The sequence below is a fragment of the Mixophyes fleayi genome, chromosome 4 (assembly GCF_038048845.1).
Source record: "Mixophyes fleayi isolate aMixFle1 chromosome 4, aMixFle1.hap1, whole genome shotgun sequence".
Classification (NCBI taxonomy): domain Eukaryota; kingdom Metazoa; phylum Chordata; class Amphibia; order Anura; family Limnodynastidae; genus Mixophyes; species Mixophyes fleayi.
The window spans coordinates 57,424,256-57,496,344 of NC_134405.1; the positions used below are offsets into that span (position 1 = coordinate 57,424,256).

Genomic DNA, 72,089 nt, shown 5'->3' on the forward strand with positions numbered 1-72,089 from the left:
TTTTCTCTGTCATGAGATTTTACATCACCATCACTATATAATCCAGTGCACTGCCTCATTTCCCTTGATAGGGTTTTGAGGAGGAAAGAGAGAGGAGCTTGTTTTGTGAGTGAGGTAGTTTGGAGGGTTTTTGTGCTGAGATTACTGCTTGGAGTGTGAGTAGTTCTGTGATTTTTTTCTGTGTTGTTGTTTTATTTTCTGATTTAATTTCTGTCTTGTCTTTTTTGTATTTGTCTAGTCCTTTGTCTGTATGTCTTGTGTGTGAGCGTGTTGTGCGTGAATGCTTAGTATAGTTAGTCCTTTGTGTTTGTCAGTACTTTAGTGTTATACCCCATTTATACTGCACCAAAATCCCGGGTTTTTGCCGGGGCGAGCACAAACGACCCGGGTCTTGGTGCAGTATGAATGGTACAAGTCAAAAATCCCGGGTCTAAAAACCCGGGATTTATCGAGGGGTAATTCCCGGGTCGGACCTGGGTTGCCTGCACTATGAATGGTGCAACCCGGGTTTTTCAATACGGGTTGCACAGAAAACAAGCTGCCTGTCTCTGGAGGATGATGTCATCGGTGGGAGCCCATGGAAGATTCGAGAAGGAGTTTAGGAGAAATGGTGGATGGTGGCGTGCAGATCAAGCTGAAGCAGAATCGGAGTTTGTTGGAGAAAATTGCTTTTATTTCACTGAAAAAGTGTGTATTAACAGCAATTATGACACACTGGATGGAGGAAGAGGTGCGTGAGCTGCTGAATGTCAGAGGGAAGGAAGAAATTCGAAGGCAAGTGACTGGGACTGTGAAGGATGCCACAGTGTACTACAACATCGCCAAAATACTCATACAACGTGGCATAAAGAGGACACAGCAACAAGTCCTGAACAAATTGAAGTCCCTGAGGAAGCAGTACACTAAAGTCCATGACCACAACAGGCGCAAAAGTGTCGCTGACCTTGCGGTAAGGAGATGAAGCGATGATACAGGGCTTCCAGCAATGCCGTGGTGACTTCATGCACTAGAGTGCACACCGTGGATATCCCCACTCCAAACAAGCAGGAGATTGTCTGGTATTCTCCAGGGTTAGCATACCAACACAACACAATAGAAAGGCGCCTACATGGTGGAATAGGTTTCCCAAAGTTAGTGGCCTTCCTGGAAAGTGCTGGAGTAATAAGGTCCAGCACATATTTAAATGTCCCACGTGACATTCTGAAGTGTTGCATCCACTGCTGTTCCTCAAACGCTTCCACAGTAGACCAGAAAGCTTCTCCGTGGCTACGCTCTCTGGCACGCATGGTTCGGTTACTGGCAGCACTGAATCTCAAAATTGAGGCAATGCTGGCCCTGAGAAACGCTCTCCTCCTGCGCATATACAGACACCGAGTTTTCTTCTGTTGTGCCATAAACTTCGCCTTCCTCCTCCTGAACTGGGACTGTGCAAGAGTGCACAGTGTCAGCAGCTGCAGCAAACTCTCATTTGCTGCATAAAACAGCAAAAACACACTAGTAAACATGAACTCCGGGCTACACAAAAGTGAGTCGTCGGCCATGATGAAAAGTAATGTGGTAAACAATCACCACCCACTTTTGCATCATCTTTATGCGTCAAAAAAAACAGTCACCTTTCAATGATATCACCATTTTTCAGCCAATGAAAACTGCTCTGGTGATGACTCCCACAAATTGCCAGGGCACCGACTTGTGCAGTATGAATGGGGTCAACCGGGGAAATTCCCGGGTCCGAGGTGCAGTATGAATGGTGTTTCTGAGCTGGGACGCTCCGAGCCCCGGCAAAAACCAGGCTTGAAAAACCCGGGATATTGCCGGGGTGGCAGTATGAAAGCGGTATTATTTGTTTCTTGTTAAGTGTTTTGGAATATGGCGAGAGATAGGAGGGGGGCAGAGGGTGAAGAGAGGGAGCTGTAGCTGGAGGGGGCAGAGGAAGGTGAGGAAGGGTTAGAGGAGGCAAGAGAGGGGAGAAAGACAAAGTCAGGGCGTAATATTAGATAAAAATTGTGTGTTGGTACACAAAATTGTTCCCTGCTATGAGATAATTTTAGGGAACCTAGCAGCCCGTACTCCACTACGGCAGCGACGCCAATTATGGTCCAACATATGTGAGGCCGTGAATGCGGTGGGAACTTTAAAGCGCTCAGTGGATCACTGCCGCAAACGGTTTTCTGATTTTAAGAGGCGACTTAAAGAGAAAATGGGTGAGGATCCTTAAGCAGGTCCTATATGACAGGAAGATAGAGATTGGTAAAGATTCTGCACTTCAAAAATGTTATGTTTTGGAGTTCTGTGTCAAAAATGCGATTATCAGATATGTGAGTTCCTATATATTTACCTTGGTTATTTCTCAACAGGAAAATCCTCATATCAAGCAGGTGATCCACATCCATCACAGATATCACCTCCCGATGACACAGAGGAAGACAGATTAATCACCTTAGAAGTTGTTGATGCCCCCGTGTCTACTCACCACGAACAAGCAACTGCCCCTGCGGATCAGACACAACAGCAGCAAACTACCTCCTCAACTGGATACAGGGCGAGAAATGGCCCAATCAATCGCCAACTTTCAGGTCCAGCAATCACAGCTCATGGACACCCAAACAAGACATATGTCGCATATTGTTGAACATTTGAGGCGTGCCTTCCGCACTAGCACCCAAATTCCAGTAGCTTTAAATCATATTGCTGCGGCTATAGAGCAATCTAATGTAACCATGATTCAAATGACTGGTGCTGTGGAGGCCTTACACACAACAGTAAAAGAGGTCAATGCCAACGTGAATCGTATGGCAGCCCAAATTCACCAGGACATAATGGTAAGGTTACCATTGCAATATTATCAGGAGAAACCAGTTTCGCTAGTACGCCTGGGCGCTCCATGCAAAGTACTCCGCCAAGGAGAGGTGCTCGCACCAGGGGTGACCGAGGAAGAGGAGAGAGTGTCTCTAGAAGCTCTGATGTACCTGCCAAAAGGCGTAAGTAGCCTAATGTATGGGGGTTAAAAAGAAAACCTGTAACTTATTTCTTTGTTATTCATGCAATGTGTATTTTTTGTTGTGATATTTACAGCCTTGTATACTTATTTTAGGTGCACCCTGAGCAGATCACAAATGGAGTGTGTACATTGTGGTGCATGTTTATGCAATATTCATTTATACTTTAGGTCTTGTACCACAATAAATGTTGTTACATTTAAACGCAAACAGCCTTTCTCTACTGGCTGTGAAACACTATTATACTACGTTCAAGAAACATTGCAAAATTGGTATTTACACATTGACAGCTGTCTGACACTTACCACTGAATATTCAAGGTTGCACATGAGGAGGACACACTACCCTCTGGTAAAATGGTAAAATAAAAACAAAATAAAACAAAAAAACAAATTGAGAATTAACTAACATTAAAACAAAAAAAAACCCCATGAACACATAGTTTAAAGTTCAGTGGGACTTTCTCTTATGTTCAGAATGGCAAAATGGCAGAAACAGCAGCTGTTTGCTCAATCTCGCCATTCACAGCCACCTCTTTTATTTTGGCCGTTTGAATGTCGGTTTTCAGGCGAGTTTACAAACCCCTGTTTAGTAAATCCGACTGTTTGTATGATCCGCCCTGTTAAACTCGTCATGGCGAGTAGAAAAGTGATGGTTTTCAAAAAACACAAATCTGGCCATTTTGACGGCGGTTTGCCCTTTAGTAAATCCCGCGGCTTTAAAACCGCTGTAAAAGACGCCAAAAACCGTCGGTTTAACAAAACCACCCGTTAGTAAATATAGCCCTAAGTGTTTGTGCGACAAATGTGAGCAACTGAAAAGTTAGGTATAAATCACAGAAATGGAGAGTAAACAGAGACATCCTAGACAGCATAGACACTCCTCACCAGAACTATTGAGAGACTTTGCTTACAGCTGATCCCACAACCAGGGCCGTCTTTCCCATTGGGCACGGTGGGCAGGTGCCCGGGGGCCCAGGGGAAAAGGGGGCCCTGGCAGGTCTGCTGTAAAAAGTCCTGTAAAGGAAAAAAAAAGAAACTTGTCTTTTGCGGTCGCCTGACCGTTCAGGTCAGGTGACGATCTGGCTCACTCCCTGGTCCTCTCTTCCGTGATGTGCTCGCAATGAATGTCGGGCGTGATGACGTCATCACGCCCGACATTCACTGCGAGCACAGAATGGAGGAGCACAGCGACGAAGTACAGAAGAGGATTTAACGCATCACGATTGAAAGGTAAGTTAAGATATATATATATATATATATATATATATATATATATTAGATATAATCCTTTTTTTTTTTTTACTTATATATTTATATATATAGCGGTCCCGATGCACTGCTGTGCCCGGGGGCCCATACTGTTGTTAAGGTGGCCCTGCCCACAACAAAGGAAAAAGAATGTAAATTGCTGAAATGCCACTCTTCAATCATCACACCAGGAATCAGAGACCATCCAAGGCATTCCACTGCTTCAGGAATCAACCTAAGCAGGTAAGTGAGAATGTAATAGCTATAGAACTATAGAGTAACTATTAACAAAATTGAACTTTAATAATTGCAGAAAAAATAGTTTGGGATTGGCGACACTCCGAGTAGCAGGGAAGAAGTGGTCACCATTGACAACCATCCGACAAGAGCACCACGCATTAGTAAGGGTAAAGGCAACACAATATTCTTGGCCCAAAACATCTGCCTTATATGACAGTACCCTACAATCTGTCTATGTACAGGAATAGTAAAAGTAGCTGTTTTTATATATATTTATATATATTTGGAGTGGTGAGGGGGAGCTCTGGTTATATAACAGTCATTACCGCTAATTATTATTTCTAATGATTCATCTTCACATCTAATTGTACAGAACAAGAAATGGAAGCAAAGCACTGTGGGAGCAACGTGACATACTGTATAGCTGTGTTCTGTGCTTGGCAGATATTATATCTTAGGTATCTTAATTGACAGAGAGGTGTGTGTGTGTGTGTGTGTGTGTGTGTGTGTGTGTGTGTGTGTGTGTGTGTGTGTGTGTGTGTGTGTGTGTGTGTGTGTGATCTATCTGCATGTGTCTGTATGAAATTTTGTTTTGCCTGCTCCCATCTTATTTTCTGCTACGTCTTTCACTAACCGCTAAATACTTTCAGTAGGTGTCTCATTGACAGATTTCTGTTCAGTGTAATATGAACAGTTAAATAAAGTTGTGCTAGTGTGTGATTGGCAGAGCTCCGTAATAGCTGTATGTCCGTGATCTGTGTGGCAGATAGCTGTGTGTGTCCAGCTGACAGACAATTGTATGTCTGTGTCTCAGCAATTGTCTATGTGCCTCTCGCCTTATGAGGGTCTTGTGAATAATAGAAGATTTGCACAGTTTCAAAAATTCTGTGTTATACAGAGGGAGAAAATAAAAGAAGATAAGAGTAATGTAGCATGGTGACGAGGAAAAATAGGAGGTGAGGAGAGTAAGAGAGAATTGTGAATTAGGATGGGAGAGAGTGAAACATGATTAGAGGTAGGGTGAGGGAGTAACACATGGTGGAGTTATTCAGAGTAAGGAGTAGTACACGAGGGAGGAGATCACTGAGTGAATTGTAAGCGGTGATAGAAAATCAGCCTTATCATTGCATTTTAATAATCAGACCCCTTAGTGTCAGGTGAGTATGATACACTAATTGATGTAAGTGAATAATATTAATGTGATGCAGTGATTGATACGAGTATAGAGTATTAAATCCATATGTATTAATCTAGCATAGGAGCAGATATCGGAGATATCTGCTGCTTTGCACCCATTAGCAATTTTCTGAGCACTCCCCATAACAATGTATGGGGAGTGCTCAGTACCGCTATGTATTAAAAACTGGCAGGTGAAATATTTCTTTTTTTTTTACTTGTTAATGTGCGTCATCTGAAGCTGGCGCCATCTGAAGCTGGTGTACATTAACATAAGTGAAACTTTACACTGAAAACAGCGCTGCTCTGACGTGCAGAGCTGCACAGCGCATGTGTGGAGGGATCACATGATCCCTCCATCACATGCCTCAGGTTCCTGCAGAAGCGGATCTCTGTGCGCATGCCCGAGTTTACCAGTCGGCGCATGCGCACAGGGATTGAAAGAGGGACGATCGGCACCGCAGAGGGAGGAAAAGAGAAGAATACAGTGTTAGGTAAGTGTAAGACTTCACAGGAGCAGACGTTTTTCGGAACGGCTGTTCCTGTGTTGATTTTTAATACATATGAGAAACTTTTGAATCCGCATCTATGCGATGAGGATTGAAAAGTTTCTACAGAAAAAAACGAAGGGTCATAAATAGACCCCTTAATGTGAGCTAAATGAGTATGATGCAGTGATTGATGTGAGTGAAGAGTATTAATGTGAGGAAAGAGAGGGTGATGAAACGATTAATATGAGTGTGGAGTATTACTGTGAGGTGATTGTGATGCAGTGATTGATGTGAGTGAAGAGTATTAATGTGAGCGTAAACAGTGAACTACATTGATTGATATGAGTGAAAAGTATTAATGTAAGGGATGAGAGTGTTTTTCAGTGATTGATGTGAGTGAAGAGTATGAATGTGAGGGAAGAGAGGATGATGAAACGATTGATGTGAGTGTAGAGTGTCCATGTGAGGGAAGAGAGGATGATGAAACGATTGATGTGAGTGTAGAGTGTCCATGTGAGGGAAGAGAGGATGATGAAACGATTGATGTGAGTGTAGAGTGTCCATGTGAGGGAAGAGAATGTGCTGCAGCAATTGATGTGAGTGAAGAGTTTTAATGTGACGGAAAAGAGGGTAATACAATGATTGATGTGAGTGAAGAGTATTAGTGTGAGGGAAGAGAGTGTGCTGCAGTGATTGATGTGAGAGAATAGTATTGGTGTTTGGATGGAAGCATTATACATCAGTTTTGGTTAGTGAAGGGTATCAGTGTGAGGGAGGAAAATATCATGTAGTTTCTTTATTAGGGGTAAAGCATTAGTGTGAGGCAGGAGATCATAGTTTAGTGCAGTGGGCTGAGATAAAGGATAGATTGTATACTGAAGTTTTGGAGGTAGCACAGTGATTGTGGAATTGCCCCGAAAGTATTTAGCTCCAAGTTGAGCTCTTTCTTTGCTTCCCATTCCTTAGTTCTACACTGAGCCCCATTAAGTAAAACTATCTCCATGAATGTCTCCTATCTCTTGATGTGTGCACAATTTAATTGTCCAACAATGTTGAATGTGGGAAGCAGGGTGGCTTACTGGTTAGCACTTCTGCCTCACAGTACTGGGGTCATGCCTTCAATTCCCGACCATGGCCTTATCTGTGTGGACTTTGTATGTTCTCCCCGTGTTTGCGTGGGTTTCCTCCAGGTGCTCTGGTTTCCTCCCACACTCCAAAAACATACTAGTAGGTTAATTGGCTGCTACTAAATTGACCCTAGTCTGTGTGTGTGTATACGTGTGTTAGAGAATTTAGACTGTAAGCTCCAATGGGGCAGGGACTGATGTAAGTGAGTTCTCTGTACAGCGCTGCGAAATTAGTGGTGCTATATAAATAAATAAATGATGATGATGATGACAGTTGGAATATTGATGACAGGAAGATACCCTTGAAAATGCAGCAGCCTCTTTGGCAAAATGAGTATTTAGATCTTCATTAAAGACTATAGATGCCAGAACAAATGAAACTGAGCAAAGCTGATAACTAGCATTAGGGTGGTCTTCTAGTTCAAGAAGATTCTACTAATCCACAAAAGAAGGATTTTTGTCAGAAAGGTCTTCTTTCCATTCCTTAATTGCCAGAGTGTATTGAAGCTTCAACACATTTAAAGCAAGACACTAGATGAGAAAGCTCACATTTAAATGTGACCATAACTTTTTAATGCACAGAAGCAGTATTCTTTTATTCAGGCATTCTGGACATGGTAGATTTGTAGTGACACCGTCTTTGTGACCCCATAATAAAAAAAGTGAAGACAGAGAATCCTGCACAAATTAACATGCCAGTAGGGGCTGGCTGAAATTCAGGATTCAAAGGAGTGCTGCTGAAAATGATAGTGAGACAAGAGCAGGTAGACAAACTTTAATGAACATTGGCTGAAATGCTGACTGAACCATTTGGGGTAACATTTAATGGGTGACAGACAGCTGCTGCCACTGTCTTTAGGGTGAAAGGTTATAAGATACAGAATACACAGGTGATGCTGCAGAACATGGAATGGAGTTATGAAGGTGTACATCATGAGCGGGAAGGAGAAGAACATGGAATGGGGTTATGAAGGTGTACATCATGATCGGGAAGAAGAAGAACATGGAATGGAGTTATAAAGGTGTGCTTCATGATCGGGAAGAAGAAGAACATGGAATGGAGTTATAAAGGTGTGCTTCATGAGCGGGAAGGAAAAAACATGGAATGGAGTTATCAAGGTGTGCATCATGATCAGGAAGAAGAAGAAGAACATGGAATGGAGTTATGAATAAGTGCATCACGAGCGGGAAGGAGAAGAACATGGAATAGAGTTATGAAGGTGTGCTATATGAGCGGTAGGGAGAAGAACATGGAATGGAGATATGAAGGTGTGCATCATGATCAGGAAGAAGAAGAAGAACAGAATGGAGTTATGAAGGTGTACATCACGAGCGGGAAGGAGAAGAACATGGAATGGACTTATGAAGATGTGCATCACGAGCGGGAAGGAGAAGAACATGAAATAGAGTTATTTAATAAACTGCATATGTCATATGTCTTAACCAGTGTACTTAATCCTTGACAACAGTAAAACTTGTAACTTTAAATCAAGAAATAACCACACGACAACTTTTAAGTTGGCAAAAGGTAAATTATTTATTTATTTAAACCCTGACCTAATTGGCGGCGAGAGCAGAGCAGTCAGCAGTCAAACGCAAAACCAAACAGTGATAGATCCCACTGGTCCCAGGAGTAAACTCCTTTACGATTGACCTGGTGTTAAATTTGGGCTAACGAGGCAGACGCGCCCCTCCTGGAATCGACATTGGCGCCCGCTCAAAGCCTGCCAAGGGATCCTTCACTCCGGAGGACCATGAGTCATAATTCTTCGGAGGGAGCAATGGCCCCAGCCATACTGGTAACATCTGCTTATTTACGGCTGACTGCCCGCTCTCCTACTAACTCGATGATTTCAACAGACATTCGATCAGCCGGGTGGGAGGGTGGCAAACGCTGCAGGAACCAAGAGACCGGCCACACCCACAGTGAAAGTATATATACTGAGCACTCTGTCCCTCCCTGTGCCCCTATTGTGAATCCTGCCCTGTCATAATTAACCCCTTTCCAATGTTCAGTACCTGCCAGACCATATACCATCAGTTTAGGCTCGTTCAGCCTATTACTTCACTCCTCATAAGTGCATCACTGTCACACACCGGCCCCATGGGCGGGTACCGGCATTGTTACCTCTCTCCCATAAGCGGTGACCACGGTATCCTAAAACTCAATTTTGCTTTACAGTCTCTATTTGGTCTCCTGTTCTGCGCATGTGTCATCTACCACTCTCTCTTATGACCTCCTACCTGTTCCCATTGGTCCTGGCACTTTGGAGCGCTACTTAAGCCTCCCATTTCCTGCTATCGGATGCCTGTTCTTCGAGTTATTCACTCTCATTAGGATTGGGCTTCCTCCGGTTGTCTTACCTGTTGTTGCTTTGCATCACCACTCCGTGTTCAGCTGTAGTTTCTCTCCGTTGCCTCTGCTGGAACTTCCGCTGTACCTGTACTCCTCAGCCATGCAGGGCCGCCGAGAGGGGGGGGGAGCGGGTACTAATTACCCGGGCCCGGGCATGTCAGGGGGCCCGGGCCCTAGCGCCGACGATTTTTTTTTTTAAAAAAAAATTGAAACTACATTTTTTTCTTTCGTTTTTGTTTTGCGCCGGGGGAGGGGGCAGGGGCTCGGCCGTTGGTGGGGGGAGCAGAGTAGTTAAAAAAAAAGAACAAAACATGATCGCGGCGCCGGCGTCCCTCCTCTCTGCTTCTCTGTGCTCTGTGCTCCATTGCTCCAGACTGTCTGAATGTCGGGTGTGACGTCATCACGTCACGCCCAGCATTCAGTCAGTCTGGAGCAATGGAGCACAGAGCAGCAGAGAGGACCATGAAAGAAGAGAGAAGAAAAGGTAAGTGAAGGAAGGAAAGGAGGGGGCAGCTTTACACAGAGGGGTTAAAAAACGGGGGGGCAGCTTTACACAGGGGTTAAAAAAATGGGGGTGGCAGCTTTACACAGAGGGGTCAAAAAACGGGGGGGGGGCAGCTTTACACAGAGGGGTTAAAAAACGGGGGGGCAGCTTTACACAGAGGGGTTAAAAAACGGGGGGCAGCTTTACACAGAGGGGTTAAAAAACGAGGGGGGGCAGCTTTACACAGAGGGGTTAAAAAACGAGGGGGGGCAGCTTTACACAGAGGGGTTAAAAACGGTGGGGGGGCAGCTTTGCACAGAGGGGTTAAAAAACGGGGGGGTCTGCAGCTTTACACAGGGGGGTTAAAAAACGGGGGGGCAGCTTTACACAGGGGTTAAAAAACGGGGGGTCTGCAGCTTTACACAGGGGGATAAAAAAAAGGGGGGGCAGCTTTGCACAGGGGTTAAAAAACAGGGGGTGTGCAGCTTTACACAGGGGGATTAAAAAACGGGGGGGCAGCTTTACACAGAGGGGTTAAAAAATGGGGGGGCAGCTTTACACAGGGGTTAAAAAACGGGGGGGCAGCTTTACACAGGGGTTAAAAACGGGGGGGGGCAGCTTTACACAGAGGGGTTAAAAAATGGGGGGGGTGGGCAGCTTTACACAGGGGTTAAAAAATGGGGGGGGGAGCTTTACACAGAGGGGTTAAAAATGGGGGGGCAGCTTTACACAGAGGGGTTAAAAAATGGGGGGGCAGCTTTGCACAGGGGTTAAAAAACGAGGGGTGTGCAGCTTGACGCAGAGGGGTTAAAGAAAAGAGGGACAAAAGCAGCATGGCACAGAGAGGTTAAAGAGAAGAGGGACAAGAGCAGCATGGCACAGAGGGGTTAAAGAGAAGAGGGACAAGAGCAGCATGGCAAAGGGGGTTAAAGAAAGGAAGGAGAAACGTAGAGAGGCACAGGGGTTAAAGAAAGGAGGGACAAGCAGCATGACACGGGGGTTAAAGAAAGGGGGACAGAGGGAGCATGGCACAGGGGGTTAAAGAAAGGGGGACAAAGGCAGCATGGCACAGGGGTTTAAAGAAAAGAGGGACAAAGACAGCATGGCACAAGGGGATGATGAAAGGAGGGGGAAAAGGCAGCATGGCACAGGGGGATGAAGAAAGGGGCAAAGGCAGCATGGAGGGTGCAGTGTGATCATAAGGGGGCATAGCGTGGTGATGATAAAGGGGCACAGTAATGTGTGTGTGATGGCACGGAGCTTTTGGCAATGTAGTGTGTGTGAGGTAGAGGGGTTAAAAAACGGGTGTGACACACACACACACACGGACTGCATATAAAGAGAGAACTGTACACACACACACACACACACACACACACACACACAGAGGGGGACTGCATACAAAGAGATCTGTATATATAATTAATGGTTGCTATCTTGTTTGCGGGGTAATGGGAATACTATTTTAATGTTGGGGCTGGAGGAAGGCCTAATTATTAATCATGGATGCTATTGATTTAACGGTGGGGCTGGCTGTAATTTTCTAAACGTAGCCATTTTTTTTTCCAAATAGGTCTTCCAACATTCCAGGATCCGGACAAGCCACAACTAAAGAAACCAGCAGCCACATGTGGTAAAAGTGAGAAGAACAGGTAGGACAGAGCAGCATAGTTGTGAAATGTTGTGATTCTAGTAGGGACAATGGCAATGTTTGGTGAGTGTTTGGTGAGCTCAGTGGGCGCAGGCCAAGACTGAACTCTTTCTGTACATACTGCATTCTTCCTATACTACACAAGGGTGCTAGATGTCCTGAAAGTCAGGAGTGCTTGTACAAATGTCACGGTCCAGTGAATTCAGGACCTAGTGATTTTGATGTGCTAGCCATGCCCCAATGGCGCATAGCCACACCCCCAATTGTGTGATCACACCCACGAAAAATTTTGCTTGCTCAACTATAAGGGGGGCCCCATGAATTTGTTGTACCGGGGCCCTGAATTCCTATTGGCAGCCCTGCAGCCATGTCCTGTGTTTCATGTTCGGCTCTGGCTTAGTTGCCTCATTATTGGAACTCCAGCCTCATTAGGAACCCTCCACACCTGTTGCTCTGAGTTACCATCTACCAATCAGCTAAGTTCCTCATCATTACTGTTTCTAACTGAACTGCCGCTGTACCAGTAATTCACCTGAGTTACCATCTATGGATCAGCTAAGTTCCTCAGCATTACTGTTTCTAACTGAACTGCCGCTGTACCAGTAAATAACCTGTTGTTGCTCTGAGTTACCATCTACGGATCAGCTAAGTTCCTCATCATTACTATTTCTAATTGAACTGCCGCTGTACCAGTAATTCACCTGCTGTTGCTTTGAGTTACCATCGTTGGATCAGCTAAGTTCCACATCATTGCTGTTTCTAACTGAACTGTCGCTGTTTCAGTAATTTACCTGCTTTTGTTCTGAGTTACCAACTATGGATCAGTAAGTTCCATATAGCTACTACTCACGGATGACGTCCTGAGTTTCCATTGTTATCTCTGCCTATATCCTCTCTGAGCAGTTCCGTTACTCACCTCTGCTCAGCAATACGTTCTGACCATATTCCTGTTGTTGCCTTCTGTGTTTCTCTGCTCTACCATTGCTCTCCCTCTGCATCAGGCCCTACCTATTATTCTGCCACCACTCTTTCTGGGAACCGCGACCTGCGGTAATAGGTGCTGCAAAATCCATACCCTCCAGTAAGGGTCACTGGTGAATACCACCTACTGTTAGACTCTGCACCCCGGAACGAGCATCATTTATTGGCAGTTACACGGGACTCACTAAATATTCACCAGATTTCGTGACAATTACGAGCGGGAAGGAGAAGAACATGGAATGGAGTTATGAAGGTGTGCATCATGTATGGGAAGAAGAAGAACATGGAATGGAGTTATAAAGGTGTGCATCATGAGCGGGAAGGAGAAGAACATGGAATAGAGTTATGAATGTGTGCTTCATGAGCGGGAAGAAGAAGAACATGGAATGTAGTTATGAAGGTGTGTATCATGAGCGATAGGGAGAACATGAAATGGAGTTATGAAGGTGTGCATCATGAGCAGTAAGGAGAAGAACATGGAATGGAGTTATGAAGGTGTGCATCATGAGCGGGAAGGAGAAGAACTTGGAATGGAGCTATGAAGGTGTACATCATGAGCGGGAAGGAGAAGACCATGGAATAGAGTTATGAAGGTGTGCTTCATGAGCGGTAGGGAGAAGAACATGGAATGGAGTTATGAAGGTGTGCTTCATGAGTAGGAAGAAGAACATGGAATGGAGTTATGAAGGTATGTATCATGAGCGGTAGTGAGAAGAACATGGAATGGAGTTATGAAGGTTTGCATCATGAGTGGGAAAGAGAAGAACATGGAATGGAGTTATGAAGGTGTGTATCATGAGCGGGAAGAAGAAGAACATGGGATGGAGTTATGAAGGTATGTATCATGAGCGGTAGTGAAAAGAACATGGAATGGAGTTATGAAGGTTTGCATCATGAGTGGGTAAGAGAAGAACATGGAATGGAGTTATAAGGGTGTGCATCACGAGCGGGAAGGAGAAGAACATGAAATGGAGCTATGAAGGTGTACATCAAGAGCGGGAAGGAGAAGAACATGGAATAAAGTTATGAAGGTGTGCTTCATGAGCGGTAGGGAGAAGAACATGGGATGGAGTTATGAAGGTATGTATCATGAGCGGTAGTGAGAAGAACATGGAATGGAGTTATAAAGGTGTGCATCATGAGTGGAAAGGAGAAGAACATGGAATGGAGTTATGTAGGTGTACTTCATGAGCGGGAAGGAGAAGAACATGGAATGGAGTTATTAAGGTGTGCTTCATGAGCGGGAAGGAGAAGAACATGGAATGGAGTTATGAAGGTGTGCATCACGAGCGGGAAGGTGAAGAACATGGAATGGAGCTATGAAGGTGTAGATCAAGAACGGGAAAGAGAAGAACATGGAATAGAGTTATGAAGGTGTGCTTCATGAGCGGTAGGGAGAAGAACATGGGATGGCGTTATGAAGGTATGTATCATGAGCGGTAGTGAGAAGAACATGGAATGGAGTTATGAAGGTGTGCATCATGAGTGGAAAGGAGAAGAACATGGAATGGAGTTATGAAGGTGTGCTTCATGAGCGGGAAGGAGAAGAACATGGAATGGAGTTATAAGGGTGTGCTTCATGAGCGGGAAGAAGAAGAATATGGAATGGAGCTATGAAGGTGTGCATCAAGAGCGGGAAGGAGAAGAACATGGAATAGAGTTATGAAGGTGTGCTTCATGAGCGGTAGGGAGAAGAACATGGGATGGAGTTATGAAGGTATGTATTATGAGCGGTAGTGAGAAGAACATGGAATGGAGTTATGAAGGTGTGCATCATGAGTGGGAAGGAGAAGAACATGGAATGGGATTATGAAGGTATGTATCATGAGCAGTAGTGAGAAGAACATGGAATGGAGTTATGAAGGTGTGCATCATGATCGGGAAGAAGAAGAACATGGAATGGAGTTATAAAGGTGTGCTTCATGAGCGGGAAGAAAAAAACATGGAATAGAGATATGAAGGTGTGCATCATGATCAGGAAGAAGAAGAAGAACATGGAATGGAGTTATGAAGGTGTGTATCATGAGCGGTAGGGAGAAGAACATGGAATGGAGTTATGAAGGTGTGCATCACGAGCGGGAAGGAGAAGAACATGGAATGGAGCTATGAAGGTGTGCATCAAGAGCGGGAAGGAGAAGAACATGGAATAGAGTTATGAAGGTGTGCTATATGAGCGGTAGGGAGAAGAACATGGAATGGAAATATGAAGGTGTGCATCATGATCAGGAAGAAGAAGAACATGGAATGGAGTTATGAAGGTGTGTATCATGAGCGGTAGGGAGAAGAACATGGAATGGAGTTATGAAGGTGTGCATCACGAGTGGGAAGGAGAAGAACATGGAATGGAGCTATGAAGGTGTGCATCAAGAGCGGGAAGGAGAAGAACATGGAATAGAGTTATGAAGGTGAGCTATATGAGCGGTAGGGAGAAGAACATGGAATGGAGTTATGAAGGTTTGCATCATGAGTGGGTAAGAGAAGAACATGGAATGGAGTTATGAAGGTGTGCATCACGAGCGGGAAGGAGAAGAACATGAAATGGAGCTATGAAGGTGTACATCAAGAGCGGGAAGGAGAAGAACATGGAATAAAGTTATGAAGGTGTGCTTCATGAGCGGTAGGGAGAAGAACATGTGATGGAGTTATGAAGGTATGTATCATGAGCGGTAGTGAGAAGATCATGGAATGGAGTTATGAAGGTGTGCTTCATGAGCGGGAAGGAGAAGAACATGGAATGGAGTTATGAAGGTGTGCTTCATGAGCGGGAAGAAGAAGAACATGGAATGGAGCTATGAAGGTGTGCATCAAGAGCGGGAAGGAGAAGAACATGGAATAGAGTTATGAAGGTGTGCTTCATGAGCGGTAGGGAGAAGAACATGGGATGGAGTTATGAAGGTATGTATCATGAGCGGTAGTGAGAAGAACATGGAATGGAGTTATGAAGGTGTGCATCATGAGTGGGAAGGAGAAGAACATGGAATGGAGTTATGAAGGTATGTATCATGAGCAGTAGTGAGAAGAACATGGAATGGAGTTATGAAGGTGTGCATCATGATCGGGAAGAAAAAGAACATGGAATGGAGTTATAAAGGTGTGCTTCATGAGTGGGAAGGAAAAAACATGGAATGGAGTTATTAAGGTGTGCATCATGATCAGGAAGAAGAAGAACATGGAATGGAGTTATGAAGGTGTGTATCATGAGCAGTAGGGAGAAGAACATGGAATGGAGTTATGAAGGTGTGCATCACGAGTGGGAAGGAGAAGAACATGGAATGGAGCTATGAAGGTGTGCATCAAGAGCGGGAAGGAGAAGAACATGGAATAGAGTTATGAAGGTGTGCTATATGAGCGGTAGGGAGAAGAACATGGAATGGAGATATGAAGGTGTGCATCATGATCAGGAAGAAGAAGAAGAACATGGAATGGAGTTATGAAGGTGTGTATCATGAGCGGTAGGGAGAAGGTCATGGAATGGAGTTATGAAGGTGTGCATCACGAATGGGAAGGAGAAGAAAATGGAATGGAGTTATGAAGGTGTGCATCATGAGCGGTGGTGAGAAGAACATGGAATGGAGCTATGAAGGTGTGCATCAAGAGCGGGAAGGAGAAGAACATGGAATAGAGTTATGAAGGTGTGCTTCATGAGCGGTAGGGAGAAGAACATGGGATGGAGTTATGAAGGTATGTATCATGAGCGGTAGTGAGAAGAACATGGAATGGAGTTATGAAGGTGTGCATCATGAGTGGGAAGGAGAAGAACATGGAATGGAGTTATGAAGGTATGTATCATGAGCAGTAGTGAGAAGAACATGGAATGGAGTTATGAAGGTGTGCATCATGATCGGGAAGAAAAAGAACATGGAATGGAGTTATAAAGGTGTGCTTCATGAGTGGGAAGGAAAAAACATGGAATGGAGTTATTAAGGTGTGCATCATGATCAGGAAGAAGAAGAACATGGAATGGAGTTATGAAGGTGTGTATCATGAGCAGTAGGGAGAAGAACATGGAATGGAGTTATGAAGGTGTGCATCACGAGTGGGAAGGAGAAGAACATGGAATGGAGCTATGAAGGTGTGCATCAAGAGCGGGAAGGAGAAGAACATGGAATAGAGTTATGAAGGTGTGCTATATGAGCGGTAGGGAGAAGAACATGGAATGGAGATATGAAGGTGTGCATCATGATCAGGAAGAAGAAGAAGAACATGGAATGGAGTTATGAAGGTGTGTATCATGAGCGGTAGGGAGAAGGTCATGGAATGGAGTTATGAAGGTGTGCATCACGAATGGGAAGGAGAAGAAAATGGAATGGAGTTATGAAGGTGTGCATCATGAGCGGTGGTGAGAAGAACATGGAATGGAGTTATGAAGGTGTGCATCATGAGTGGGAAGAAGAAGAACATGGAATGGAGTTATAAAGGTATGTATCATGAGCGGTAGTGAGAAGAACATGGAATGGAGTTATGAAGGTGTGCATCATAAGTGGGAAGGAGAAGAACATGGAATGGAGTTATGAAGGTATGTATCATGAGCGGTAGTGAGAAGAACATGGAATGGAGTTATGAAGGTGTGCATCATGAGTGGGAAGGAGAAGAACATGGAATGGAGTTATAAAGGTGTGCATGATGAGACTGTGGAAGGAGAACATAGGGTAGAGATAGCAAAGTGTGTAGTATGAAAGTGAGGGAGGAGAACATGGGTAGGGATTACAAATGCAGACTATAAGAGTGGGATAAGAGAGCATGGTCGAAGTTACAAGTTAGATTTATTAAGGTGTGTAGCATGAGTGTGAGAGAGTATGCTGTATTCTCAGTGATGTAACTTGTTTGAAGTGAATTGATAGGCTGCATTACTGTGTATATTCGTTCGACTTACAAATAGCTGCCTTGACTTTATGTAACAGATTGGTGTATTTTAATTTCTCTGTAGACATTGTAACAATCTGATTTAAGACCTTTATCATTATTAGTATCCTGCACAAATAAACATTAAAAACTGGAGCAGCTGTTTGGAACCCAACATCAGGAGACAATGGAGTCCTGCTGTGAGCAAGTGAATCTGAGACAGGAGTAGAAGGAATTGCAAGTTCTTCTCTGAATTGGAACCTAGAAGAGAAAGAAGAAAACTACTTACCTGTTCAATGACAAAGAGGTAAGCCTCTGGCATCTGGCCATGGACCAAGTTAACCTGAGGATTCACTTTTGTCCAATCAGAGGTCACCATGGTGAGTCAGTCGGAGCGCACCACTTTATCGATCTGCCCCCTCGCAACATCTTATATTTAGCCGCTGCAAGCAACGTGGGTCAGTCTGACAGCTGCGTGAGACAGAGAAGAGCTTCAGGGGGGATGACATGATCAAGAAGAAAAGAGGACACAATTAAGAAAATAAAGCAGAAGACACCAGGCTCAAGAGGATAACACTCCTGAAGAGGTTTTAGCAACAGCAGGAGGAAGTCAAAGAGCTTTCATGGTTTCCCCATGCTGCCAACGAAAGCTGCCAGAACAGGTAATGCCTTCAGGCAGACCTAGTTTGTAGTCGGTTACTTGGCCCATGGGAACACTTCATTGAGGCCCATCTTTATATTTGGGTGTGAGGCCCGTGGGCTTAGAACCTTGGAGCACAGCTCATATTTGGAGCTCAGGCTGAGAACCTGTGGGCACCAGTTATAGAGGCTTTAGGACTGTTCTTCTACAGCAGATGTTCCCTGCTGCTACCTTCACCTCTTTCTTCTCCTGGGTGGAAAAGAAGGTGGCCCAATTGGTCTTCTACACCTGAGACTACACCCTGAAGATACTAGTCCAGCCGTTTTCATGTATACAGCAGTGATTTAGGTGCACCATTGTGCTTAGACCAGTGGTTCCCAAACTTTTGCAGTTCTCGGCACCCTTAGAGTCTCCAAATTTTTTTAAGGCACACCTCCAAAATAATTACTGAGCAGTCCTGTTTTAGAAGTAGTTGGGTCAAAAAATTGTAATAAGTATTTAGGTCACGACAAAAATACTTATTTAGTTGTATGCAAAAATGCCCCTCTTCATCCAGAGACACTGCCCTCTCTGCATCCAGGGACACTGCCCCCTTTGCATCCAGACACTCTGCCCCCTCTGCATCCAGGCACTCTGCCCCCTCTGCATCCAGGCACTCTGCCCCCTCTGCATCCAGGCACTCTGCCCCCTGTGTCACACTGTCCCCTCCTCTGCCCTCTGTCACGCTGTCCCCCCTCCTCTGCCCTCTCTCACGCTGCCCCCTCTGCCCTCTGTCACGCTGTCCCCTCTGCCCTCTGTCACGCTGTCCCCCTCCTCTGCCCTCTGTCACGCTGTCCCCCTCCTCTGCCCTCTGTCACGCTGTCCCCTCCTCTGCCCTCTGCCACGCTGTCCCCCTCCTCCACCCCCAGGCACGCTGCCCCCTCTGCAGCCCTCTGCTACTCGCTGTCCCCCTCCGCTGTCACACTGTCCCCCTCCGATGTCACACTGTTCCCCTCCGCTCTCACACTGTCCCCCTCTGCTGCCACCTGTCCCCATCCACTGTCCCCCTCCGCTGTCACCCTGTCACCCTCCGCTTCCACACTGTCCCCCTCCGCTTCCACACTGTCCCCCTCCGCTGCCACACTGTCCCCCTCTGCTTCCACACTGTCCCCCTCCGCTTCCACACTGTCCCCCTCCGCTGCCACACTGTCCCCCTCCGCTTCCACACTGTCCCCCTCCGCTGCCACACTGTCCCCCTCCGCTTCCACACTGTCCTCCGCTGCCACACTGCCCCCCTCCGCTTCCACACTGTCCCCCTCCGCTGCCACACTGTCCCCCTCTGCTTCCACACTGTCCCCCTCCGCTTCCACACTGTCCCCCTCCGCTGCCACACTGTCCCCCTCCGCTTCCACACTGTCCCCCTCTGCTGCCACACTGTCCCCCTCCGCTTCCACACTGTCCCCCTCCACTTCCACACTGTCCCCCTCCGCTGCCACACTGTCCCCCTCCGGTGCCACCATCCTTTTCACTCTGCCCCATGCCAGACATAAAAAAAAAGAGAAGACAGAAACTTACCAATCAGCGCGGCGCCGGGACCCAGCAGCCTCCTCTCTCCCGCAGCTGTCACTAAATATAGACGTCAATGACAGCTGCTGCGGGAGAGAGGAGGCTGCTGGGTCCTGGCGCCGCGCTGATTGGTAAGTTTCTGTCTTCTCTTTTTTTTATGTCTGGCTCGCGGCACCCCAGTGACAGCGCCGCGGCACCCCTGGGAGCCGCGGCGCACACTTTGGGAACCGCCGGCTTAGACTATTTCTAATCAGTGAAAAATTCGGGCGCCGCGCTGATTGGTAAGTTTCTGTCTTCTCTTTTTTTTATGTCTGGCTCGCGGCACCCCAGTGACAGCGCCGTGGCACCCCTGGGAGCCGCGGCGCACACTTTGGGAACCGCCGGCTTAGACTATTTCTAATCAGTGAAAAATTCGGGCTATCACTATAGGTGTCATTATAGAGACTTTCAAACTTTTTTGGGCTTGCCATGAGCATATGATTTCTACAGTTATTCTATAGGTCCAAAACAGTGATTTATGTAAAAACACCACACTAAGTATCATTGCTTTTCTCAGTTATTGAATTTGTATTGATTGGGGGGGGGGGGTCGCCGTGGGAGGGGGGGGGTGGAGGGCTCAGCGATCAAAAGCATTGGTGGTCAGTGGTTAGCAACACACAGCCAATCGCCAGGCTGCCTGTTGCTGTGCAGCAGACAGGAAGCAGGACGTCTTCACTTCCCATCTGCTGATCTGAGGAGAGGAGCGACGCTGGCACAACTACAGGTAAGTGAAGGGGGGAACTGCCCTGCATATCTATAGGGAGGGGGGGAACTGCCCTGCATATCTATAGGGAGGGGGGGGAACTGCCCTGCATATCTATAGGGAGGGGGGGGGAACTGCCCTGCATATCTATAGGGAGGGGGGGGGGAACTGCCCTGCATATCTATAGGGGGGGGGAACTGCCCTGCATATCTATAGGGAGGGGGGGAACTGCCCTGCATATCTATAGGGAGGGGGGGAACTGCCCTGCATATCTATAGGGAGGGGGAGAACTGCCCTGCATATCTATAGGGAGGGGGAACTGCCCTGCATATCTATAGGAAGGGGGGGGGGAACTACCCTGCATATCTATAGGGAGGGGGGGAACTACCCTGCATATCTATAGGGAGGGGGGGAACTACCCTGCATATCTATAGGGAGGGGGGGGGACTACCCTGCATATCTATAGGGAGGGAGAGGGGGGACTGTCATGCATATGTATAGGGAGGGAGAGGGGGACTGTCATACAAATCTATAGGGTGGGAGGGGGGGTGCTGCCATGAAAATCTATAAGGAGGGAGAGAGGTTGATATGTATAAAGGAGGGCAGAGGAGGGGGGCTGATATATGTGACTGGGGGAGTTTTGATGTGACGGGGGGGGGGGATAGCTATAGAGTGGAGGTAAGGAAAATAGCTGCAAGGGGGATGGATGCAGGGTGGGAGGTAAAGAAAATGGCTGCAGCAGGGGTTAAGGAAAATGGCTGTGGGGGGGGGGGGTTGTGGTTCAGGGAAAATGGCTGCAGGGGGTATTTAAAAAATAGAGCAGCTTTGGGGGGCAGAATCTCATGATTGTGTGGTGGTCACATGGGTGGTCTCAGCAATCACTAGAATACTAAATATTAGTGAGATGGGGCTGGTAGAGGTTTGTATTTGATTGACAACAAATATTCAGATATTGCTTATATATGCATGTCCAATGGGGTACTTTTAGCTGGCCATAATGGAGTGTTTTGTTTCAACTAAAGGGCCTAATCATTCAGGGTTTGCATTATAATACATTTTTGCATTTTTAAAACAGGACGCCAACTTTCCAGAAGCCAGCGAGAGGATAACAAAGTTGCAAGAGAGAAGAGCAAGAACAGGTAAGAGACAATGGCACAATCTGTCTAAATTTGAATGCTGGAGAATGCACCTGAACATTTATATTCAGGAGTGTTCCTATACACCTATATATTCGGAGGAGGTGGGGGGCTGCGGCCGTATTAGCCTAGGGCGACCAGAACCCTTAATCAGGCCCTGGTAGTGAATTTCTAGGCTACATTCCTGTGATTATTGGTTCAGTCTACAAAATTGCTGTCTCCACTTTGTGCAAAAGACTGGTGAACTTCAAGGTCTCTGTAGACATTCTAACAATATGATTTTAGAGCACTGATATGCATGGGCGTTTATGGCGTTTTTCTTTCTTTTGTAAATAAGCCTGAATCTGTAGCTGCAGATATGTATCTGGCATTTTATTAACTGTTACTGCTAGTGCTTCAGGGAGAAGAGCATAATAGACTGAGAGATGAGTGCATGATAAAAACGAGTTTGCGACAAATGAAATTATGATGAAATGCAAAACAAATCTGAAGTGAGTGCTGCTAAGTAAGCAGAACAAAGTGAAAAATGTGAGAATATTAGAGTGAGTGTGTGAGGGAGGAAAGGAGAAGCTAAGTGTGTGGGAGTCAGATGGAGTTTTATGCAAATGTTGTCTTTTTCTGTGGCCAATCAGAGAGAAGTTTGAATCCTATTCCAACCCCTCATTGCTTGCCAATTTGGCTACCAGACTATGCTGTCAGTGGATAATCGCATCCTCTGAGCTACTGGTCTGGCCTCTGACCGACGGCTATTAATGGGGGCAGGTGAGTGAAGAGGGCAATGGGACCATGTTCTGCACAGAGGGGGGCAGTGGTGGTCTCAGGCTAAATGCTTTAAACGATATGGAGCAATAGGCTGCTACAGAAATTGGGAATGGTGCTTTGCAGCAATGCTTTCTATAACTGTGTAGAGAATACTCAGTGATGAGACAAGTTCATATGGATGGCTGAAAGAGTAGTAACATTTTCAAGAGGGGACTTTTCAATTGGTGATGCTGCACATGAATCCTAATTATCAACAGTTTAGAGGAGCGATAGTCTGTGAGCGAAAACCTGAGGCTCTGTTCAATGGAAGAGTTAAGAGAGAACTAAATTGAGAAGCTGATGCTCTGCATAGATGAGGAGGAGTAAGTAATGTTCTGCATGCCTGAAGGAGGAGGGAGGGGGGTACTTTTTAAGAAAGAGAGTGGAAGCAGCAACATTCTGAACAGGCAAGAAGGGAGCAACACTCTGCAGGTAGGAAGTAATACTCTGCACGCAGATGGAGATATGAATATTGGAGCAATGCTCTGCATGTCTTAGGAACAGTGTTAGACGACATGTGGGTTTCCGGCTGTAGCAGATCTACAAGTTACAACAGGCGGCTGGCGGGGCATGCTGTGTCTTGTAGTTCCACAACAGCTAGAAAACCACAGGTTGCTTAAGGAATGATATTGTGAAGTATCCTGGTTTGAAGATACCAGTGAGTTCAGTCAACATGTTAAAAGAGAAGGCTTTAATGGAGAAATCAGTGTATAACAGTTGGCCTCTGGCAGGACAGAATGAAATGAATTGATGCTGTGTCTGTATTAGTGGGTATTTTAATTATGCTTTGCATGTTTGTGTTAATGGTAATGGAGTGGTATTTGCAGATATGAAAATGGAGTAATGTTCTGCAGATTTATGCTTAGATCCTAAAAAAAGTGATGTTCTGCAGTACTAATAGAGCAATGCTCTGTAAACCTTTGGCAGTGTAAATGGTCTGCATCAGCAATACATTATCTGTGGGTTCTATTTTTGTATATATGAGAGTGGAATAATATTCTGTATATCTTTTAGTAACTATCTGCTACTCTGCAGATATTAGCATAATGGTTCATAAAATAATGCTGTGGCGTTAGTTAGAGAAGACATCAATGGAGCAATGCTTTGCAGTGTCAATTTGTGGAGTAGGTCTCTGTAAGTGAGAGCGTTAATAATTAAACATATTCTATATCTAGAGGAAACAGTACCATTCAGTAAAGGAGCAAGTGAGGTGCTGACTGCTTGGTAGCGAATGTAAGCCAACATTTCCAGATCTGTTCACAGCCAATTTCCAGTCTGTTCTCCCTCTCTGAAAGAGTAAGGCTGTACAAGCGGAGGGGTTAATTGAGGAATGCTCTGCATGTTATAGGTGGGGAGGGATTAATGGAGTGATATACTGAAGAGCGTTGGAGTCAGGGATCGGTAATGTTCGTGTGGTCTCGGAGAAGGAGAGGTGAGATGTTAATCTAGTATGCGACTCTCACATGGGGACAATTATTGGAGTCATACTTTCTGCTCTGTGGTAGAATAGTATATGTGCTGCTTGGCTGTGGCACGGCAGGGGTTAAAAGAGCAAACTGCTCGCAGGTCCCTGTTTAATGAGCAACTCTCATCAGCATCTGTGCAATTGGTGTCTGGGGGGTGACAATATAACGGGGATATTAAATGCGCATAGTCCATAGTTTTTACAATGACCATTTTATTATAATTGGTGGTTTCAATTAAGCGCATCATTTGGATAATGGCCGTTAAAAAAGAATATAAAAAACTAAAATTAAAGAGTTATATTTTTTGTTTTACAAAAACCGGGGTGTACTGGAAGAGGAGGAAATGATTATATAAATGCAAAAATATATTATTATTATTATTATTATTATTATTAATAAATGTATAGCAATATTTTATCTACAGTTTTCTTGTGATAGAACCCAACCCCAAAATGCTATAAATTGGTATTTAAAAATAATTTTTTTATTACACATTTTGGTTGTTTAGGGATTGTATCTTGAGGGATTTGAAAATGATCTGTTTTTATTCATAACTGAAAGTTTCATTATTATTGCTATGTTTTTTTATTACAGTATTCAGATTTTTGTTTTGCACTGTAACCTTTTCATTTAATTCCAACATTAACATTTTTCCTTACTTTCAGTATACTTAATGTATTGGGCTTGATACAGTCAGCAGCTTAGGGAGACCTTTTAAATGTTGGGGTGTTCTTTTAAATGTGTGGGTCTGTTGCCATAGGATGCTGTCAGGAATTGACATGATCTGGGTAAGTGGCTCCTGTCCCCGATGGTGGCTCCAATCTGACTCATACAGCACAGAGTGTGCGTGGGAGGAACAGCTACCTCTAAGACTATACAGTTGAAAAATCAGGGACGAGACTTTCTTGGGGTTGAACGGAGGAGTGTGTGGGAATGGGCTGCCTGCCTATCTCTGGGATTATTATTACCTCTGAACCGTATGTGTATTAAATGCTTACCAAGTACTCCCTAGTATTGATAAGTGATTAACAAATGTCCCTTTAAATGTATAAATAATATTCACTAAGTACCCCCCAGCTATCTGTAAATGTTTCACAACTACCCCTCTGCTGTGTTAAATGTATGGCAAGTACCCACTTGTGTTATTAAATGCTCACCAAACACCCTTGTAAGAGATGTTCGAATAATCTAAACCAGTTTGAAATTCAATTGAATTTGAACGGTGGAGTTGAACATGATTTTGGACAGGTTTGGTTTTGGTTCAACTGTTGGGGTGGAGGTCTGACTATCACAGGTAAAACACAATGTGGCCATAAGCTTAAACATATGCCTTGCAAACTTTAGAGCCGATTCAACAAACTGGTTCAAGAACCACTTTGAAACAAAATCAGGCATCTCTACCCTTCTAAATATTGAATAAGTTACAGAAGATCAGTTGAACAGAGGTTAATTGAACAAACCATAATATCTCAGAATTCATTCGGGTTGCTTTTCACTCTTCCAATGTATGGATCTTTTTAAAGTCTGGCATCTTGAAAGCACGCACGTCATATCTGTCCATGCTGACAAACAAATGAGGTTTATTTTTAGTCTCACCAAATGCTCAGTCGATCAGTCATTTCACTGTGGCAAATTATTACAATTACCTATATATATATATATATATATATATATATATATATATATATATATATATATATATCAGCAGCATATTACGCAGTGCTTTACAAAGAATGTTTATTCATTCACATCAGTCTCTGCTCAAGTGAGGCTTACAGTTTAAATTCTCTACCACACAACCATTAACCTACCGGTGTATATGTGGGAGGATATTGGAGTACCAGAACGGAACCCACATAAACAAAGGGAGAACCTACAGATTCCACACATATAGTTCGCTGGCCAGAATGGAACTCATGGCCCCAGTATTGTGAGGGAGCCAAAAACTGTGCCACCAAATTAATATATCCCATAGGCTGGGTCGTAACTAGTAATTTACGGGTCCCATAGCAAAACTGTGATGGCGCTCTATACTCATAATCATAATGATCATAATCAGTATCATAATGTCATAGCCCAATATGATGCCTGATCCATCCCCTGTCAGTCTACAATAGGGCAATGTATTAATTGCATTAGTAGCAATCTTGCATATTCATCCTATTTTCCAAACCATACAAGTGCCTGGAGAAATGTTTTATGCAATCATATTATATTTGTATTTTAAGGCACATTTTTGTCTTTGGGACAGGTACCCCTGTGCTGCCAGGCACCATGACAGTCACATACAATGCAATGACTATAGTTATGCCCTAAAGACTTATAAGTTTTCAGAACCAACACTTTACAGAGTATTGATCACAAATGCACGCAGAAGTGTTCATCCCGTGTTAAAATGGCCATAAGTGTTGTAACAGTCTGTTACTCATAATAGATCACTTTTTTTCTCCTTCCAGTGAAAGCAGAGCAGGGCAGCATGCCAAGGACGAATCTTATACCAACAGCAGCCACATAGCCACAGAGGGTCAGGGCTTATTCCCACATCACCCTTTTAACTGTACTGTTAAGTGGTTTGAATATATGCGGTCACAGAAGTAAAGCTTGTTGTCCACGTTGGGGAACAAGTAAACCATTGAAACCATTAATCCTAATGGCAGCCATGGGCATGCTATGCTCGAGAGAAATCTCAAGATATCCAATGGTGCTTTTAGTGAATAATGCTTTTCTGCAGGGCAACCAAGGAATCTACAGAGAAAGTCCCAGGCTATTAGGAATTGTGGGAAACGCAGTGTTTGGAGCTGCGGCCCTTCCTGTTAAAGTTCACCATGTTTCTAACAATAGCCCAAGACTTTTTATTGGTAGATTCCAGTTCTTACCAGTCTTCCGCGTAGTGGAACTCTAAATCCCAGTGTGCCTCTAGAAATAGGTCATGCTGAGACTTGTAGTTCCTCGGCAGCTGAAGAACTACATTTTGCTACTAGTCACCATAAAGCTGATGAACAGATCGGGTCTGATTCATTAAGGAACGTAAAAGCTGATACGTGCGGAATTTTGCATTAAATCACTCTGCGTATGTCCAGAACCAGACTATACGCCAGTGAACGCAGCAACGTCCAATTCACTTTTGAGCGCATATGACCTTTACTACAGCTTATGTGGGAGGGGACCAGGCGAATGCACGTAGTCAGTGTACAGTAAGAGCGTGCCAAGATTGAACCCTCGCAGCAGCGTTTTTTCCTGTTCTATCACTTGCACCAGTTACAGGGCAGGTGTAAGTGGTGAATACTAGTGATGACGGTTGTGTATACAGCTAGAACATGTGTTTGCAATCAGTAGCAACTGTAAAAATTCATTTTATGTACAGTAAACATTCATAACATCCTAATAAATGTATGTTATGTAAAGAAAATAAATATATTTTTTTAGATGTTTTGTCACCAATTTCTATTTTATTAAGAGGTGACATTAATTGAATTTTTTTCTATGCATTTTTTTTTGTGACTTTACTTTCCACATATGTATTGGACATATCCTGCAGTGTATTGTCTGTTAGACCAGAGCAGACCAAGACCCATATTTAACAACAGACGTGTCTTTACATCCGCTCCTTACGTTCGTTAGGCGTGCCTTAATGAACCAGGCGCATCATGATTATCTAACATCTCATGTTATATTCTCCAAACTTAGCATCAACGCTGCTGATAATTCCATTACAACTCCTGCGGCTTAACCCTTTCCCTGCACTTCAACAGAACCTTTTGTCCTGTTCTTTTCAGAAGGCGTCAGACTTCCTGTTGCCACGGAAACTGAGAGTGCGCAGCTTGGAACACTGTGTACAATGTGTGTATTTTTACTGTGGCCTTTGTGATTGACAAACTATTGCATTGTGCTAGATCACAGGATATTATTATTATATGACACAAATGCCTGCTTTTTCATAGTGTTTCTTGCATATTATCCGATCACAAGTTTCAGCATCTCGTGTAACTATTACATGTAAATATATGATTTATAGCAGAATGTAATATGGCATTTTTCCACAGCATAGCAATTCCTATGCTATTGTATACATTTGTGTATACAGCGTCCTGTATACCAATACACTGCTTCCTACAGTATGACAACATAATATCATATAATAATGACATTAACGTTACTTAGGGAACTGTAAAGCTTTTCCATTTGCACAAAAGCCCCAATTTAGTTCTGGGAATTGCCTGCAGAAAATCAACTTAGTCCTTGTCCCATATGGCTCCTGTTTGCATTTCACTTGTGCATACCTCCCAACATTGGGACAAGACCACACCTCCTCCAAAAGGGGGAATCTATACCCCCTCGCCTTAGGGAGTGGGACCAGATTGTTCAACTTCCTGCAAATCAGGACAAATGTGCCAACAGTGGGATAGTCACTTCAAAATGGGACTGTCCCATGAAAATTGGGACAGTTGAGAGTTCTGGTGAAATCCCCTGTTACACATTTCTAAAATCCGAATAAGGGGCCACATAGTATTTCTCAATGATTTGGTGCTTCTTAATTCGCCTCTCCCCTTCTCCAAGAATCAAGATAGATTGACTCTTCCAAAAAGAGTTTGGCGCTTTTTCTAACAATATTAAAATTAGGAACTACTACCATATAAAACCAGTAGTTCTTTAACAACATTTGAAACACTATTCCTTAGAAATACAACTTCCAGACGCCTAATCTCCTTTTTATATTCTGCTCTTTCCATTCTTAACTCCTCCATTAAAAACCCTCACAAAAACAAAGTAGGCAACTGAGACTCTTGAAGGTGGCCCCAGCGACACTACATACTACATGTCGATTTCGATGTCAGCCATGGCACACTACAGCAACACGAAAACTTCAAAAAATTTCCCGTAAAGCAGAGCGTTACTGGCGGAAATCTCGCACCTCTAATGACTTCCTCACATATACTTCTATCTACTGCTCCTATTGAACTGCTCTGGACACTGCAAAACAAACATACTTCCAATCTCTTATCTAAGCTCAGGCTTCTAACCCCAAACGCCGTTTTTAACACATTTAAATCTCTTCTCAATCCTCCCACCCCGAACCCTCCGTCTACTATCAGTGCCCAGGATCTTGCTTCTTAATTCAAGGACAAGATTGATAAGATCAGACTAGACTTGGTATCCTCTTCCTCGACAAGCAATCAGCTCAATTCCTTCGCACTACCCTCTGACACCTCTCTTCATTTGACCCCACAAATGAAGAGGACATTTCTACTTTCTTCTTATCTTACTACTCTTGCTCCTGTCCTCTTGATCCTATTTCCTTGCAAATTGGTAGATTCCTGTCTCCTGTGCTCATTTCACCTCTAACTTAAATCTGTATTCACTCGCCCTCTACTGGCATCTTTCCATCACTATACAAGCACGCAGTGGTTACTCCTATTCCCAAAAAACAAGATTCTGATCCGAATTCTCTCTCAAATTACCGTCCCATCTCTCAGCTCACGTGCCCCTCCAAGCTTCTAGAGAGACTTGCCTGCAGCCGCCTCACACGCTTCCTTTCCGAAAACAACCTGTTGGATCCTCTTCAGTCTGGCTTTCGCTCTCAACACTCCACAGAGACTGCGTTGACTAAGGTTGTTAATGATCTGATCACTGCTAAAACTAAACGCCAATACTCTCTGCTAATTGTCCTGGATCTCTCGGCTGCATTTGACACCGCTGACCACTCCCTTCTCATACAAACACTGCAATCCCTAGGTCTTCAAGACACTGTTCTATCCTGGTTTTCATCCTACCTTTCTAATCGCTCTTTCACTGTTAATTTCTCTGGGGCTACCTCTGCTCCTCTTCCTTTATCAGTTGGAGTACCGCAAGGCTCAGTACTAGGTCCTCTGCTGTTCTCTATCTATAACACATCTCTTGGAAATCTAATAAGTTCCTTTGGATTTCAGTATCATCTCTATGCGGATGATACCCAAATTTATCTATCCTCTCCTGGTCTCTCGACATCTATGTTGTCCCGTGTAACTGACTGTCTTTCTGCCATTTCATCTTGGATGTCCTCTCGCCAACTCAAACTTAATCTTTCTAAAACAAAGTTAATAATATTCCCACCCACCAACAAGAGCATACCTGACATTTTCTATCTCTATTGATAACATGACCATAAATTCCACCCCACAAGCTCGCTGCCTATGTGTAATCCTTGACTCACACCTATCCTTTGTTCCCCACATTGACTCTATATCTAAATCATGTTACATACATCGAAAAAACATTTCCAGAATTCGCACATATCTCATGCAAGACACTGCAAAAACCTTAATTCATGCACTTATCATCTCCCGCATTGACTATTGCAATTCCCTCCTTACTGGTCTTCCCCAAAACAGACTCAAACCCCTACCATCTATTTTGCATGCTGCGGCAAGATTGATTTTCCTTGTAAATCGTTATTCCTCTGTTGAATCACTCTGTATGTCTCTACACTGGTTGCCTGTTTTCTACTGAATCCAATATAAAATACTTTTACTAACCTACAAGGCCATCAACAAAGCTGCACCAACATACATCTCCTCTCTTGTCTCAAAATATCTCCCAACTCGCCAACTCCATTCTGCACAAGATCTGCGTCTCTCATCCACCCTCATTACATTCTCCCATTCCCGGTTACAGGACATTTTTCGGGCTGCACCCACTCTATGGAATTCTCTCCCTCGCACAATAAGACTCTCCTCTGATCTACAAACTTTCAAGCGTTCTCTGAAAACCCACCTCTTCGAACAAGCTTATAATATTCCTCAACCACTCTCTTAACCTCACTACTTTACCCTATTATCACCCGTTACACAATTTCACACAAGACAACTACCCTTTGACCAACATTGTTGTGTGACAGGATCATTTAGCTTATGAGTAAAATGTAGACTTAACCTCATGTATCAAACTCTCATTGTCCCATAGATTGTAAGCTTGCGAGCAGGGCCTTCTCACCTCTTTGTCCTTTTTAGCCAGTTTGTTTATTAGTTTACTATGTTTGTCCCCAATTGTAAAGCGCTACGGAATATGTTAGCGCTAAATAAATAAATGATGATGATAATGAGTGGATGAATATTGGGGACAATATTGTCCGCAGCTGAATCTTTGTTTGAAATCAAGTAAATTCATATAAGCTATTGTCCATTGTAGATTGCAGAAGATATATACATCAAGCTCACATAAATGTTGGAAGCGCTGTTTATCTATTGGCTAATGTATATACATATGGGGGCACTGCCCTATATTATCCAATTTTTGGAGAAACATCAGGAAATTCATCCTCAATTTCACTCATGTAGATGTACCAATTTTGACGAAAAATTTTCATCTCCATTTCCATAGTTAATCAGCTACTTATCCTCAGGACAATTTATTTGGCATATTATCTTAGCAGGCTTCGATTGGAGAGCTCCTGTGCCCCCGTTTTGTTAGATAAATCTGGTAGGGTCACCATATGGGTCTGTGAACAACTTGAGACTACCTTATTAATCAGAGTTCATACTCCAGACTTTAACCTTGATCTATTGTCCTTCTTGAGGTTTATCGATATGAAAGTCCTCTTCTCAATTATAGTGTTCCAGTACTACACCATCTCCCATCCTTTCCAGTCGTCTAAACTCCCCCCACAGACAACTTAGATTATATGTAAATCTATGTTTTCTTCATTGGGAATTGTAAATTTTTCAACGAATAGATTCCTCAAAAGGTTTAAAAAAAAAATAATAATCTGACATTAAGAAAACAATTACAACCATTGTCTTAATTAGACTACAGAATGTGACTGTTGATGTCTTATTCCTTTGTTCCAAAATCAAGGCTTTGGACCCATTTTAATTTCCGACATACAGTCAAGTCCATTAATATTGGGACATCGACACAATTCTCATATTTTGGGCTCTATACACCACCACAATGGATTTGAAATGAAACTAACAAGATGTGCTTTAACTGCAGACTTTTAGCTTTAATTTGAGGGTATTTACATCCAAATCAGGTGAACAGTGTAGGAAGTACAACGGTTTCTATATGTGCCTCACACTTTTTAAGGGACCAAAAGTAATGGGACACTCGATTAAAAACCTATTTCATGGACATGTGTGGGCTATTCCCTCGATATTTCATCATCAATTAAGCAGATAAAAGGTCTGGAGTTGATTCTAGGTGTGACATTTGCATTTGGAATCTGTTGCTGTCGACTCTCAATATGAAATCCAAAGAGCTGTCACTATGAGTGAATCAAGCCATCATTAGGCTGAAAAATCAAAACAAACCCATCAGAGAGATAGCAAAAACTTTAGGTGTGGCCAAATCAACTGTTTGGAACATTCTTAAAAAGAAAGAATGCACCGGAGAGCTCAGCAACATCAAAAGACCCGGAATACCACGGGAAAACAACTGTGGTGGATGACAGAAGAATTTGTTTCCTGGTGAAGAAAAACCCCTTCACAACAGTTGGCCAAATCAAGAACACTCTCCAGGAGGTAGGTGTATATGTATTAAAGTCAACAATCAAGAGAAGACTTCACAAAAGTGAATATAGAGGGTTCCCCACAAGATGTAAACCATTTGTGAGCCACAAAAACAGGAAGACCAGATTAGAGTTTGGCCAACAACATCTAAAAAAGCCATTACAGTTCTGGAACAACATCCTATGGACAGATCAGACAAAGATAAACCTGTACCAGAGTGGTGGGAAGAGAAGAGTATGGAGAAGGAAAGGAACTGCTCATGATCCAAAACATACCACCTCTTCAGTGAAGCATGGTGGTGGTAGTGTCATGGTGTGGGCATGTATGGCTGCCAATGGAATTGGTTCCCTTGTATTTATTGGTGATGTGACTGCTGACAAAAGCAGCAGGATGAATTCTAAAGTGTTTCGGGCAATATTATCTGCTCATATTCAGTCAAATGCTTCAGAACTCATTGGACGATGCTTCACAGTGCAGATGGACAATACTGCAAAAGCAACCAAAGAGTTTTTTAAGGCTAACAAGTGGAATGTTATGCAATGGCCAAGTCAATCACCTGACCTGAATCCGATTGAGCTGCATTTCACTTGATGAAGACAAAACTGAAGGGAAAATGTCCCAAGAACAAGTAGGAACTGAAGACATTTGCACTAGAGGCCTGGCAGAGCATTACCATGGATGAAACCCAGCATCTGGTGATGTCTATGCCTTACAGAATTCAGGCTGTAATTGACTGCAAAGGATTTGCAACAAAGTATTAAAAAGTGAAAGTTTGATGTAGGATTGTTTAGTTTGTCCCATTACTTTTGGTCCCTTAAAAAGTGGGAGGCACATATAGAAACCGTTGTAATTCCTACACTGTTCACCTGATTTGGATGTAAATTCCCTCAAATTAAAGCTGAAAGTCTGCAGTTAAAGCACATCTTGTTTGTTACATTTCAAATCCATTGTGGTGGCGTATAGAGCCCAAAATATTATAATTGTGTCGATGTCCCAATATTTATGGACTTGACTGTATGTGTAGAAATACTCTTTCCATATAAAGTATACCTGGGAGGTGGATAGGCTATCTCATTGAAAGCATAGGCCAAAGTCTGGTTTCCTCCATCTCAGTGAACTGGTAGATTTTATGTCCTCTTACAAGGTGAAAAATCCTTTGCAGCTCTCACCTCTACCCCCTGTTAAAAAGGAAGCCCCTTTACCAACCCTTCAATCACCAACATAATCATATCTTCCCACAAAACAAAGTGTTGTTTCCGCATGTGAGTGCTGAACATTCATGTTCCAAGCCTCCACTAAGCAAGGATCATCCCCTATCCACCGAACTCCAGCCATCAAAGGACACACAATTTTTAATCCCTACAGGTCGGGTTATGTTGGCCCACGTGGACTTCCTGGTAAAATTAGAAGTATTTGCGCAAATATTGAATCAAATAGCATGAGGCACGGTGGCTAGTGGTTAGCCCTTCTGCCTCGCAGCACTGGGGTCATGAGTTCAATTCCCGACCATGGCCTTATCTGTGTGGAGTGTGTATGTTCTCCCCATGTTTTTGTGGGTTTCCTCCGGGTGCTCCGGTTTCCTCCCAAACTTTAAAAACATACTAGTAGGTTAATTGGCTGCTATAAAATTGTCTCTCTCTCTCTGTGTATTAATGGGGCAGGGACTGATGTGAGTTCTCTGTACAGCACTGCGGAATTAGTGGCGCTATATAAATAAATGATGATGATATAATTGTATGTTTTAGTTTCAATGTATTTAATATACGATATTGTGCATGGCAAGGATGTGCATTTTTTTTTTTTTTACCAATTATTAGCTGTATCTCTGTCATTTATTATCATTAAACAGAAAGAAGTTATTTTTATATTATAAGGTATATTATATATGTGACATTGGAAAGTACTACTATATAATAACATATAAAACTTGCTTTACCTCTTCCTCTCTCAGGCACTTTTTATCAAGGAATGGGTGACCCCTGGATATGACCTTTACCCCCCTGCTTTTTCTCTTTGGCTCCTTGCTTAGCAGGCCCCCTTCTCTGTCCATACTGGAGGCACAATGGGTAGTGTGGGCAGCCTCCTCTCTGGGCATGGCTTCAGCAGTAAGCAGGGAAGAGGTTCTCAGCACCGTAGCCGAAAACCACCCCATCTCAAGAAGCTGAGTCGTTGCTCCGATGGCATTCTCCGATTTGGCTTCTCCCAGGATTCAGGACACAACATGGGAGGGGGCTCCAAGATGGGCCGAAGCGAAGACTTCTTCTACATCAAAGTAAGCCAGAAACAACATGTGGGGCCAAGGCAGGAGTATCATGGAGGAGTCACCAACGCTGAGCCAGAAAGTCAACCTGTCCAGGAGTATCCTGTTCCAACGAGCAAGACCTGTAACCAACCCAGTATGATCCATTTTCCCAATCGACTAGAGCTGGTAAGATTGAGATAGTGTAAATGTTGAACTTTGTACCTTCAATTAAAGTTTGTGGTAAAAATATGAGGATTTAATTTCAATAGAACATGGAATGACAATTTAATCTGAACCTTTCATAATCCCAAAATAACCCATTGATTCTCATAGTCCCACTTAGAAAAATGCTAAAATAATTAAAATAAGTCAGAATAAGCAGCATCCATTGGATGATAGTAGAAGAGGAAGTAGAAGAGGAAGAAGAGAGCAAAAGTAAGGAAGATGAGAAGTGAAAGTAATAGATAGGTTACATCCTCAGGATCCGGAGTGTGTTCTGTGAATAAGCGAAATTAAGAGATAAAGATAGGCAAATCATTGCAATGTACCAATTTCAACATATTATGGTAGTGTTGTCCAAGTATTTACATAAAGTGTACACAGTGCCATTAATTGACAGCCCAATATACTTCCAGAGCCACATGTGTAGCCCTCCAACCCCCAAAAGGGCTGCACATTACCCTTAATTTCAAAAATAAATAAAAAAAAAGCCCCAAAAACAACTTTGGCACCCTCATATCTCTAATCACAAAATGCACCTACATGCCCACCTGCTCTAAAAATCCACCACATGCCACTCAGATCTGCCACTTACTTCAAAATAGCCCCACATGCCCTCAGACCCCACTTGTTACAAAATGTTCTCACACGCCTGAAATCTCACATGTACTCCGAAACTACCCCACATGCCCCTCACAAGTCACTCAGACTTCTCCACATGCTCCTCAAATTCTACTCAGACACCTTCACATGCTTCTCAGACCTCCCCACATGCTCCTCACATTCTACTCAGACACCCTCACATGCTTCTCAGACCTCCCCACATGCTCCTCACATTCTACTCAGACACCCTCACATGCTTCTCAGACCTCCTCCACAAGCCCCTCCCACCTGCCCACATTTACCTGCACAACAGGAGCCCGCAGAGGATGTAGGGAGAGCACATAGTGTAGAACACACTGCACTAACTCCTCCTCCTCTGATTGGTCATGCTGTATGACCTCCCTATCATTTGTAGAGGAGGTCACATGACTCAGATACCAGCTGCTGTCATTCAATCTTATTCTCTGGGTTATAACAGGCAGATTAAGAACAGCTTTCACCACTGCAGTATATCATAGATATGTTGCATCCACACGGATCGGCTTGTTTGTGAGCTATACTTTTAGTTCAAGTTACTGTGGATGGATGTTAAGGTGTCCACACACGCTGCATTATTGTAGCTGTGGGCCAATAGCAACCTTTTTGTACATTACATACATAGAAACATACAATTTGATTTCAGAATAAATCATAATACAAGTGCATTAAATCTACCTCTTGTGTGTGCGTTTGATTTTTGTTTGCCTTTTGGGAGGGTGAGTTTTTTTATGTGGGCTTTTTGTTTTTGCCATTTTTTTATAATTTACTTTTCTTAACATTTTATATACATTTCTTAAAAATAGCAATTTGTTTCTGCCATGGATTCTGTAATCAAGTAATCTGGTGGCTCATCTCAAGAGATCAATGGCTGGATCTCGTCTGACCGTGTGTGTGTGGCCAAATGGATCAACTACTTTGTCATTTGGCTCTTGAGTCGCGTTACAGAAACATTCCGTGTGTGGACAGCATGGGGATATCAAGTGAAGAAATGTTAGAGAATGATAGGATATTGGACAATGCAAGTTAGTGTGAAAGTAATTAAAATATTAATAGGCAAACAAATGGCAAGGAAACGGGATGAAGAAAAGCAAGGAATGTGAAAAGAGGGGAGTATTGATTGGCATGTGACTAGTCTGAAGAATTGTTGTACAAATTGATGGTTACACACAATCAATGAATGTAAACGACAGAACATATTAAGTTATTTAATGTTGTCTTTTTCTCACTCAGGAAATGAATGCCCTGCGCCCATCGCCACTGAAGCCTGGAATGCGCAGAAACTCGGCTGTCACATGTTACCCAGCTGCAGAGAGCGGTCCACAACTCTCTCTTTACTACCGACCAGACCGTGCACGGGAGGCAGAGAGCAGGGCTGGGCACTGCGTGGGTGGCATGTCAGAATCCGGCAGGAACTCCATGTCCAGCCTTCCCACTCATCCCAGCAAGTTGGGCACTGCATGCCAGCTGGATGCTTTATTAATGCCAACAGGGCGCTTTGGAGGCAGTGCCCACAACATCACACAGAGTTCCCGAAGCAACATGCTGAGCCTCAGGGCTATGTCTTTGTCAGATGGTGGGAATGCCAATAAAATAATAAACGTCCCCACTAAACCAGGCCCAAGGTCTCCTCCGTCTTGTGAAGAATTGGTAAGAGCAGAGCCTGGAGAAAACACAGATGAAGGTCATAGAGGAGGTATATCCAGGTCCAGGCAGAGTTCACAGAGGGGCCAGAGAGGCCAGCACATGCTACAGATCCAGGTGGCACAGGAGAGGGAATCCATGGAAAGCAAGGTACGAGGGTATGAAAAGGAGAAGAAGATCGCCATTAGTCCATCTCTGGAAGAGACACAGTGGGAGGTGAGACTATAAGGGGCTGTGGAAACAGAGGGCACTTAGGAAAGAAAGGAATAAGTAGAGATTTGAGAGAAAAGATTAAAAATGGGTAAGGTATACGTTGACAAAAGAGGGACATGCCTTTTTTTTTAGCCAAAATCTAAATAGGGATCAGAAACTCTGGCAATACCTAATGAAACAGTGTCATATTCCACAGACTTGTTCTTTATTTGAGAAATCAGAAGAATGGGTTTGAAAAAAACATAGCATGCTATAGTACTCTTAGGGGCATATTCAATTAGCTTTTGGATTCGCGGTAACGCGCGTTGCCGCAAAAAGTGCGCGTTCTTGCAGGTATTATGGTACCGCATTAACGCCGATTTTCGTTCGCAACCCTATGGGCTGCGAACGAAAATCCACGTTATTGCGGTACCGTGTATTACGTTTCGCGGCTGTTCCGGCGCGTTACCGCGAATCCAAAAGCTAATTGAATATGCCCCTTAATGCGTAACACAATGCTCTGGGCCACCAGCGCACTGCCAGGTCCACGCCTACTGTTTGCCTGGTAAAATAAATCAAATCTTTTTTGCGGAGTGGAAATCCCCATGCACCCTTCGGTGTAGTAGTCAATGGCCCTAAAAATTCAATTCCTCGGTGCAAACTTCTGCTAATTTGCAAACGTCGCTATCTTGCTCTGTAACTCTGAACTTTAAAAGAAAAAAAATAGGTGCACTTGCACAAATTCAGAAGAAAGCTAATTCAGATCTGAAACTTGGCCATATTATTATTATTATTATTATTATTATTATCCTTTATTTGCTAGGCGCCACAAGGGTTCCGCAGCGCCGTACACTGCACAAACAGTAGACTATACAGGGTAAGACATTACTGAACAATAAACAATAAATACCAAACTTCAGAGGCTCCAGGCAGGCTAATGCAGTATTGTGCTGTATAAACAATCTACACCGATTATAATAACAGGTAGTAGGAGAACAGTAATGAGTTAAAGATGTTGCGATTGAGGAACAAAATATTTGTTTATGAGGCTAAAGATAATAGATGAGAAAAGTGATAGGTGAGGTAGATGGAATAACTTGGAATAAGAGGCTAGTTTCTAAATTCTCTACTGCTTCCTGCAGGTATGCCAGAAATCAGGGGAGATTGCATCTCTGCGTCAGCAGCTACGGGAGACTCAAGAGGATTCCTCCCTTCGTGCCAGTGAAATTCTCAGTTTGAAAGCCCAACTGCGGGAGACTAAAGGCAGAGCTGAGGCTCAGGAGCAGCGGGCCAGGGAAGCGGAGGAACGACTACGCGTATCAGAGGCAGAGAGGGAAGAGAGGGAAGAAATTGCCCCATCTGAGGCTGAGCTGGAGACCCTCCGTACAGAGCTAGAGGCAGAACGACAGAACAATGAGCAGATGACAGATGTGTTCCAGAGGGAGCGAAAAACGTGGCGAGACGAGAAGGAAAAGGTCATCCGTTACCAGCGCCAGTTGCAGCAAAACTACCTTCATATGTGTCAACGATGTCAGGCCCTAGAGCAAAGGCTGCGGGCTTTGAGTGGAGAGGACCTGGACGACGGGCCCATTATGACTCTGCCTGATATGGAGCTCTCCTTCCAGGACATATTAGCCACAGAGATCTGACCGGGGTAGAAAGGGCAGTGTGAGAGGGCAAATTTAAGTGTGAGTGTATTATTAGCAAGCGAGAATATATGGGGAATGGTAGCAGAGTATGAGTGAGAGGATGAGTGCATTATGTGTACCTTGTGTGTTTGTCTGCTGTGTGCTTTGTACAAAGTGGTTGTATGTTGCCATGTGAGTACACACACACACACACACACACACACACACAGTATATTTTGTGTGTATAAAGAGCCCTACTTATAATGCCCTATGTGGTTCTCATCATTCCCTGGTTATTTTGTGCAAATCACCACAATACCACAACTGGTACATGTGTTGTGGAACTTGTGTCGAACACAATCTGTGTGTGGCTTTGTGCACTAGTAGAAGTACAGACACTCTATGGGGAATTTCAGAGTAGATCATCACCAGGGTAGGGGGCCAATAGAACAGTTCTCAGCTGCAAACTGGCAAAAGAAGGAACAGTTAGTGAAGAGATATCTATGATTGACTGTGGTGCTAATGGAATAATACTGTGCTGGTCTTTCACAGAGGGTGGGGCTTATGAACAACTATCTGGTGGAAGGCGGAGCTAATGGAACATTACTTTTCTGATGTCTGATCATGTTGTTGGGGTTAGTGGATAATAGATGACTCGGTAAGCTGAAGAACACACTGCTGGTCTCTTGCAGGGCAGAAATTTAGAGCATGTCTGTACATCTCATAGCTAAAGATAGATGCACTTTGAGGGAATTAAGTGACTATTGTGATGCTAAGCCTTTGTGAATGTGGGGTGGTGGGGATGTTACACCAAACCCTATTGTTAATATTTGGGGTGGGAGTGTAGGATCAAGAAACTTGGGTTAGGAAGCCATAATTCGTTGTGTCTGGTGCAGCCTGGAAGCTGCTAACTGGGTAACACAATTTGAGATTTGATGTTTATATTATTTAAATAAAGAAATCTCCCAGATTATGTACCGCTGTATTATATACACATATAGTGCTATATGTATGTACAATTATATAATACATGTTATTTTTAAGATATAACATTGTAACAAATACTATGGATATGGATTGTCATGACTATGTAGCACAGTGAGTCTCCTGTCTTACTGAACTGTCAATTAAATGACCATCTTATCTAAAATACAAGTTGGGGTATGTATAAAATATCAGAGCTGTTCCTGTCATGTCTCATCCAGCCCTCAGCCTGTTTCTATACTTCCACCCTGCAGAATAGTTACCATGCTTACTTACTGCAGGAAGGAGTGCAGTGCGACAGCAATCACTGTGCTACCTCCAACAATCACTGCACTCCCTCCTGCGATCACCACTTTCCCTTCTGGAATCACTGCTCTCCTTCCTGCAATCACTGCGGTTTTTTCTGCGATCACTGAACTCTCCTGCGTTTCCTCCTGCAATCACTGCACTCTCTCCTATGCTTCCTCTTGCAATCACTACACTCTCTCCTGCAAACAATGTGTTTCCTCCTGCAATCACTGCACTCTCTCCTATGCTTCCTCTTGCAATCACTGCACTCTCTCCTGCAAACAATGTGTTTCCTCCTGCGATCACTGCGCTTCCTCCTGCCACTCTATCCTGCAATCACTGAACTTTCTCCTACGATCACTGCATTTCCTCCTGCAGTCACTGCACTCCTTTCTGTGATTACTGCTTTCTCTCCTGCGATCACTGCTCTCCTTCTTGTGATCACTGCACTTTCTTCTGCAATCAATGCACTGTCTCCTGTGATCACTGTACTCTCTCCTGCGCCTCCTCCTGTGATCACTGCTTTTCCTCCTGCCACTCTATCCTGCAATCACTGTGTTTCCTCCTGCAATCACTGCACTCTCCCTTGCGCTTCCATCTGTAATGTGTTTCGTCCTGCCATTCTATCCTGCCATCACTGCGCTTCCTCCTGTCACTCTATCCTGCCATCACTGCGCTTCCTCCTGCAATCATTGTGCTTCCTCCTGTCACTCTATCCTGCCATCACTGCGCTTCCTCCTGCAATCATTGTGCTTCCTCCTGTCACTCTATCCTGCAATCACTGCGCTTCCTCTTGCAATCACTGCAGTCTCTCCTGCCATCACTGCACTCTCTCCTGCAAACAATGTGTTTCCTCCTGCAATCACTGCGCTCTTTTACTGTGAACAATGAAAGACAAAAGGTGAAGAAATCCAGGCACATTATTTAGAGATTACAAAAGGAACTTGGTTGTGTTTTTTTTTCATCTTTACCTTTGTAACTATGTATAATGAACTCCTGATTCCATGTCATGTTTGAACAGAATAGACCTCCTTCCTGGCAGCAAGCACAGGTTCAAGGTAACCATTAAAGCCTTCCCCTTCTAGAAACCAGGGACAGGAGAACAGAACTCGGCATGTTCAAGCTCACATAACCGACAGTTGCTTAGTGTCAACAGACTGTTTAAATGTGTATGAGTTTCAGGAAGACCTCTCACTTTCATATAACCACAGGTATGACAGTATGACAGCTTCAGCTCAACTAAGTAGAAGCACAACTGAAATTGAAGTAATGGCATCTTGGCCGTTTTGCAGGACACAAAAACGCTACACCAAAGGTAAGTATTGAGAGATGTAATATATGGGAAGGTTCATGTCTCCTGATTTGGAGCTATCAGAATATTTACTAGAGTGAGGTAATGGGAGACCACATGCTGAGACATGCTCATTTAATATTCTATTACTAAATGCATTAGTAACATTTCAGTAAAAGAGTCAACATCTGTAGGGACTTGGAATTTTAAAATGGACATGTTATCTGGACCCTCCATTTAGCATATTTCATTTGTAGTATGATCCATTTAGAGTGTGAGGAATCTATGACACCTAATATTTATAAGCAATCCAGATAAATATAGCCACTGAGTCCTAATAAGGCAACATCCATCACTAGGAGAAGTTTAAAAATGTTCACACCGACAATACTTTGTTTCATATAAAAGCACCTGAGACTCATGCTTGGTTTTACAATCTACTGCATTAATCCCTAATGTATGTGCATTGTGGTCTGTGCCATTTAGTTTGGTATTCCCATGAGGTAACCTATTTTAGTGTCAGTTACCCACTGTTCCTGGTCCTTGTGCAGCATGGGCTGAACCACTAGATCAATAACGGACAATACGTGCTTCTTGTAATAACGGACAATACGTGCTTCTTGTAATAACGGACAATAGTGCTTCTTGTAATAAGGGACAATACGTGCTTCTTGTAATAACGGACAATACGTGCTTCTTGCAAAAGCCATTAAACTGCAAAATGGCAATGTGCGAGAGCTGTAGGAACAGTATACACATGTAAGGAAAGTATTCTAGATGGATCCAGCACAATAGGCAAATATGGGGAGAAAAATAAAATGGTGCAAATATGTCACCAGTATTTTCACTGAGGAGGTGTATGGACACAAGGAGCATGAGTGGCTCTTGAACAAAGGTACAAATAGGTATGTTCTGATCCAGTTGTCTGCAATGCAAACCCCCTAAGTCAATACAGGTAAAAATTGCAAGATGTGAACAGAAACATGGCTCAAAGCATAGTTGTCAGCACAGATTCAAGTCATTGTGCATCCTACACCCTAATTGCATTGAAATACTTGTAAATGGAATTTAAAGCAGCAATTCCATGAAGAAAAGAGTTTTATGTAACATATATCACCTTCACAGGCTATAAGAAGAAGCTTTGTAATTACAATTTATCCTTGGTTTGTTCTTCAGGCTGCTATCGATGATTTAGAATTCTGCAAAGATTCCACAGTGTCATATTACTACCATGGCAACCACACTCACATGGCACACAATGAAGTGAGCAGAGTGGCTGTGGAACTCCCCTCTGAGCTCTGTCTAAGATTTTGAAAAGGAGTTAATGATTTGTAGGAGGACAGCTAAGAAAAGTTATAAGCAGATGCATTGTTGAAAGGTACTTAACTTGCTAATTGAAGGAAAAAAAAAAAAAAAAACACGAGTCATTGCTGTTTTATACTTCTTGCTACTTGCTACCACATCCATATCTGTACGCAATGCATTTAATTATTTTTTTAATAAAGCACGGTGCACACTGTCTGAGCTGTATCTCTGCATAGACTTGTATATTCAAAAAGCACGGCTGCAGTCATGTGTAGAGATGTACAGAGTACCGTGGGAAAGCATGCGTAGTAAAGCACTGTGCTCACTGCACACCGTGTGCTGTGCTTGTCTCAGCCCACACACAACAGATGAAGATGCTAATGAGCTATAATTGTTCTTTAGAGAAATTCTTACAGAGCTGATTACCAGGATAAGGGAGTTAATAACCGGGAGCTCATAGAACACACATTTAAACAAATACACCTAACCCAATGTTCCTTCTCGGTGTCTACATGTTAAGCATCTCTCGGCTGAGGTCTCATGAGGTTTGCGTCTAGTCTGTAACATCTACTTACTTCAGTTCTCATTAGGAACAACCGGGACTCAGATATCGTCTGCTGGGTATCGTTCTTCCTGTTAGACAGTAGAAAATATTACAGTGCCCTCTGGTATACAACACAAAACACTGAACTCATTTTATATTCCCCACCAGCTATTAGGCTGGGTACACACTACAGAAAATTTCTCTTAATGCGATATCATTAACGATTTTACCAAAGTCCCAATCAGCATGCCGATTCCTGTGTACACACTGTTCATGTTTTACACGATTTACCTTCAGATCTGTGCTCTTCATCTGTCATAACCATCTGCTGAAAAGATTGTGACTCTGTAAACTCTATGGAGATCTGCCTACACTGCTGGTCAGGAGAGCATTCACACTGCAGAATTGGAGCAACTTTGTTCTGTCGTTGAACAAGATTTTTAGTTCAGTTTAAAAATCAACTGAAATGATACAATGTGCTTAGGATACAATGCAATATCAGGCCAAACTGTCGTTTATCGTGTGATTGACCCGATAATCAGCTGAAAAACCTATGGGGCCAGATTTACTAAACTGCGGGTTTGAAAATGTGGAGATGTTGCCTATAGCAACCAATCAGATTCTAGCTATCATTTGTTTAGTACATTCTACAAAATGACAGCTAGAACCTGATTGGTTGCTATATGCAACATCTCCACTTTTTCAAACCCGCAGTTTAGTAAATCTGGCCCCATAGTGTGTATTCAACCTTGCCCTATTGCTTCTGCTGCCTGTTTATCTTTGTTTCACTTGTATATTAATCAGAAAACAGAGTGCACACAGTACTGAACCACTATATTTGAGCCTGGCAGACTAAAGGATATAAAACAATATTTTGGCGTAATCTGTAGCCTAAGTCCCAAAAACGTCCGTTTGTATCCTTATCTCTGCAATGCACAAATAGAGTATGTGTTTATAACCTGTCTATACAATTATAATATTTGTGCACTTTCTTTTTCTAGACACCTTTAAAACTAATGATTGTCACTAATAATCAGATAAAGTAAACGTGCATATTTACATTTGATCTCATCTCTTTTGTGTGGACGTTCTGCACACCAGTCTCAGTTTCCGATTTATAGTTACAATAAATGCATTGGATCTTTTCTTGGTCGGAGCTATTGTCTTGACACTGGTCTGTAAAAGATACAGAGAAAGTAATCACGCCCTCTGAAAAGTTTTGCCTTTTTTTCTTAATATAGGAATTGGCAGCTGTTAAAAGTGCTAAAATAATTTTGGGAATATAGACATACTTAAATCAGATGAAGGTAACAACACATATAGAGCTAGTCTTAAAGATGTACACAAGAAAATATTATGAAGTCCACACAGTAGAAAAAATGGCAATCTTACTAAATGTTCTTTAGATACATTAGTGAAACCAAAAGTAACAACAAACGGAGGAATAGTAAAAAATTGAAGGGAGTGGAAAGGGGAACACAAATATATTAACTACAGAGGAGGTGTTACTTGAATTTCAAAAAATAAAAGTAGATAGATCAATGGGTCCAGATGGTTACACCCAAGAGTAATAAATAAAAATTAGTTCTTGCAGAGCCATTAATCAAACTTTTAAACCCATCGCTGTGTGTTGTATCCAGTAATGTCAGCTGAGAGGTAGGGCTGGTAACCAGTGGGGTTGTGGTGGGGACAGCAGGAAGTATGAGACAAAACATACAACTATTGTTAAACAGACATAGGGGTGATGTAACACCATAACCCCCAATCACAGTGTAATGCAGTCTTTTTATTGCTGTTTACTGTGGCGATATAAAAAAAAAAACAGTTATGGTAAGGGTTAACGTTTCCCAGGGTCAGATTTGCAGACTTTGACCTTCAGTTCCACATTATCATGCTACTTGGTAAATAGGCTTTCCATGTAGGGAAGCCTTCACCAGATATAGAGAAAATTCAAATTGATTTTTTGCAACATGGATTCCACTACACTATTCAAAATTAAAGTGTGATATATAATTCTGAGGTTTTTTTTAATCATTTTTAGATAGACCAGGTGGTCTTGTGGTGACGATCCCCTTGTCACGTAAGCTCTGGTGCGTGCTGGCTGTAACAAAGAGACATTTCTGGAGGTGCTCATTAACAATTTTCAAACAAACCAATCCAATAGAAGAACAGATTCCTGGGTAATTCTATCAACAACCCCCAGGGTCATACCCACCAATCCTGAACTGCTAAAGTGAAGATTGTGCAACGGACTGTCTTTAGGCTGGAGTTTGGTGTCAGTGCAAGTCCATGCTATGTCCAGTGCAGTGGCGGAACTACCATTGGTGCAGTAGGTGCAGTGCACCGGGTTCCATGGAGATAATGGGGCCCGCTACATGGGGAACTAGTGAGCTGTGGGCCCCCGGATCCCTCCTCCCCGCTTCCATACTCCGGCACCCACAGCTCACCAGAGCATTGACTCAGCAGGCTGTCGTGTAAGTGACATGAAATCTGTTCTCCTTTTGGAGTGGCTTAAATAAGATCTTTAACTATATATAAATAAAAAGAGAATCTGAAACATTATTTACTGTCATGTCTCTATTCTACCATTACATCTAGTAATTGGTGGCACCTTCTTTAGCAACAAAGAGTTCATCCACACATTTTCTGTGACCAATGCCATAAGCCGGCTTCCTTACAGAACTGCTTCAATGTATTGGACTATATTACATAGACCTCTCACTTAAAATGTTGTTATTATTGTGAAATAACCATTATTTTTAATGTTAGAACCTTGACTCGGTCATTCCAAAAAGTGATATTTCTTCTAGTTTAGTCTTTCCGCTGTAGGCTCAGTTGTTATGCTGCATGACCCATATTCTTCTAAGCTTCAGCTTTGGGATAGATACCCTGATATTCTCTTGTAGAATTTGCTGGTACAATATACAAAATCATTTGTTTCCTCAATGTCTCTGAGTCATCTGTGTGCTGATGTTGCCAAGAAACACATAAAGCCTCCCAGATCACTTCTATTAGCCAGAGAGAAAAAGACCAAAGAAAAACTGGCAGATTAGATAGATAGATAGATAGATAGCTTTTAGGTCCCAATTGACCAGACAAATCCGAAACACTTTGATTGGAGTCTAGAGGGTATATTTACTAGAGATGCTCAGGCTCGGTTCCCCGAGAACCGAACACACCGGAACTTAGCACATCCGAATACTAAGCCAACCCGGCTCTGTACTTTCGCGCACCCTCGGAATTGAAAACAAGGCAATACATCATCTTTAAGTCGCCGGATCTTGTGCGTTTTGGATTCTATAGGAACCGCCCTCCAAGGTGATCCAGCGCCATTTCACAGAGGGACACAGAAGGGGTAGCACAGTTTTTGTCAGTTTCTAGTGCAGTTGGGCAGCGTCATAGGTAGAGAGAAACCAAGAAAGAGGAGGGGTAGCAGAGTTCTTCACAGTCTTCAGTGACATTCAGGAGAGCTCAATTGCGAATTGTCATTGCTGAAATAGAAATAACAGGTCTGGCAGGCTTGGTCTTCTAAATCTGCAGTCACATTGTATGGTGTTATATAGGTAACACACAAAGAGGAGAGCTCCATTGCTCCATTGCTAATTGTCATTGCTGAAATACAAATAATAGGACTGGCAGTGCTGTTCTTAATCTGCAGTCACATTGTACGGTGTTATCAAAATGGATTCACAGCAGTACACAGAAGACCAGGAGCACCAAGCAGCTGCTGGCACCTGTCATGATGATAGTAATCCCTCTACGTCATCTGCTAAAGCCTATGTTAAAGTGCATAGTGTTTTTAAGTCAGGAAAACAAAATTGTAAAAAAACACCCTTTATCTTGGTCAAGAAAAAAAGACCTGTAATCCAGGCAAAGTTATCTGTAAAAAAAAAAAAAAAAAAAAAGGCCAACATGCCATTCTACACACGCAGTGGCAAGGAAAGAATGAGGCCTTCGCCTTTCTCTATGAGTGCGAGCTCTGCAACTGTCACTGAGGCATTTTCTTGTAATGTCAGTCATGACCAAGCATGACCTTGTCATTTGGACTCCAAAAGTCGTGTCCAAATGCTTTTACGGGTAAAAAACAAGCTGGAAGAAAACAGTAAGGCATTAGTACTCGTGGATAGACTCTCCTCAGGGATTTGTGTCATTTTCCTCTATGTGTAATCCCGACCTGTCTGATAGTGTACCCATAAAGAAGGCCCCTTTCAGCATTACTCCAGATGTGTGCATGAACAGCCCAAGTGTAGCCGGTGATACACAAATTGAGGATGCCACTTTGGAATTGCAACAGGATGAGGGGGAGATTTGTGTAGCTGACGAGGGCACTAATGAGGATGTTGATGAGGATGATGTTGATTGTGTAAGTCCTGCCCCAGTGGCAGCAGTTCTTACACGTGACAAAAAGAAGGCCATTGTCATGCCTGGGCATAGGACCAAAAAATCCACCTCTTATGTGTGGAATTATTTTTACCCAAATTCTGACAACAGTTGTCTAGCCAGTTGTAGCGTTTCTAAAGCCACAGTAATGTAAGCATGGATGTCTAACTAAACGTGTATATGTATTACCTTCCACTTAATGTCAAAGGAACCTAACTATATTATAATTTTTTGGGACTTGGGGCTGATTCAAAGCTCAGTGATGAACTTGCTTTTTGCTGTGAATTACAATGGCTCTTTTTAGTGCATTGTCTGGCACCCTGGCTTGTTCTGGGTCTGATAAAGCACGCATCCCAGGGGGTCAGCACTCGTCGCCATGTAGTCGCTGTAGCATTACCACAGTTATCCAAGGAACGGGTGGAGCGATCAAATGAACCATAACTGATTTCATGATCCAAGGACAATTCCATCTTGCATCACTTTTCTTTTCTGCCACTGCTGTGTGGCAATGTTTCCTAGATGTGCTATGAACTGCCGTGTGTTTGTGTCATTGCTCTGTCGCTTACCATCCAGCCAGATTGCTGCAGTATTTGTTTGAAAGTCTATGAAAATAATATTGTGACCTGTGAGATGGTCAAAATTGTCTGCAAATGACTTGAAATTAGTGTTATTGAGGTTAATAATAGTGTAGGGGGGAAAAAAGCAAAATTACGTTATTTTAGAAGAAAAAAAAATAGGGATCCAAAACCAAAACACGCAGGGTCGGTTTTGCAAAAACCAAAACACGAAATGAATCCAGATCCAAAACCAGAACACGGGGGTCAGTGAACATCTCTATTATTTACTAAATTGCGGCTTTGAAAAAGTGGAGATGTTGCCTATAGCAACTAATCAGATTCTAGCTGTCATTTTGTAGAATGTACTAAATAAATGACAGCTAGAATCTAATTGGTTGCTATAGGCAACATCTCCACTATTTCAAACCCACAATTTAGTAAATATACCCCCACGAGTCTATGGAGCATGCAGCTTATTCTTCATTTGAACATTAAAATATCTAAATATTCTGTTACGAACCTAGGGTACAGTGTTAACCCATTCGGCAAATAGAAATGAAGAGATGAATGTATCATATCACCCAATACAGGCATTGACGCTTGGAACAAAATGCATAGGAGGCTTTGAGTTACCTCCTGGTAAGTTTGATGTCAATTTTAAAACAGACGATCCAATAGGCGTACTCTCCTATTGAGATGATTGAGCAATTTCCATTTTTGGATAGTTGACGTTGCTAGTCAGAAATCATGGTGGACCTATGTTGTGCTTCATGTTTGGACAGAGCTAACAATGTATTCCAACAGAAGAGCATCATCCCAAACATAATTCGTTATGTATACTAACCCATTCCATTTTTATCTCGTTTATCCTCAGAGTGTTCTTCCAGCATCTCTCTGGATTAATGTTGTCTTTTTTAATATTGAGAAAATCAGTAAAGATCTTTTTGTAGAGCAGCGGTTTCCTCCTTGGCATACGTCAATACTTCGTGTTCTGTCTCTTTCCTATGGTGGACTCATGAGCAATAACATTCAACAATGTTCTGATGACCGTAAAGGGATGGTGACAAAAGTCCTTAACAACTTTAGACATCTCATTTAAGCAGTGATTCACTTACACAAACAGCTGCCGCACGAATAGACTAACGGTGTCAAGCAAAGTCTATTCTGTTTTGATTATCGTAGATGTTCAAACACTTTTTCCCCAACAATGACAGTGAATGCTGGATAAATGTGTTCAGACATAAAATGTACCATTTCTGTCATTCTGATGTATTTTCAGGTTCTCTCTCTTAACACTTGAATGAAGATCAGATTAGTTTCAGCGTGCAGGGTTGACAGACTCTCCTACCACTGTGTGTGCCACCTTACCCTGCTGAGAGCCCTTCCCTCATTATATAACGTGCCATGCACACAGCGGCACTTTCATTCATTTACTAGCTGTTGACATCGCACCAGAGGATAATTTCTCTCACTTCAACCTTTTTCCTTAATCAGTTTGTTATAAGAATAAGTCATTGTTAAATTCAAGAATGCTACTAATTAATCACCTATTCTAGCTGTGCAGAAAAGTTGTAAGAAATTGGCTAATTTCTATGATCACTCATAGAGTATCTTCTCAAAGACACCCGGATTAAAGATTCCTTCTCCAGCTCTGTCCTCTTCTCCCTGTGCTTCCTTTGGGTAGTGTCACATTTTTACAGTTGTTTTAAGCATTGTTCACAAACACATTGTTACATGTCCTATATGGGGTACAGTGATGCTACGCTGCTCGTCACACAGAAGATCTGTACTCCGGGGATCAGTGATCCCCAACCACCCAACCTTCTCCATTCACAGATTAGAGTAGCTCTGTGGGGTTAATCACAAATTAGAATTGCCGAATGCATATTATTGGGAGCAAATGCATTTCCATCTGTGTACCGATGATTGGATGTTCAAAAACGACCAATAACAGGAGGCAGTGTGTGAGTGTGGCCATTTTGGGGCCCAGCAATTGCAGTGTCATCGTCAGCTATTTATATAGCGCCACTAATTCCACAGGATGTACAGAGAACTCCCTCACATCAGTCCCTGCCCCATTGGAGCTTACAGTCTAAATTACCTAACACACACACACAGAACAAGAGACACTAGAGTCAATTTAATAGCAGCCAATTAACCTACCAGTATGTTTTTGGAGTGTGGGAGGAAACCGGAGCACTCAGAGGAAACCCAGGCAAACACGGGAAGAACATACAAACTGCACACAGATAAAGACATGGTCGAGAGTTTAACTTATGAGCCCAGTGCTGTGAGGCAGAAGTGCTAACCAGTAAGCCAATGTGCTGCCCTAGTTATAAAATAAACGATGAGCTTTGGGGCGATAAAACATGATTGTTGGCCAGCACATTCTAATGTGGTATCGGAACCAACAGCCATTTATTGTGTGATTATAATGTCAATCAGGTGGAAAACCTGTAGCGTCTACCAGGTCGAACCAGTAAAGTTGCCGTTAACTTGCTGGGAACATCTGTGTTACATATACAGTGACCTCCACCTTTATCGGATCTGTCTTTACTTTGTATAAATAACAGTGATAGGCAGCAGGAAGCACTAGGGCTGCATACAGCCCTTCACCAGCTTCCTTATGCTATATCCTGTAATGTACAATAAAACACCTCCTCATATATTACAAATAGGTGTCTTTATTTGATTAAATGTATTGTTACTTTATTACTAGAGTATGAGTAATGTGTGGCCCTTCTGAATGTTACAGGGCTGGCCCATGTGTCCCCTGATGTGTTTCAGGTTGACTATTATTAAGTTATAATACCTTCCTGGAGAGGTGCGTGGAAATTACATACCAACATTCCTGGTTACTTTCATGCTAAAAACCAGGCTACCCTCAGCCAGTGTCCAGAAGTCCTCTCTCAGCAGACTGGCAGTGTACGGGCAGAGCCGGATTAACAATAGGGCTAAAGGGGCTACAGCCCAGGGGCCTCGGGCAGCTGGGGGGCCCGCCGACATTTATCGGGTCTCTGACTGTCACTTGTTCAAGGAAAATGGTAGGCAGCTAACAGCAAATGTTTTGCTGTTAACTGCCTGCTGTCACTGTAGGACTTACCGCGTAATTGCTACAGGGAGTGGAACAACAGAAGGAGGTAAGTTCACGGGGGGACCTCATGGGGGGGGAAGGGCCCTCACAGTATCCTTAGCCCGTGGCCTCCCTTCCCTTAATCCGGCCCTGTGTATGGGTGAAGGTGTAAGCAAAGATTTAGACTTTAGTGCATACTGCCCACTCCCTGAGAATGTAGAAGTGACTCCCGAATTCCAGATAGGTCTCTCGGACTCCCGCAAGAGCAGGCAATTCTCCCGCAACCTGCATGTAGGGAGCCTAAATGACGCGATTCTCTGCACCCCACCCTTATTCACCCTCCTACCACCCCACCCCTACAGGGGGGCAATAATAGAAAGTTGGGAAATATGCTTTAGTGTGTCCCACAGCAAGACTACACATCATTTCAATGGAAAACATGTCTCATATCACCAAAACCTGCACCATGCATAACCCACTATAAGGGGTATGTAACTTACCCTAAGCAATAAATGGACTGTGCTATAAATTGATAACCAACACAGGAGTTTCATCCACTTTAATTCCATCTATGCTCAGTACTGTGTCATTAGTAGATCATTTTAGTGTCTTTGTAACACAAAATAATTATTGCAACTGTTTAAGATCGAAACAAAATACAGCAATCTTTTATAAATATTTAATTCTGCCATGGAAGTTTTCCAGCCAATATTAAATGAAAAGTAATAAAAGATCGAGGCTCAGAAATAATGGTGTTAATTTAGCAGTCACTGTATCAGTTCATGCAGTAACATTTATCAGATCATGCAGAGGAGTCAGGAACGGCTGACTGCATTATCTCACGTACGGTACGCTACTCCTATCAAACTAATGCTATCAGACTGTCAGTGCTTGTTATGAATAGAAATACAAAAAGTCGTGCCTGTGCTACAGACAACTGCTGATGCCATGTAGGTATTGAGATCAGGTGAAACAAATTGTTTACATAGATCAGTGAGATTTTATAGAAGACAAGAAATGCAACTCAAAATAATCTTTTCCTGAGTCCGAGAACCTTATTGTATTCAATTTTTATTTTTTTTAAAGCTGAGGGATATCCTCAACGGGACAGAGTGATAGAACAACCTGTAGCCAATCAGAGCACAGAGCAGGAGTGCACTGATCCTCGTGGGAGGAGTGACCGGTTCACTCATGTTATGGTCAGTGAGGACAGGACAGTGATGTAAGCAGGAGCAATATAGGCAAGCAGGAGAAGTAAGGAGCACAGAAATCAGTATATATAAGCCCTAATCTGTGTGTTGCTTTGCCAGCCAGTCATTTGTGCCAGAAGTTTTCAAAGTATTGCTCAAAGGTGCTGCAGCTCAACCATCTACATAACAATCACTGCATTGCAATAAACACTCCACCAAGGTATTTCTCATTACATTACATATTTATTTAGATATGATTATCTTCAATAAATGTATACACCGTTTACAGATGGAATGGACTACAGAGAAAACTATTGCACCAAGTTCACAAACACCAAATAAACCCTACAGTGAGGACTGCAGCCGGGACATCTGCGGGAGAGAGAGCTGGATGTAGAAACGGAACATAAATTAATGTGGGTGGGTGGAGGGGAGAAGACACAGATGATAGAAGAATACAAAACCAAACAAGGCAGGAGGAACCAACGACACACCACACAGCCCAAAAAAGGTCCAAGTCAGACTAGTATCTGCATAGACAAATACAGACATATGCAGCAGGCGGCCATGCAGTTGTTGAGGTACTACAAGTCTCAGAATGGGCTACAACCAACAGGGCATGCTTGAACTTCTAGTTCTACAGCAGCTGGACAGCCACAAGTTGCCCAAGCATAGACTGATATTAAAGCACGGTCTTCTCTCTACTTCCAGGTAGCAGTATCATCTATGCAGAGACATGTAAACCCTGATAAGGAGGTCACATTAAACCATGTGCACAGCACTGTACTATACATACATACCACAAGCGTGTCTGAGAAGGGCCTAATCCGACAGTTACTGCTGTACCACAGGAAGCCAAGCTAATGACCACAGGGTGGCTGTTTATTTTAAAATGCTCTCCTAATATTTAAAGTATCACATATGAGATTTTCCCGTTGTGAACACTTAGTGCTGTGATATCACATGACCAATATTAAACAGCCAGGTGTAAGGCAGCACCAATATGCTACGAGGTTAATCTTCAGGAAACCCAGATATGGAAGTGCAATTGTTTAACCTGGAAAATAATTCACTTTAAAATATATTTTCATGTTGAAGGACGCTTCCCATTTAACACATTAAGAAACCATTTCTGGCCTGCTCCTTCAGAGGGGTCCATAAGAGACGTACTCTGTAATCTGAGGGGAATGGGATGGCTGCGGAATGAAGGAGAGGAGAATGGAGGGTCTCAGTGCTTGGCGGAGGAATCTCGGGGGTAGAATTCAGCCAGGGTGCTTGCCGGGATTCTTTTCAGCATCTCCTTGGGGAAGATTCGGAGGAGCTGCCAGCCTATATCCAGCGTCTCATACACTGTACGGTTATCATATGGACCTAAAGGGAATGAGACCAGTGTGAGAAAGATAACAGGAACATGGAAACGATAACACACGTAGTTACACTCAAGGTGCATGCCTGTTACTATGCAGTCAATAATTACAACCACACTTGACTCAAGATGACGCCATTAACCCTAAAGATTGCCAGTTTATAGAACCAGATATGAGCAGTGTGACCTATTGAGTCAAATACCACTGGTTGTATAGCGCTTATAAAAGCACTCAAATAGTTGCATAACTGTTACTTTGCTATCTACTGCCACCTTGTGGTAGCTGGTAAGAACCTCATACTCCTACTAAAAAACATGCATCTATCCTGTGCTCTAAATTAGAATAGATGGGGTTAATACTGGGCCACGTCAGACCCCCTTGGTGCCCTTGTTGCTCCCATCCATGTGTACCAAAGCTGCTATTATCCCTTAACGAGCCAGTGGTTGCTAAGGCAACTGACTGCCACCCACACACATACACTTCCCCCACATGTCAGTCCTTCGGAGCTATTTAAAGGAGGGCTGAACAGTAGGCACTGCAGTGATAATGGGTGACGGCTCAGGACCACCCGGAGCCAACCCGCTACCAAACTCTGCTTAACTCCTTCATTGCTAAAAAGATACAACATCTCAAATTGAGCTCTACCATGCATAACACATGCTGTACAACATAAGTGCACACACTCACGAAGCTGCTTGTTTCAGCCTCCATTTACACGATCATACATTACTACAAATACTACAAATTTGGAGCAGCTCTTTTTGGAGGCCAATAGCGGGTTTTTACACTCGTGGTGCGGTGCCACAACAGCGGGAGAGCAGCATGTTTGTCTGCCACGGACTTCCAAAAACCGATCTAGCAGAATAAAAATGAGGCACAAACAGGAGCACAATACATCACAGTGTAAGATACCAATAGGAATATGTATAAATCATTCAGTGCCCTCCTCTCGTGACCTTGAGAAGTCGTCACTGACCTCTGAGTTCCCCAGGTGACATACTGCAGCTAGTTGGGTCTCAGTGTAAAGTCCTGTGTTTGTGTATTGGATCAGCACTTACAGAACCGCCACTTCCTGCCCTGTTACTCAAACACTGGTCCTTCGAGAACTGATCCATAAACAAATGATTGGGCACAGCGTGATTAACCACATTGAGTGCCCTGTGCCAATATGTGCTACAATCTTTACGCCAAACGAGCTGTTTTTTCTCATTGGAAAGAATAGTGAAGCACTAAAGTACAATCAAACTACTGGCGGAAATTACAAATACCCAAAAAAAAACAAAACAGAAAAACACCCAAGATCTCAGAAATCGTCTCTGGAGTAACCAGTGAAGAGGGCATTTGAATTCCATATAGTGTAGGTCCTATGCCCCCGTACTGTATTTACATGAGCTGCAGGCTGCATATCACATTAGCAGCGCTAGGTGCATATCACATTAGCAGCGCTAGGTGCATATCACATTAGCAGCGCTAGGTGCATATCACATTAGCAGCGCTAGGTGCATATCACATTAGCAGCGCTAGGTGCATATCACATTAGCAGCGCTAGGTGCATATCACATTAGCAGCGCTAGGTGCATATCACATTAGCAGCGCTAGGTGCATATCACATTAGCAGCGCTAGGTGCATATCACATTAGCAGCGCTAGGTGCATATCACATTAGCAGCGCTAGGTGCATATCACATTAGCAGCGCTAGGTGCATATCACATTAGCAGCGCTAGGTGCATATCACATTAGCAGCGCTAGGTGCATATCACATTAGCAGCGCTAGGTGCATATCACATTAGCAGCGCTAGGTGCATATCACATTAGCAGCGCTAGGTGCATATCACATTAGCAGCGCTAGGTGCATATCACATTAGCAGCGCTAGGTGCATATCACATTAGCAGCGCTAGGTGCATATCACATTAGCAGCGCTAGGTGCATATCACATTAGCAGCGCTAGGTGCATATCACATTAGCAGGGCTAGGTGCATATCACATTAGCAGCGCTAGGTGCATATCACATTAGCAGCGCTAGGTGCATATCACATTAGCAGCGCTAGGTGCATATCACATTAGCAGCGCTAGGTGCATATCACATTAGCAGGGCTAGGTTCCATACTAGCGCTCCTATAGTCTGCATTCAGTAAAGGCAACAGGAGAATCAGGGGCATGTAAGAATACAGAGCAGGCAAATCCTTGATAAATGGAGTGCAGCTAAAGTCAATCGTAAGTTTGTGCACACAATATAGCCATTTTACTTCTATATACTTATATGGCCACTTTAAATACGAAAGTTATTTGTTTCATAAAATGGACAATTCATAAAATCTGCACCTCTTTTAACAATGCTGTCTTAAAGCGTGTGCTCTTCTATGCCTCACCTACCCAGATATATATAAAAGGGGGTGATCACCATCAAAAGATGTTTAACGGGACAGCACAGAGGTCAGTGTTTTTAGTTTTCATGTTCTCTTCGTGTTTGCATGAGTTTCTTCCAGGTGCTCCCACAGTCCAGAGACATACTGGTAGGTTAATCTGCAGCTTGTGAAACTGACCAATGTGTTTTAGATAATTTAGGCGGTAAGCTCCTAGGGGGCAGGGACTGATGTGAAAGATTAAAATATTCTCTGTGAAAGTGTGGTGTAACAGGGTGGCTCCTCCTGTAACATTTGCCAAATATAACGCTTTCTCTCAAATGATATAAACACATGGCTGAAAAGCACAGGAGGAAGACAGAACAATAAAGCAATGTAATCAAAGTTGTAAGAGAACAATGAAAGTCAAGTGAAGGTGGACAACCTTTTAATTTAAAGAACCCATCTCTTATGAAGACAGAAGCAGGATGCCCGCTCATAGGACTAATGGTTAGGAATAGGCAATGAAGCAAGAGTCAAGCTTATTACTATCTGAGCAGAATCAGGGGCAGAGAGGCCTACTATCCGTAACCTGAGAACTGTTCCTGATATTACCTCTGCTGAGGCAACCAGTGGCCCCCGGTGCTTGTTTCTAAGCTCAATGTCGTCTGAGGAGGCCCAGCAGCACATGCATGGACATTATAGTAAGTACATGTAGAGTGAGCGTCTCCTTGCTGAATACAACGTGGCTATTGACATATCAAGGGCTTTGCTTGTTTACACAAGCAAATACTCCAATATTACCACCATAATAAGGCTGCTGTTCCATTGAAGTCCACAGATGAGATTTCAATTTGCATCAAACCCTATATAACCGCCATCGCCTGTTTTAATGTGTTCATGCAAAATTACCTACCATGGTTTGCTGTAGACTTAATGGGAAGATATAACTTGTAAATTTGTATTTTTATTTTTGTATTAAGCCAACAGTGTTTAAATCCCTAGGGATACAGGCACATTACCACTAGTAACCTTCAAATTATATACATACAAATGTACAATTACATGGTCATCACAGCATATTACTTACCATTACGCAGGCTACAATGATTGGCAAAGGAAGACTGTGCCGTTATGGGGTCTTGTCTCCTACCAGAGCTGAAACCAGGCTGTCAGTGAAAGTCTCCCAACGCCAATGCTATACCCTAGGACCAGTTTATATCGGATATCGGGTACCCAATCGTTACATAAACAGTATACAAGGTGAATGTTATGTTTCCCAAATATAACTGTGTTCCTCCAGTCTGAAGGCAACAAGGTCAGGGCGGGGGAGGTCCAATCCATCCCTGCATTAATAGATCACTCATAGGGGTGGTCTATTGTCTACAAGAATTAGATCACTACAAGTAATTTACTGCAAAAGTCCAGAGGTCCCGCAGAAGGCATGAAGTGCCAGGTCTACAAAGGGGAACCTTCACCCCAACTTTTATATGCCCATGCCCTGACCTATCCCCACTAACTCCTACTCTAAGTGTGTACGTTACATCAGTGTGCAGTTGAGGTGAACACATATGTATCCCTATGCTATGCCCAAAAAAGACCAGATTTGACATGCTAAAAAAATAAAAAACCAACATCTCCAAAACAAATCGGTCAGATCATGAAGGGTCAAAAACCCTCTGGTAACTGAGTGGTTAAACCAAATATTATGTGGGTTAGATTGACGATAAAGACATTGCCTGTGATTAATGACCATTTGCATAGATTACGTGTTTTGGCCAATGATAGGAACTTCTTGGATGGCAGATATCATTAACAAGACTCAATCCATCATCTTTCCTGCTAACCAATCAGTGCTTTCCTTTGACAAAAGCCTTCTTATAATATGGAAAAAAAACCTGTTATGGGGTCCCTTACAATTTACCTTTCTACCGATGTTCAGTAAACCATATGGCCATAATTTCCTCTTCACAACATATCTATATACATGGACCCAAGGACCGAGCTTACATAATCATTATTCTGTGTTAAAATAAAATACTATCAACAGACTCCAATAAAACAGTGCCATCTGGTGGTCAAATTAGGAATAGAGAATAATCCCAAATCCTTAGCTTCATTGTAAAGGAAGAAAGCTAAAACATATACTTTGTTTTCAAGGTATTATTTGCTTTTAAGAACAGTTCCCTTAAATATCAAGAACTAGCAGCCTGGCCTTTATGGTATTAAATACTCCTCATCAGCATGACTGCTATATACCTACACTCACCTTGGGCAATGAAATTCTTCTCAAACTTCTGAAGAAATTCCAGGTACAGAAGGTCATCAGAGGTCAGAGCTTCCTCTCCTACCACAGCTTTCATGGCTTGTACATCCTTCCCGATGGCATAACAGGCGTACTGGGGGAGACACACAGACCGATTACCTCTCCAACACAGAGCATAACAGTGGCTCAGTGGTTAGTATTGCTGCACTCAACATCACAAGCTCCAATGTGGATGTAGCTGACAGTAACAAAAGCACTTTATTATTTCTTGATAGGATCAATACAATTATTTGAGCAAACACAAATAGTATCACTCAAGACAGTTATATATATATATATATATGTGACTTGACATAGGGGTGGACAACTTGTGCCGCTGCAGCAAAGGGCTGGCAGGGCATGTTGGGACCTGTAGTGCCCAAGTCTGCCTTAACGGGACAGCATAGCTAAGATATCTGCTTTATATTTGCCAAAAAGTTTAATTTCACCCTATTTTTGAGTGCCTCAGTGTGCCTGTATCAATGGGTTTACAATACAGTACATTGTTCTCCTTTCACTTGATGAGAAATGTAAGAATTCTACCTCTGCAGAGTCCCGCACTCCTAGATACTGAATACATCCCAGTTTTACCACCAAGATTCTCCAGTCACAGAGTAAGTGTTACCCATGAATGGACCTGCAGCATGTTGGCTTTGACAGATCACTGGGCCAGGAGCTCACTGGGGATATAGGGCATTGCAGCACTTGTGCATATCAAGCATCCATTGCTGACACCATTGTTAGTGTGTGTTGTATTTTGTAGCCGAGTTCACTGTTACAAACTTTTTACAAGAACCTTAACAGTAACCTCTCACGATGAGTAGACCTATTATCTGTGGACACAGGGATAGTACATGCACCTGGATTTACTGGCTCATTAGAATGACCTAACCTGGAGAGCAGGAGCTATTGAGACAGACACCAAATGATAAAGAGAGAACTCACCAGCTGGTTAGAGACGTCTGAATGATCTTTCCTGGTCATTCCTTCACCAATGGCAGATTTCATCAGACGGGAGAGTGAGGGCAGCACATTAATAGGGGGATAGATCTGAGAAGCACAGGTATATTAATGACCATTGGTCTAAGGTTGGGAAGCCAGTAAAAGACAGTACATCCTTACTCACCTGTCTGTTGTGTAGCTGTCTCTCTACGTAGATCTGTCCCTCCGTGATGTACCCCGTTAAGTCAGGAATGGGATGGGTGATGTCTGTAAGACATGAGCATTTAATATTATTTCTCCAAAGTTACAATATTCTCCTATATCATCCTCCGCAGACCCTCTTCACACTGCGTTCCTATAACCCGACCCCTGCATGCTGGGTTATCCATTGACACCACACAAACACTGACCGTCGTTGGGCATAGTGAGGATAGGGATCTGTGTGATGGAGCCATTCCTTCCCTCCACACGTCCGGCTCGCTCGTAAATTGTGGCCAAATCAGTGTACATGTAACCTGGGAAGCCTCTTCGCCCAGGCACCTCCTCTCGGGCAGCAGAAACCTGGTGTATAGGGAAGGCATTACATAGGTGTTCTCTGCTCTCTAGAGCAACAAATCCAAAAAACATTCCTTGAATTAGTCACAGCAGATGCTTTGGTGTCATTTGAGGAGGGTCTATGTCAGCAGCAGGTTTTTTGTGATTGCGAGTAACGTGAAATATTTGGCTTAAGGTCATTTATATTCCTATACCCCCCAAGTATACATCTACTTTCTTCCCATGTGCCGTCTTCTCTGTTCTTCAATACCTGTCAAACACACAAAGCTGCCTCTTGCCTCAGTAATGTGCTTATATAGGACTTTACCTCTCGCAGAGCTTCAGCATAGGAACTCATGTCAGTCAGGATGACCAATACGTGCTTCTCACACTGATAGGCCAGGAACTCAGCGGTTGTGAGAGCAAGGCGAGGTGTGATGATACGTTCGATGCTGTGGGTGACCAAAGAGTTATATAAGTACAGTCCGTAGTACAGGATTAACTACAGATACTACAAGTTCAAACACGAGCACAACACTAGCTGTAGAAAATAGCCAGTCTCAATCATAATTCAAGTCCAATGTAACAGTATTAAGCTTCTGCACTTACGTGGGGTCATTTGCCAAGTTCAGGAAGAGACACACATTATCCATGGACCCATTCTCCTCAAAATCGGACTTGAAGAACCGAGCTGTCTCCATGTTCACCTTAGAGAAAGATAAAGTATATATAACAAGGGCAAGTAAGTCATTAAATAAGGACCACAATAGAAAAATGTGTAGTCAGCAGTAATTTTATTTGCTATATATGTCTATTACCAGATACTCACCCCCATAGCAGCAAACACAATGGCGAAGTTGTCCTCACTGTAATCCATAACGTCTTTAGATTTTTTTACAAGTCCTGCCTGGCGACAGATCTGTGCTGCAATCTGATAGGACATAAGCCCAGTTATGAGTATGAGAACATACATCACCGTCATAAACCCCCTTCCCCAGACTTACAATCTGCACCACAATCTGTACAAGTGCCAACAATTTAGCTGGCGCTACGATGTTTAGTGTCTAACTAGCTACCTCACTGCGAGCAGACATCTCATACTGCCCTACTGCAGTCTTCAATGTGTTTATTGGCAGAAAGTCTGATGGCCATAGGGAAAAATATATTCCCTTTGATCAAAACCTTATTGTAAATAGATTTACTTGTCATAAGTTCCAAAAAATAAATATTTGTCAATTTCAATGGCAGCCGGTCAACACAAGGGGGTCAAGTTATCAAGCTATGGGTTTGAAAGAGAGGGGATGTTCCCTATAGCAACCAGATTCTACTTATTTATTCAGTACATTCTATAAAATGACAGCTAGAATCTGATTGGTTGCTACAGGCAACAGCTCCACTTTTTCAAACCTGCAGCTTGATAAATTTTCCCAAAGATTTTAGATTTAGTGGTGCTTTGAAACATACTGTCCTATTCCAATAAACCAGGCCTATACCCACCACCTCACACAATCTCACCTCATTATGGGGGAGACCTGCAGCAGAGAAGATGGGGATTTTCTGGCCACGAGCGATACTATTCATGCCATCGATGGCCGAGATTCCCGTCTGGATCATCTCCTCAGGATAGATTCTGCACTGGGGATTAATGGGCTGCCCTGCAGTGGGAATAGTACATGCAAAGTCAGGGCCATACATTTATTTATATACGAATAATAATGGAAATCATGTAAGTATACAACAATTACCTGGAACTACTATGCAGCACTCAATGTAACCAACAAAGTGACCTTTACCATAGGTATGGCCACTGGTATGACATTAAAGTATTGGAGTTTCTTACTTACCCATGATATCCAGATAATCCTCGGCCAGAACGTTAGGCCCCCGGTCAATGGGCTTCCCTGAGCCGTTAAACACACGACCTGAAAGATGAGAGCACAGACTTTGTGCATAAAATGTACCCTGGATTGTCACCGTCACTAAGTGATGTACTCTAGGTTGCGGTGTCCTTTTAATGGAATCCAGCACAAAGTATGCACATACCCAGCATGTCCTCAGATACCGGGGTCCTCAGGATATCCCCAGAAAATTCACAGGAGGTTTTTTTGGCATCGATTCCTGATGTCCCCTCAAATACCTGCAGGGGGAGGACACACTGGGTTACCGATATTGTGAAAGAACAGGTGGTACAATACGCAAGTCAGACCATTATATTCACTGTTCAGTCCTAGGACAAGTGCAGGTGTGATCTCTAAACAGGCAGGCAACCTATAACACTAGTTGCTGGAGAAATATAAGGGGAAGCATTCGCCACAAGGCAGTAACTTTACAATATAGCAGATCTAAGACATGGGTCCACCTACGCTCAACACCACAGTAAAGGACATCATAACATGGATTTCAGAGTAATCTTAAGATTACATTGGATGTATGGTCTTTAAAATAGTCTTAAAGAAACAATCCCATGGAAAAAAAAAAATCAGGTGTATTTTTTTAAGCAAATCCCTGTGGCTGGCTACAAGAAGAATGCTGGTCTATACCAGTGATGGTTAGCCTGTGACACTCCAGGTGTTGTGAAACTACAAGCCCCAGCATGCTTTGCCAGCTATCAGATAGTCATCTACAGGCAAAGCATGCTGGGGCTTGTAGTTTCACAACACCTGGAGTGTCACAGGTTAGCCATCACTTGTCTATACTATGGTTGCCTTGTTTTTTACCTTCAAGGCGATATTAAGGATTTATGATCCTGGACGACCGTGGAAACCACAGTCACATTGCACCCAATGTAGAGACGCTGTGGAATGTCCCTCTAAGCTCTGTCATGCTCTCACCCCCCAATTTGTTTGGCAAACAGAGAGGTTTTGAAAAGGAGAAAATTATTTTTAAGTGGATAGGTAAGAAAATGACATTCGGATACATACGTAAAAGGGTACCCTATTGCTATTTAAGCTACACTGTAACTTGTCAATGAAGGATATAAAGTAACATTCTCTGGTCTTACCTGTACAACCGCTTTTGACCCGCTGACCTCTAGCACTTGCCCACTCCTCTTTGTACCATCGGGCAGAGTCAGGTACACAATCTCAGAATACCTGGGGAACTGAGACACAGAACAGGCGAGTGAGGACAAAAGTAATTCAAGCATGAGCGGGAAAATAAGGAAGAACGGAAGAGACATATACAAGTTGCAGACATATTTTTGGTTACCCCATAACATCATCTAAGAGTCATTGTGGACTATATTAGGCTGGAGGAGAATGGAGATAACACATTTTATTGCCTCTAAAAAGAGCTATGAAATTTGTTTAGACACTAAATACATAAAAGTCTAGAGGGTAAATGTATCAAGCTGCGAGTTTCCAGCGGGTTTGAAAAGTGGAGAATGTGCCTATAGCAACCAATAAGATTCTAGCTATCATTTATTTAGTACACTCTACAACATGATAGCTAGAATCTGATTGGTTGCTATAGGCAAAATCTCCACTTTTCAAACCTGTCGGAATCTCTCAGCTTGATACATTTAGCCCTAGTAGTGAGCATAATGGAGCCAATTTATGAAGATGAAATCAATTTAAGAGGAATTGTACATTGCATCAAATGATGACAAGCTGTCATCTGTACTCATTCATAGTATGCGTTTGTCACACTTAAGCCTGGCATCAATGGCGTGCGTTACACTGGCATTTGTTACGCTAGTACAATGCATGAAAACCATTGTTTCCAAAGATCACATACCCACACGCTATGTTATTCAGGTTCATGGGTGATGTGTATTTCCGAATGCTCTATTTATTTAATGGTACCGCAGATGAGTGCATGGAGGACCTCCAAGAAATAAAGACTGTCCAATTTGGAGTAGACTGAATGGAGCTGTTCACAGCACACAAGGCTCTATTAGTGTGGCTGGCCAATGGCAGCACACACAGTCAGATCACAATAAATAGCTGACCAGCCTTTCTGCAGGCCCAGATCGACATATATTCCAATCAAATGTTGATCGGTATTGCTGGTTGTATTGAGTACACATGTGCAGCAACTTGCTGCAAATCAAGCCTAACACTATATAACTACTTTCGGAGTCATTGCACATATGGGCAGCCAATAACAGAATTAAACAGTCCAATTTCTTGAGATATATATATATATATATATATACACACACACACACACACGGCCAAATTACCTTTACATTGTCCAAAATGACGAGAGGCCCGTTGACTCCAGACACTGTCCGATAAGCTGCAAAACAAATGTCAGCAGTTCAGCAAGGGAAGGACAACTAAACTACCACAGACACTATGAAAGCATCAGATCCACCGGGATCAATTTTTGCAGTAAATTAGACTGCGTAAAGCCGCCCACACACAGTCCGCTCCATTCAGAACTTCCAGCTCTGCAAATAATTTGTAACAAGCTAGATATTTGGTGGCCTGGATGAATGTCAGAAATCCCAGAGACCAAGTGGTCTTGTCTGTGAATGATCACACATACAAATCGTGCCCATCCATCGACTGGTTATTTCACTTAACAGATAGGATTTTGTCCAGGGTTGCTGGTCGTTTTCAGCCAGCCCATGGAGCATGGTTTGGTTGACAAACTGCCCGACAACCGCTCTTGCCAGCTTCAATATTTGTGGTATACTAAAGAAAGTTAACTTTTAAACAGGAAGGCATAGATTACACAGAAATCCATATCCCACAGCATCAGCAAAATGTATAAATATATCGGTGATAAGAAAAAGATTTCTATAAAGGTCTGGCTTCATGGTTCTAGACGTGATCTGGGCCAATTGTTAGTTCTGCTGGTGTAAATGGAAACTTTAGTTACATCCTCACCCTCACCTTTAAAGCTCTTAGTCAATCTTCGCCTCCCTACATCTCCAATCTCATCTCTACCTACACTCCAACCCGCCCCCTCCCCTCTGCCTGTGACCGCCGCCTCACTACTTCACTGATCACCTCCTCTCACTCTCGTCTTCAGGACTTTGCCCGGGCTGCTCCCCTGCTGTGGAACGATCTTCCACGTTCCATCAGGTTAGCATCTACTCTCAAAGGCTTCAAGCGTGCCCTTAAGACTAATTTCTTTATTCAAGTCTATCAGTCCTCCTAACTCCCTTGTCCCGGCTCTCTCCCCTAGTTAGTACCACCCTATTTGGGTCTCCCCCTTCCCTTTAGGATGTAAGCTCTCATGAGGAGGTCCCTCTTTCCTTGTGTGCTCCTTCTACTATTCCATCACCCTCTGTACCTCTTGGCCTGCTTCGCTAGCCCTGTTTTCCCAAGCTTTGGCCTTCTTCTCGCTGATTTCTACCATACTTTTCACTCTCTGTCCCAGATATAATCTGATTTGCTTTACCCTGTCACCTGTGTTTGTATATATTTTTGTATCATGTTGTGTCTTGGGTCTGTTTTCTGTATATGTAATGTACGGCGCTGCGGACCCTTTGTGGCGCCTTATAAGTGAAAGATAATAATAATCCTAATGGTAGAGTTTACTCAGTGGCTAACATCATAAACACTGTAGTAACATGTAGAACACTTTCTTCATTACTGAAACATTGTGGTTTTTTTTAAAAAAAAAATATATAGCTCTGCAACGTTTATAATAAGTAAAACTTCGTTGCAGCATCCCTCTATTAATTCTGACCTCAACTGTTCATGTTTAGGTCACCCTACGACACCAGTGTGCTCTATACAGGTCACTTCACAATGAATGTTTGGTAGTCACAGCATACACTTGAATAATACAGTGTGCAGCATTGTCCTGCACTAAAGTAGAAATGTCAGTGCTGAAATTCCACTATTTAATGATTGCTCCAGAGGAGGAACAGCGCTGGGTATAAATTGCTGGTTGTCTCAGCCAGCGTCCCCAGATCATCATTATCTACATATGATCTGCTGATGCTGTAACAATGCACTAATTCAGAATAACGTGCTATGTGCTCAATTGTTTGTGCACATGGAAACATGTTTCTGGCAATGTGCACAAGCTAAGAAAGAGGTCATCACTGCTGCTACTGCACAGGAGACAAAGACAAGAGGATTATGGAACAGCGCCCCCTAATGGCAATTTACCACTAAAGAAAAATGTGAGGCTGGTTTTACTATGCAGTGTGCTTTGGGACATTTTTGCAATGCTTTTATTGCTCCATATCTCATATTTCAAACAATATGTTGCATGCAGTGTCTTCTCACCACTCAGAAAGCCCCCAAACTACTATAAGCTCCCTCCTTGTTACACACACTCAATGAAGACTATATAAATGAGCAGATCACATTGAGCCGCTATATGTCAGGAATCTGACACACATACGTGACCTGTACACTGTGCCCTGAGCTCAGTACCTGTTACCCTGAACCTCTAACCTGTCACAGTTATTGGAAACTGATCCAAAAACTGCAGGTTCCGGTTGTATAAAATAAAAAAACTGGTCTGCAACCATCTGCAGTTCTGTTTTTCCCCAAATGTTATCGAGGCCCTTACTTATTAAAACCAAGTGTCTACTAAGGGTCTCTGGATGAATATAAATTACAAATTTAAGATTTTTTCTAAAGTTAATTCTTGACAAAATCAAGCAAGAATTATATTTGTTGTGACCATTTGACCACAGGCAGCACATAATAATACTATGTGGTCTTGATTTAAATTAACAGTCTCTCCTTCTGTCATCCCCAGGTGATTGCTAAACTTAGAGGTAATTATGTACCAAAATCTCACTTTGTAGCTAAAATAACACTATCTGGGTTATTTGAATCAGGCTTTTAAAACATTACTGTGTAGTTAAAGTCATGTGTGCTGCGCTCTGGAATGCTAAATGTACTGTGTGTTTTATTGTTAAGGGATAACCCTAAACATGTTGAGTAAATCTTTCCCTTAATCAGTGGTTCTTGAGAACAGATTTGAATCTTAGTGGAAACAACGTAGGCTGGCAGGTCCTGCTGGGACTTTTAGTTCCACAACAGCTGTGGTGCTTTTGGCTGCCTAAACCTGCTTTAAAATAATGTCTTTGCATCAGGTAACAGATGAGGGGAGGGACCAAAAAGTCTGGGGCATGGATGCATGTGAACACTGGTTCATTCTGTGATATGGACGCAGGTGAGCACTGGTTCACTTTGGAGTATGAACACACATGAACACTACCAGTTCCACAGCGCTGTACAGAGAATATTTGTCAGTCACATCAGTCCCTGCCGAGAGAGAAAAAGAAAGACACAGACACACACACTAGGGTCGATTTGATAGCAGTCAATTAACCTACCAGTATGTTTTTGGAGTGTGGGGAAAAACCGGAGCACCTGGAGGAAACCCACGCAGACATGGGGAGAACATACAAACTCCACACAGATAAGGCCATGGTCAGGAAACAAACTCATGACCCCAGTGCTGTGAGGCAGAAGTGCTAACCACTAAGCCACCGTGCCGGGACAGGGGCGCAGGCCAGCACCGTCTCCTGCCGGGACAGGGGCGCAGGCCAGCACCGTCTCCTGCCGGGACAGGGGCGCAGGCCAGCACCGTCTCCTGCCGGGACAGGGGCGCAGGCCAGCACCGTCTCCTGCCGGGACAGGGGCGCAGGCCAGCACCGTCTCCTGCCGGGACAGGGGCGCAGGCCAGCACCGTCTCCTGCCGGGACAGGGGCGCAGGCCAGCACCGTCTCCTGCCGGGACAGGGGCGCAGGCCAGCACCGTCTCCTGCCGGGACAGGGGCGCAGGCCAGCACCGTCTCCTGCCGGGACAGGGGCGCAGGCCAGCACCGTCTCCTGCCGGGACAGGGGCGCAGGCCAGCACCGTCTCCTGCCGGGACAGGGGCGCAGGCCAGCACCGTCTCCTGCCGGGACAGGGGCGCAGGCAAGCACCGTCTCCTGCCGGGACAGGGGCGCAGGCAAGCACCGTCTCCTGCCGGGACAGGGGCGCAGGCAAGCACCGTCTCCTGCCGGGACAGGGGCGCAGGCAAGCACCGTCTCCTGCCGGGACAGGGGCGCAGGCAAGCACCGTCTCCTGCCGGGACAGGGGCGCAGGCAAGCACCGTCTCCTGCCGGGACAGGGGCGCAGGCAAGCACCGTCTCCTGCCGGGACAGGGGCGCAGGCAAGCACCGTCTCCTGCCGGGACAGGGGCGCAGGCAAGCACCGTCTCCTGCCGGGACAGGGGCGCAGGCAAGCACCGTCTCCTGCCGGTACAGGGGCGCAGGCAAGCACCGTCTCCTGCCGGTACAGGGGCGCAGGCAAGCACCGTCTCCTTAACTCTAGTTTTTCTTCTGCCAAAACATTGTATTAGTGCTTATTTCAAGACCCTGTGTTCCAGCACAAGCAGTCTAAATTAATGATATCCCTTTCATGGTTATTACACATTCTCTCTGGACTAACCTCTTACTTTATCATTCAATAGTCTGGAAAATAGCAAAATTGTGCTCATGGGTTGAAAGTAAAGCTGCCAGGAGAGTATATCACTGATCTCTGTCAATCTGTGGATTACTGGCTGTAACATCTTACTCTGCCACATCTTCCCCCCTTCTCAGTAGAGATTTCAGTTCCTCTTCTCTAGTCATTGTGTCAGACACTGATGAAATCCTCATTTTTCCAGGAAACCAGTCATGGGACAGTGACAACTATCCCCGTCTAAAGATAAACCATATTCTGTTACTATTAACATATAATTCTGCAGTAGCAGTTGGGGCATTCCCACATTTACTAGCATACAAACCTTTCCATCACTGAAGTAAATAGCTCTGTACCTAAGGCACTGTTATAAGGCAGTGCTAGGAAGGCACAAAGTATACACAGACCTATAGTGTCTAGTCAATGACTACAATGGCTCACAAGTCACACAAAGCTTTTATACCAAGCGATGTGTTGCTGTGATTTTGTGGACTGAAAATGAAAACTGATTTGTCAAGTACTTGGATCTGGTTTCTAGTTTGCATTGCATTCATTTATTTATCCTGAATTATAACCACAATACATTAGGGATAAATACTGAGTGCCCAAGTTACTTCTACAGATAAAATTTACAATAATAGTCTAGATAATCTTTACTTTTTATGAATACCAGAACTGGCACATAATTAAAGCAAATAATTGCTTAGGTCCTTTAAGATCTTTTTAATGCCAATCAAAAGGAATTTCTTGAGAAAGAAGGGGGGGGGGAGCAAATGTCAGGTGACTCATGTATTTTCTATGCCCCCCTGAAACATTTCCTACATACGTTAGTTTATTTTCTTTTTAGCTTCTTCCTGTGATTTCCAGCCTTATAAGTACACAATCACGCAGAGTTGTTTATTTAAATTGCCATGTGATAAGAAAACGCAGCTCTGCTCTATCCATTGGATACAATTGTACCCAGTGAGCAGCTTTTTCTCAATGCAAGGAAATTAAAGTAAGCAACTTAGCTTGATGATATAAATGCCTGGCTTAAAGAAGTTAGGGAGGAAGAAAAGGTTACAGGAAGTTGGAAGTTCCCATTACTTATATTACTGTTTCATGAAGATCTGTGACCAGGCAGACACAGTTTAAGGAAAGAAACTTCCCATTCATCTAGGACAGGTCCTTTAAACAACATGCTCAGCATAGACACAGACACACACCAGCCACCACTGCTGTGGACCAGCAAGCAGGACAAATACACAACCAGTGCATAGTGCCTGTTGCTAAGGAAACCTAAACTTCATGTTGCAATCTTAGTATTTGGTGGCTTGCTAAGCATAGGTCCTGCAGTGTAGCTGGTGTTAAGGTGGCCACAGCTGGAATGTCCCAGATAAGGTTGGGGCTAAAAAGTGTATATAGACTGTGTCTAAACACAGCGATATGCACAGCATACCCTGGGGCAGTTGTGGCCAACATAGGTTACAAATATTTACCTTGTGCAGTGTCAACAGTGTACTGATATAGGCTACAATAAACCAGGCTTGAACACATCCCACTGAAAGCCAGGAGCCAAGGTCAAAGGTTAACAGATAGAGAATTAGTAAGCAAATGTTATATGGTATCCACTAATGAACAGCAGATCACACACATAGCCCCTCACTCTCTAACAGAAAATAAACACTCTTTAATCCATATTATATCCCTTCTTTAACCCCACCTCAAGTCCATTCTCTATGCTCCCTCTCACTCCTCAAACTACTCATCATCCCCTTCTAAATATCACTGCCCACCCATCCCACTGCCCCACTTATCCTCCTTTCCTAATAATCCTCCTTATCAACATGTCAGTTCCATCCCTATCACCAGAACATCATCATTCTGCATCAATATTAACCCTCCCTCAGTAACCTGCCATTGTATCTTTTACTCACTCCCTCATTAACCCCATCATTTAGGATTAACCCCTGGTCCCTCACCCAGCTCCTGCACAGTTCCTCAGCGAGGAACTAATCATACATCACTTTCCCTCACAGTACTTCTGTGCACCATAGATCCTGGGATTTGTTGATCCCTGCATATATCACAGCATTGTATTGTAGCAGTGGCTATCGATTGGGTTTCCTTTCACACCACATTTGGGGTACTACCCAGTGAGAGGAGAGTTGATTTGTAAGGCACCACAGTGCTCTGCAGCAACTTAAAACAAAGCTTACATAAAACATGGACATACAAGGTAGACAAAATAAATGCAGATGAGAAAACAGAAGGCATGGATGGCCCTACTCATGAGAGATATCACAATCTGGTGAGGAAATGGTAGAGCCAAGACAAGAAGAGCAAGTGCAGCTCATAGTGGAGACTGGGACAGTAACGATAACCTTGCACAGTGCTCATCACTACTGCTATTTAGTGGGAGAAACAACAAAAAGTCAGAAGTGGCCTGTGAAAGCTCTGTACCACATTAGTATAAACCGCAGCGGCACAAACATCCTTACAAACACACTTTCCAGACTACCCGACAATCTGTGCATGTTCAGCTTCACACTAAACTAATGGAACAAATTAACTGGGCCAGATATGCGGGCATTCCACAGATTTCATGTTATACTGGTGCCCCAGTCGTATTACTCAATATAGAATTGTATTTACTGCACTGTATTAGATCAACACACCTGTGAATCTGCTAAAATACGCAGTTATTATATTATAAAAAAGACAGCTTCACATTGATAAAAAAAAAACAGGAAGTGGAAATAAATTAATACAAAATGCTTACACAAAGCCAATGCACGGGAAACTACACTTCTAATGTGTAAGCAGTTGATGGTAATCAATTACCAAATAAATGTATTTGTAACTACAAGAAATACACAGGTCCACTCTTTGAAAATGAAAATGTAGCTTGTCATAGCACAGGCAGGATTTCACAATAAACTCCCTATAGCAATTGAGACATGATGAGGGGAGGACTAATGGGGATTAGGGTGAGCCTGCAAGTCACATGATGAGGAAGACATGTGATGCAGCTTATCACATGACACTAGATGGCCCTCACAATGAATTCTAGATTAACTATGCTTCATACATTCTCAGTAATACACTACCATGCTGTAACTAAAGACACAGATATTTGAGCCCTGTGGTAGTGTTTTAACAGCTGTAATATCCACTACACTCATGTATACAATACACACAGCAATAAAATAGCTGTAGGTGTAGCAAACAGTTTAGTGACAACAGAAAAATGATACTGTGTGTTGTGAGTCTAAACACTGTAGACCAGTGCTCTGCAAATGATGAATTAGGGATTGCAAAACAAAGAATCCTAGTTGTCAATTGGAAATTAGAAAAGGCACCCAGTATGATCTTACTTTCAGTCTGCTCAAATCAAAATCCAAACCCCTCTTACTTCTACTGTGTACAGCGCTACATAATATGTTGCTGCTTTATAAAGGGAAATAATCTTCCTGGAACAGTATAGCAATAATCATATACACATTCCTAGAAATACAAACACACATATACCATATATTATATAGGAGATACATAGAATATAGATATTGGGATATTTATGACTGTATTATCACCTATTTATATAGCACCAATCATTACACAGCGCTGTACAGATATTGTATATACATATATCTATCACACAAGC

At 43.2% G+C, this 72,089-nt stretch overlaps 2 protein-coding genes across 7 annotated transcripts in view; one reads left to right on the forward strand and one right to left on the reverse strand.

The window, feature by feature from the left end:
- Positions 1–22,320: 22,320 nt before the first annotated feature.
- On the forward strand, positions 22,321–39,947 carry LZTS1 (leucine zipper tumor suppressor 1). Of its 6 annotated transcripts, none has more exons than XM_075207165.1 (4): positions 22,321–22,422; positions 34,362–34,838; positions 36,744–37,370; positions 38,489–39,947. In XM_075207165.1, the coding sequence occupies exons 2-4, from the start codon at positions 34,473–34,475 to the stop codon at positions 38,993–38,995; spliced, it is 1,500 nt and encodes a 499-aa protein (XP_075063266.1). In that variant the 5' UTR covers positions 22,321–22,422; positions 34,362–34,472; the 3' UTR covers positions 38,996–39,947. The 6 variants fall into 6 exon arrangements, with proteins under 6 accessions (XP_075063266.1, XP_075063271.1, XP_075063269.1 ...); XM_075207170.1 differs by having other exon boundaries at positions 36,744–37,304; XM_075207168.1 differs by lacking the exon at positions 22,321–22,422 and adding an exon at positions 22,598–22,784.
- A 12,862-nt stretch (positions 39,948–52,809) lies between these two features.
- Positions 52,810–72,089, reverse strand: part of ATP6V1B2 (ATPase H+ transporting V1 subunit B2) — a 19,687-nt gene continuing 407 nt past the window's right edge. Inside the window, exons 2-14 of the mRNA XM_075207171.1 lie at positions 64,261–64,316; positions 63,079–63,177; positions 62,121–62,214; positions 61,922–61,999; positions 61,593–61,732; positions 60,907–61,008; positions 60,687–60,784; positions 60,406–60,529; positions 59,954–60,104; positions 59,728–59,810; positions 59,547–59,651; positions 58,566–58,695; positions 52,810–53,957 (exon numbers count right to left, since the gene is read on the reverse strand). Of these exons, the coding sequence (XP_075063272.1) occupies positions 53,815–53,957; positions 58,566–58,695; positions 59,547–59,651; positions 59,728–59,810; positions 59,954–60,104; positions 60,406–60,529; positions 60,687–60,784; positions 60,907–61,008; positions 61,593–61,732; positions 61,922–61,999; positions 62,121–62,214; positions 63,079–63,177; positions 64,261–64,316 (1,403 nt within the window). The 3' untranslated portion in view covers positions 52,810–53,814. The remainder of the gene's footprint in view (positions 53,958–58,565; positions 58,696–59,546; positions 59,652–59,727; positions 59,811–59,953; positions 60,105–60,405; positions 60,530–60,686; positions 60,785–60,906; positions 61,009–61,592; positions 61,733–61,921; positions 62,000–62,120; positions 62,215–63,078; positions 63,178–64,260; positions 64,317–72,089) is intronic.

What these genes read in the sequence shown, in the direction of transcription:
- LZTS1 (XM_075207165.1), top strand. Translation starts at nt 34,473, where the DNA reads ATGGGTAGTGTGGGCAGCCTCCTCTCTGGGCATGGCTTCAGCAGTAAG. An exon ending in TTCCCAATCGACTAGAGCTG is followed by an intron (nt 34,839 to 36,743) that starts GTAAGATTGAGA and finishes TTTCTCACTCAG; the next exon opens with GAAATGAATGCCCTGCGCCC. An exon ending in TGGAAGAGACACAGTGGGAG is followed by an intron (nt 37,371 to 38,488) that starts GTGAGACTATAA and finishes TGCTTCCTGCAG; the next exon opens with GTATGCCAGAAATCAGGGGA.